This window comes from Syzygium oleosum, unplaced genomic scaffold (genome assembly GCF_021117445.2).
Source record: "Syzygium oleosum isolate NSW1041296 unplaced genomic scaffold, Sole_v2.1 Sole_v2.05, whole genome shotgun sequence".
Classification (NCBI taxonomy): Eukaryota; Viridiplantae; Streptophyta; class Magnoliopsida; order Myrtales; family Myrtaceae; genus Syzygium; species Syzygium oleosum.
Window position 1 is genome coordinate 13,159,683 of NW_026607489.1, and position 70,445 is coordinate 13,230,127.

Genomic DNA, 70,445 nt, shown 5'->3' on the forward strand with positions numbered 1-70,445 from the left:
ATGGGCTTGACAATGCTAATGGGTTCAACTTGGGCTTGAAATTGGGCTTAATGGCTTAATGGGCCTCATTGGTCCACTTGGGCTTGCCTCGGGCCCAAATGGCCAAATCACATTGGGCTTGAGGCCCAATGTGCCTTCGTCCGGCCCACTTCCTTGTGGGCTCAAATTCTCGGCCTGCTAATTCCTTTTCCGAGAATTTCGAGTAAACCAATAAACAAGTAAATCAATTAGGTAGTGTCCAATAATTTAGTTTTGAAATCCTCGGAGATTCGACATCCAGATTCGGATTCTAATTCGTGGTAAAAATCAATCAATTGCGACTTTAGTATATCTCAAACTAACGAGCGGCTTTTAGGAGTTACGCGAATTCGATCCGTGGTTGATTCAGTATCAAACCACATTTAAGTTTTCTCGAACCATGGATGATCTCGATTGTCATGTAATTGCGAGGGGTCAATCACTAGTTCCGAAGTACGCGATCATCAGTCAATGGGTTTAGGATCATTCGCAATACATACAACGGTCAAGCGGAATCACCCGCGATCCGATTATATGCTATTGGCGAATCGTTCTATAACCATCCCTTGATCGGTTTATAATGGCTCAAAATTGTCCCTCGTCAATCCTTATAGTCGAATTGTCAATCCCTGGTTAAGTTCTCAGGTCGTGCATACTTAATTTCTTAATAACCTTTCCCTATTGGTTAGTCTCTCATGAGTGATCAATTTAGAGCGAGAATTACTAACAGTGCATCGATTAAAATCATCATTTCATTACATCCCAAATAGGGTCGAAATTTGAGGATGTCACAAAGATTGCTCGCCGGCAGGCCGTTCACTGCTGCCGTCGCCTGCCGGCCGACCACCTGCCACCGCTGCAGCTGCTTGCCGGCCGGCCGTTGTCACCACCCGCCGCCCCTTGCCATCACATGTTGCTGTCGCCACTTGCCAGCCGCCTACCACCGCAGCCGCTCACCGGTTGGTGGGAATAGAAATTTTGCGTTGTTATCAAATAAATTTCTATTCCGGGAAAAAAAAATTTGTGTTGTTATTAAACACTACTTTTTGCTCGGAAACTCGTTCGGAAAGAGAAATAGATTTTTCAATTTTTAGCTAGAAATAGGGTCGGAGAAGAGAAATATTTTCATTCACGCCCTTAAAGTCCCTACGAAGCCTAGAACAGAAAATGAGCTGAAAAGAGAAATCACAAGAAATGCTCACATCTACCATTCGTTTTAATGAATGCTGAACTGGAATTTGTAATGGTGAGGATCCAGGCTCACATCCGCCACGTCACCTCTCACCTCGTCCCCATAGCAAAAACCATTCGTTTTATGTCATTATAACGCAAAAATTATCAAAGAAAGTCATTTACATTCTTGTGCGCGACCCTGCACAAAGTATAGCATGCAAAGACAGAAAGCGACATCCCAAGTATGAAGGCAATCTTAGTCATGTCTGGAGATGAATTTTCACTTCGTAGCTGTGGACACCTGATCCAAACTTCTGTGCGAATTAATCAACCAACTGTACACAAACACAAAACCAGCAGAAGATACATAGTTGACAAGTTCCATGCCTACTCGAAGATACCCGGCATGGGCACAGAAATTCCGGCCGAACCAAAAGTTCCTTGCAAAGAAATGGCATTTTCCTTCCTGATACAAGCATCAATCAACTCCTCCCCCTCTGATTCTGTCAAAAGCTCCCTGTGAAGAAGGAACAGCATGTGTGACTCAAATACGAAACCCTCTGAAGAGGGAACTCAGAAGCCCACCGAAGAGAGATTTCACGGAATTCTTCTCTTGATCTGGCTCGGTTACTTCAGATGCATGATTCAATTTGCTATCGTGGTCCTCCGATAACAAGCGCAGGGAATTCTTCTCTTGACCTAGCTCGGTTACTTCAGATGGGAGATTCAATTCGTTATCGTGGTCCTCCGATAACAAGTTACTGACTACACCTGATGATGAGGGGTGGAATCTCATTGAAAGCAGGCTCTCTCTCCCTCCCAGATCTGAAGTATTGGCGCCGAAACTGCTTCCAGCTTGAACATGATCCAGACTACGGAAACAAGCAATGCCATGAGGACAATCCCATGTCTTTGGAACTTCCTGATCCCTATACAACAGAAGATATGTGCTCATAAAAGATAGTAGTTCGAAAAACATCAATTCAAGTCAGCTCTTGCGGTCATTTATCCAGGGAAGTGAATCTTACAGACTATTGATAAGCCTTCGATGAAAAGTTAGTAAAAAAAGATGAGACTTACCCCTCAAGACATTTCTCGTTGCAGCGACTAATGAAATCGTCCGCATATTCTTTGAACTCACTGTTGAGATGTTCCACCACTATCATCGCATCCCTTAAGGGCAATACATCCCAAATCTTCAAGATTTGAATGTATCTAAGTTCCTTAAGTATATCGACAGTGCACAGCACGTAGAGACCTTCAACCTCGAATTGCTTCACCATAGGAGAAGAGCTTTTAGGGAGTAAACCCACATCGCTCTTCTTAGGTCTCCAGCCACTGGCAAGTTTTGATATGAGGTTCATGATTGACATCTTGGTCCTATGTGACGTCAGCTTTCTGAAAGACTTCACGAAGTTGTCCCCGAAGAAAACCTGCATAGACAAAATAGTTGACAAGAAAACGTAATGTCATTGATACTGCAAAAGCCGAATGTCCATTTTCAAAGAAAAGGAAACCATCTGCAAAGTGCTTTACCCTCCACCGTGCATTTCTAAATAGGTCACTATTTCCACCAAGCGGATCATCGAGCCGAATATTCTCTTTCTTCCCATCCAAAATGGCTTGAACTCCATCAGTACTGGAGGAACATTGTTGGCTCTTAGCATCACTAATGCACCTGGCCCTCGCCCACGCATTTCTAGATAGTAGACGACTTCCATCGACCGGATCATCAAGCTGATTATTCTTCCCATCCAAAATGGCTTTAACTTCATCCGTACTGGAGGAACATTGTTGGCTCTTAGCATCACTAAAGCACTTGGCCCTCGCCCACGCATTTCTAGATAGTAGACTACTTCCATCGACCGGATCATCAAGCTGATTATTCTTCCCATCCAAAATGGCTTTAACTTCATCCGTACTGGAGGAACATTGTTGGCTCTTAGCATCACTAAAGCACTTGGCCCTCGCCCACGCATTTCTAGATAGTAGACTACTTCCATCGACCGGATCATCAAGCTGATTATTCTTCCCATCCAAAATGGCTTTAACTTCATCGGTACTGGACGAACATTCTCGGCTCTTAGCATCACTAAAGCGCTTTGCCCTCTGCCGTGCATTTCTAGATAGTACACTACTTCCAGCGACCGGATCATCAGGCTGATTATTCTTCCCATCCAAAATGGCTTTCACTTCATCAGTACTGGAGGAACATTGTCGGCTCTTAGCATCACTAGAGCACTTGGCCCTCCGCCGCGCATTTCTAGATAGTACACTACTTCGATCGACCGGATCATCAAGCTGATTATTCTTCCCATCCAAAGCGGCTTTAACATCATCTATGCTGAAGAAACATCCGCGGCTCTTAGCATCATGAACCAATGCTCCCCATACAGATTTACTTCTCGTCAGTGTTCTCTCGTTTCCCAAAATCCAAAGAGAGTATCTACATAGAGGCAGCAAAAAGCACGGATTGTTGGTATCAGACATCTTATGGCGAAAGTCAAATTGTCCCGGTTAAGAAGGAATAGAAGAGACTACCTTGCCCTGGTGATAGTGACATTGGTTCTCTTAGTATCAGAAACGAACCCAATAAAACCACGAGGGTTTGATCTCACGGTGGATACTATTATGATGTCTTCTTCACCCCCTTGGAACCCATCCACTGACCTCACTTTCGCTGTAAAGCCTTTGATATTTTCATATCTTTTGCCAATATTCTTTTGTATTGCAGCAACCTGAGCACTATATGGAGATATCACGCCAACACTTAGATCTTCGCCTGAAGATTTGCATGCTGCAGAAAAACCAAGACGATATAATTAGATGAGGGAGAAGTTACGACCACACTAGCGTGAAAGTGTTCTGTACACCTCCGATTACTGTCTTATGTGTCCTGTAAGGCTAAGTTAATAACCTAAATGACAAGAACGCACATCATCTCTAGTGTCAAAAAGCATTTAAAGCTATGCAAATCTCTCCCAACATCCCAAGAAACTAAATGGACTTCATTGTAAGATTGAGCAGAAATATTTTTCTCCTGCGGCTTCCGCAGTCAACAACTGCCCGCCCATGCTCTACAACAGTATAGCAAAAGGTGCATCCACATGTATAACCAAACATGTGCAAAGACAAAGTAGTTATTTGCATTAATTCATACTATTTGGCAGAAAATGAAACAATCTGGTGAAATTCTTTCATGGCTTACCTCCGTATAGATTCCTCAAAATCATCGAGACGACTCCTACCTCAACATGGTTTCTAAGGCTATGTCCATCATCCCCACCTTCTTCGCTTCCATTAGAAATATTTATGAAGGAGTAGGGGCCAAACATCGGCGACGGCAAATAACATTTTTTGTAGCTTTCGCTGGTAACATTCGGCCCATTTCGAATTTGATTTTTGTAAAAGGTTGATGTTGGAAATCGACTTATCGCAGGATGCATTCTGTACTGGATATTGAGAAGGTGCCTCGGACGACCCAGAGAAACCAACCTTTCAAATAGACTCCTTCCAAAGCCAGCCTTGCTAGAAAGCTGTAGAAATGAAAACATGCACAAACGTAAAGGTCAATTAAGCACAAAATCATCATGTTTATGTATGATTGTGCACGTTGCTAGTCCAATATTCAGCGATGACATACCTTGCTCTCAACCATTGCAGGCAACTGACATTCATCTCCAACTAAAATTGCATGCCTGACACCGCGAAGTTGTAGTGGAATCATTGACTCACATTCTTTCAACTGCGCAGCCTCATCAATCACCAATAAACTGACAGGCTTCATTCCCATGGAGTAGAGCTTATATGAGCTGGAGGCAGTGCAGAAAATCAAGGAAGCCGCTTGATAACAGATCTCAGCTATCTTGCTCTTACACGTAAATTTTGCAAGGTTTAGCTTTCTAAGAGATGTGTCAAGAGTCTGCAAAACAGAGAGGCATTCACGTCTCTTCATCAATAATGCTGTATATAGTGGATCTGTGAGAGTTTTTAATGAAGATGGGTCCATTGAAAATGCTTCCTCCAACTGTCTAGAATCCAACTTCTCTCTACATAGTGAAACTTCAAAAGAATCGAGTAAGATGAGAAGGGAATTAATATAACGGAAATTATGATCCAAAAGGTAACTTTTGGATATATGGGTGCATATGATAGAGAGGCATCTTCGAAGAGAATCTGCACTTGACTTGAATCTGTGTTTGAAAAATTCCAGAAATGATTTAAATTTAGGTTTGGATTCCTTTTTGCCGCTCCTACGTTTGCTTGCAACATCATTACCATTAGGCTTTGATATAATCTGGCGTTCATTCTCCAGAAAAATGTGGTATTGGCGGACACAGTCATTGAGAGTATCAATCATGGAAGGTAGACAATGCTGCCAACCAGTGAGTGCAGAAAAGCACTGCACAACACAATCAACGCGATGATCCAAGAATATTTCCTCCATATCTGAATTTACTTTCATCCGATCCTTGTTCCCAAAACATAGCATGTCTCCTACGTTATAGAGCAAGAGTTCCCCATGAGAGTTTGTGGAAACCGATTGTTTCACCAGCTGCAAAACACGAGATGCCAATTCCTTGATGGCAACATTTGTTGGAGCACAAACAAGGGTTCTGTGTTTCCTTTTCAAGAGAGTAAAGAGCAGTGCCGCGACAGTTTTGGTCTTCCCTGTCCCTGGAGGACCCTGTATCATTTCCATGGCCAACCTGTGCTGACACTTGATTGTATCAAGACAAGATAGAACAGCTTTTGCCTGGGATTCATTCAGACTACCAAACAAGTTCTTATCGAGACTCTCATGCCCAGAGTCATGACTTTGAGTAATGCAGAGATTGCAATCTTTCTCAGCCTGCAAACAAACACATACTCTTTTGAAAATTCACTCCCAAATAACCTAAGTAAAACTTAGAAACTGTGAAAAATTTGTTGATTATGTTCTATCCTAGCACAACCTGCACTAATATTAAGCACAAAGGATCTTAAGATGGATAAACAAGGTCTATCTCTAAATCTTGGTCATACTACTGCAGCATTGAAATTTATGTGAATGCGAGACTCAGGGCAATACTATGTTTGGAGAAATAACAAGCTACCTCGAATGAGAATGGCAGTTTTTTTTTTTATAATCAATGAAGTTTTGTTGCTGCAATACTATGTTTACCGTAGACCGTATGGAGATAATAAGTACGAAAAACAAAGTCCTTACCGCCAAATCCGTACAGAGAACTTCCCTTACAACTTTCGAGTTCCCAAATCTGTGTAGCACATTCCATATCCTATTGTTCGTGACTGCATTTATCAAAAAAACTGCATACATTGACTCCCAGGTACGATGATCATTCACTTCATTGTCCAAAAATGCATTGACTCTGAACTTTGTTGATGTTTGAGCATTTCCGTCAGCATCTCCTGCAATTTCAGCGACCGATGCAAATGCCCATCTTCCTGCAAACCTTTCTAAGCTGGGAATGGTATCCGGTTTAGCATTAGTTAACATCAAAACATCCCCAGGCAAAGTTTTGTAAGGTTCCTTGCCACGGTCAGTGGACCTGTTTTTCCAGGAATCCACTTCCACATGGTAAGCATTCTTCTTGCCTTTAACAAACCCAGCGACTTTCGCGAAAGGCAGCTTAGATACATCCTGCATACTTGAACAGAGACTGGCTCGTGTTTCCTCAAGCAAAGGAAAGGTATAAGAAGCAAGGTATTGCTCAACTGATTGAAATGACCCCGGGATGGTCTCCACCTACAAAACCGGTGTATCGAAAATCAAACATGACCAACCAACTTCACTTGATAGATCGAGCGACTCTGTCCTCTGTCATATCACAGATAGGACATCATCTAGCATATTAAAAGAGCAAATATTCCCCCCAACACCTAATAACTTCGCCTCATAGAGACAGAGAGCAAGGTCCTTCCGCACTATACAACAGTCCAACTTCACATGGCAAGGCTCACAAACGAAACATTGCAAAAGAGCAAGGAACTAACATCATTCAGAACATTTTCGACCTAATATGCATTAAACTTATACTGATGATAGTGCTACGGAAGCATGATCAGGACAACAAACATAGCCCAAAAAACAGGGAAAAAAAAAGGAAAGAGACTAAGAAAAGAGAACCTTGTCCCCGTAGAGATTGTTATTGAAGATCTCTTGAAGAGACCAAGAGAAGATAATATCAATCAGGTCCCTGGGCTTGCCTTTCGAACCAGCCTTCGCACCTTTTCTAGAGTCCATGGCCAGTCCCGCACCCTCTTACTTTCCCGTCGAAGAGGACGAATGTGTCTGAGAATTTCAAGCAACGAGTGATTGAGAGAGCAAGTACGAAGAAACGAGCAGCTTTTTAACACCTGTGAATCAATCCCGTCCGAGACGAGCATTTAAAAGAGAGGATCGGCGAGCGACCGCGGGCGGTGTGAAAAGTGGGGGAGAGAAATGAAACTGATGATGACTCGTGAAAAGTCTTGGTCTCCTCGACTTCCGTACAGTATTTGATTCCATTTCACCAGAACTTTACATGCTACGCTTTTTTCTCACAATGCATGTGGCTTCGCAATGAAATGCAGGCTTTTCCCATGGTTCCCCACTTACTTCGAATCAAAGCAAGATGTATGCCTTTCCGACCCAAGAAGAATGAAGAAGGTAAGATGCACGCCTCAAACCTACGAACAATGGTTTGCTTGGGTTAAAGCTTTCTTGCATGCTAAGCTTTCATCACTGTTAACGTACACACTGTCTTTCCTCGCCTGGAATGTCTGGTGTCCGACATGTTTGGAGCTTGGATTGAGAGACCCGCGTTGCTTCTTCTAATTTGAATGACCACAGGTGCGTACACGCGTCTGGATATTAAAGAATGGGTTGTGTTTGACGTACATGAGTACTGAAATCCCTCGAGAGGAACCCAAAATCATTGCCTCCTTAATTAGGCGATCGAGGGGGTGTTCGTGCATCGAACCGCTGAAGAGTGCTGTTGTGTATGGTTATCTGGGCCTTTCGGCCGTCTTTAAATACTCCAAAATAAATACTCGGCATCGTATGTAAAATTAAACTTTTGAGTGTATTGAATGAAAGCGAATTTTTTAGAGTGCCCAGATAATTTTTGGCAACCGGGTCTAATTGGTGTTACATAGAGAGATTTGAAGTTCGATTTTTCTCTAGACTTGTGGGGTTATATAGTCATCCTAGCTGGTAAGATTTTCAATAAAAAAAAATTACAAGAGATTACTGTTTTTCACGTTACAATTTTGATTATAGTACAGCTGCCTTTCACGTTACGATTTTGGTTATATTGGCTACAGTATAACGAGATTTGGACCTGAGCCGGTCCTTAAAAGGCCATATCTCTAATGTCTCTCCCATAGACTTTTAGGGACGTAAAACACCAAAAGGGGATATTCCTGCTCTCCCATTGGAAGAAAAAATATTTTGGGAGGGACAGGAGATGAATAGGTAGACCGGTCGTCGGATCGTTAAACAAGGCGTTATAGCCTATTCAGATGAAAACATCCGTCATTGATGAGGTAAATCTGACCAAATAAGAAAGAAATATAATTCGTTTCCCATCACTTGCGCTCATCAATGTTGAATTTTTGAAAAAGAAATAGTTGTTTTTTGGGGGGTCGGAGAAAAAGAAAGTGGGTGAACCTAAAGCGTCCATCGTTCTCTTCCAACCCCGCCACCTTCCAATGTATTTCAACATTGTTCTTCGACAGTTACCTTTCTCTAGTCCGCTAAAGGCCAAGAGCCGTACAGCGGGAGCCCTACCAGTCAACAATCACTGGGGATTTGAAAAATGAAACAATGGTTATTTGAGACCTCGGGTCAAGTAAGAGGGGCGAGAAAAGGAAGACCATGGCACTTGAAAAGTCTTCTTGAGTCTCCTCGTATTCCCCAACACCATTTGATCCGATTTCGCCAAAACTTTACAAGAAAAAAATTACTCGCTCAATCTTAAATTTATTATACGAATATCACTTTAGTCCTAAACTTTTCAAATGTTATCGATTTAGTGTTTCGCAAAACTTCAATGCAATCCTTATGACGAAAATTTACCAAAAGAATTATGTTGAAATTTTGCGCAAAAATTTAGGATTGAATTGACAAAATTAATAAGTTTTGGACTGAATTGACATCCGTGTAACGGGTTTAAGACTGATTAGATAATTTTTTCAAATTTTTTGCACAATCCATATGGCTTTGCAAGACAAGCTATTTCATGGTTCCGCGCTTTTCGCAAAGCAAAGTAGCTATATGCCTTAGACCAACAAAGAGAAGTTACTTTCGGTAAAGCTTTCCTGCATGCTGAGGTTTCTTGCGTGTACCATAAACACACACACACACGCACACGCTGTTTTTCCTGGCCTGAAGTAATTGGGGTCATGAATGTTAGGAGTTTGGATTAAGATTAACAAGCATTTCTATTTCAAATGACCACACATGTGTACATGCGCCTTGATCTCATGACTGGTTATGAAAATTAGAAATGAGATTCGGTCGCGATTAGCACACGAGTACCAAGATTATTCGATGAGGACTTAAAACCATAGTCCCCCCTTATTTTTTCACACTTACATGTGACGACGGATAAATTGTCTTTGTACATGTTTATAGGGACGGTAGTCCATGTTTGTGTCGATTGGTTGGCCAACTTGCTTTGCGAGACAAATATTTGCACTTAATAGGGTTCCAACCTTTGGTAAAATTAGTCCCTCACGTTTTAGCCTTTCGGCGATCAAGTGGGTAGTCATGCGCCGAAGAATACTATCGTATAGCTGTTCGGGCTTTTTGGCCCCTTTTACACACCCCATAATAAATGTTGAGCATTGTACGTAAGATTGAACTTTCAAATGAAAGGAAATATTGAGAGGGTTCAAGTAATTTTCGCAATCACGTCTAATGGTTGTTACGTAAAGAGATTTGAAATCTAAATTTTTTAGAGACTTTTGGGATTACATAGTAATTCTAGCTGAGAAGATTTCACTCAAAAAATTGTCGAAAGACCTATAGGATTATCATCAGTCAAGTTACAATTTTGCTTATAGCATAACGAGATAAAAGTGTAAGTCATTTCCCATCATTTGGACTAATCAATATGGAATATTTGAAAAAGAAATAGTTTGAGAAGTGCTCGAGTCAACTGCACCTCCAATACATTTGAGATTCTGGTCAACGTTTACCGCTTCCTAGTTCACCAATAGCCAAGAGCCTAATAGCGGAACCAAATAAGTTAACATTCACTCGTGATTTAAAAAACGAAATACTAATCATAAAAATAAGGAAAAATTCCAAATAAGGACTTAAAATAGATCTTGTTTCAAATAAAAGTCTAAAGTAGTCATGTCAGTCTCAAAGAATAGCCTGACCTCATCGGCTGGTCAATGGCACTTTTGTCATTTACTTTTTTTAAAAAAAAATTTCCTTGCAATAGCCGACCATCGGCGATATCTGGAGAGGGTCGGGCAACGCCGCCCTCGAAAGCCACAAGCAAGGGCTAGCCTAGCCTACACGACCCTCACCAGGCACAAGCAAGGCCGGCCCTCACCAGAGTGATTCATCTCTGGATTTGCGAGTGATTTATGTAACAGCCCGAATTTCGATGTAATTTCCGGGATCAATGAAACTGATATTATTTCGCATTTCATTTTAGTAAGTCTCACCCAGAGCTGATCACTCTCGGGATACTAACCAATGGGGCATGGCTAACTAGAAAGCGGTACGTGGACCGGGGACCCTATTGTGGAACGGATACTGATCGCGAGAGATGCTGAGAGAATATTTTGAACCGATGTGGGCCGATCTTAGGAAAGGTAGCGGATTTGGTTTGGCCAAGGCCAACGTTGTACACTCGGATCGCAGGTGAATCTGCATGACCGAAAAGTGCACGTGGCCAATCAGTCCTGAACCTAAACCGAACGATCGTAGCCTCTGGGGCTAGTGATAATTTCTCATTCTCTCAATGATCGAGACCATTACGATACGAGTAGCCCTAGGTCGATACGCGTAATCTCTAAACTGCCGCCCGTTAGTGAGAGACCCTGAAATTGAAAGTTTAGCGGGTTTTGTTTACGGAATTGGGCCCGGATTTCGGTATCGATTTTCGAAGGCTTAAGAGACCATTTTTGGGAATATGACGTCATATTACGCTGGCCACGCACATGTGGAGTTAGTACGAGTAAAAATTGGAATTTCGGTCCGGAGGTGAAAAATTACGATTTTGCCCCCGGGATGCCAGCGTCGCTTTTCGAGGCCAAATGAGGTTATTTTTCGTGGCCGGTGCCATTTTTGGGTGGCCACGCATACCAGGAGTCGTTTTGGCCAAAAAATGAAATTTCGACAAAAATTGAAAAAAATAATATTATTTTATTCCCGGAACTTTGACGTGGATTTTCGAGGGCTTAAAAAGTGAATTTCGCGATTCCGACGCCATATTAGGTTGACCACGCATATATGGAACGCGTATGTGCGAAAATTGGAATTTCGCCCCGGGATCGGAAAAATGACGGTTTTGCCCCTAGGCCATTTTTGGTTCCGAATTTTGGGAAATTTTTAAGGAAATTAATTAAATTTGGACTTATATTAATTATGGCAGCAAAGGACCAAAGTGCCCATGGATTATTGGATAAGATTTAATGTGAACCATTGGATGAGGGGTAAAATGGTCACATTGGCTTGATTTTTGACACTTGGCACCCCTAGTCTAGATGTTTGACCAAGATAAACTCTCTCTCTCTCTCCTCTCACCCTCATTCTGGCCAGAATAGCTTCCTCTCCTCCGTAGCTCACTCCCCCTCTCTTTTTTTTCTCTCTTGATTTTGCCTTGCCGGAGCTTGCCGCCGGCCACCGGAGCACACCGTCGACCGCCGTGCCTCGCCATCGACCCCCTTGGTCCCCCGCCTCAGCTCAGCCTCGGTTCCATCCATTTCTCTCTCCCTTTCCCCTCTTTTTCTCTCTTTTTCTCATTTTTCCGTTCTGTGAACAGTACCGCCGGAGCTTCGCCGGAGCTCCGATCGCCGTTCCGTCGACACCCGGCCGTTCAGCATGTCCATACGTCGCCGTTTAGCCCAGTTCGTATAGGACCGTACGGTACTGTTCACCGTCCCCCGTACGGTCACTGTTCATCTCGACCGTACGGCCGCCGCAGCCGTCACCGGCACCTCGCCGGCCACCCGTCCCCCTTTGTCCGTACAGTATCCGTACGGGGGGTCGTACTGTTCACGCCGTCCGTACGGGGTTACTGTTCCCCGTCTGTACACCGCGCCGCCGTCGCCGGGAATTCTGCCGCTGGTTTCACTGTTCACCAGTGATCGGCCGCCGTTCCCCGACGTCGTGACTTTGGATTAGGTGAGTAAAATTCCTAAACCCGGATTAGGACTGATAGTGCGTTTTTCCTGGACTGGTTTAGGTATTATCGGTGCATTTTGGACTGGCTTAGATAATAGCAGTGTGTATTTCAGACTGGGTTGAGAATTGATTGGTAGAAATTATTATCGGAAAAATTTAGTGGATTAATGAGAATCGTTGGGGAGGATAATGGGGTTTAATGACCAATTTAGGAGCTCGTTGGTGAAATTGCCGGGTGTACCCGGATTGACTGATTGTACGTCAATTGTGCTTAATTGTGATTGATTTCGTACTGCTATGTCGTATGTTGTGTGGCTGATTTTGTGGAGTGCGATTGGCCATTATTTGGTTACAATGAATTGCTGATTTGTGAATCGCACGTTAGGCCACACGGTATTAATTGGGCCAATTAAGCACGTGTTGTGACATTGGGTGTCCGAATTATGTTGGTGCTCGTGGTGCATTGCATTGCATAACATGGACACGCATTGCATATGCCAAGAGTGAGGCATGTGATGAAATTGTGCGAGCATGCGTGTCTGCCATGAGCATGTGATCACCTAAATTACCCTGAAGCGTTATATGCTGGGTTCAGATAATAATGAGCTGTGTGGTCACCTAAGGTCCTTCGGGTCGATACCGTCCTCATGCACTTTGAAGCAGGACGATGCCCGGTACGTCCGGAAGGCGACCATCCTCATGCACTTTGAAGCAGGCTCTGGTTCGCAAGGAGAACAGTGTTGCGCCTCATGCACTTTGAAGCAGGCTAGAGACACTGGGCCAGATCGGTTGCTGCGCCTCATGCACTTTGAAGCAGGCTAGACGCACCGGGCCATGAAAAATTGATGACTCGAGTCGTAATAATAATTAATTGGGCAAGTGTGCTAGTGTGGGCCAGTGGGCCAAAGAAATGTGCATGACATGTCAATGACATTTGCATGCATAAACATGCATTGAATAGCATCCGAGTGTGTGAGACTCGGTGTATGAGCATGTGATTGGCGTACGTGTGATAATGTGTGCCACGTATGTCCCGTGATTATTACATATTGAACTGTCTAACCTGTAGGGTCAGAGAATTGTGTGATTATGGTTGTGTTATGATTTATAATGTTTATTTCCGGTCAGGAGATTGCATGCTAGCCTAGCCTAGGTTTAGGGGTTGAACTCACTCAGATTCGTCTCACGGTTGTGTAAACCGAAACTTTTCAGACCCCCAGTAGTAGGATGCCGAGGTCACCACCTCTTTTTGGGAATACCGCCTTTTATCCAGCAGTCGTCGAGCATGCACCCCGGTGGGGATGGAGCAGAACGGAGAAGTGGCTGTTTGGGTTATTCCCAGCTGTTGGTGTTTCCTTTTTGGTTGTCGTGAACACTGTAAAAAGAGTTTTAAAATAGTAATATAAGTATGTACATATTTTCTACGTTGATCGTTGTTTATTGGATGGCTATCCTTGGCTCATATTGTAATTGTCTGGGTTTGTTGACTTTATACTTCCGCTTGTGCTTGATCTCTGTATGGGCATGGGTCGGCGACGCTTCTTGGGACGTCGCAATTTATCGACCGAAGGTGGGCTGCTCACGCTTCGTGGGGTACGGGGCGTGACAATTTAGAGTTCCTCCGCTTAGCTTTCTAGCTCCATGGATCTCTTGCTCCGGAGGTTCTGGCGAAGGGAAACCAAAACGACTTTGGGCTTCTCGTGTCATCGATCGCTCGAGAAATTGTACGATGGCATCGACTGTTCGTGCTCTGTGCAGTTATTGTTCGTTTCTGCCTCAAGGGTAAACGAGATGACTTAGGAGCAGAGCCAAATTATGGATATCTCGAATCTCGAATCGCGCTGGCTTTAGATGAGGATTTCGCTGTTTATGTTACTGTTGGACAGAGTTAGGTATGTAATCTTATACTCGAATTCACAAACTAGAGACAAACAAGTAACGGGAAAAAAAGTGCACGGAATTGAAATTAAAATCGAAAAAAAAATTGCAAGAATCATCTCAAGAGTCCCTTCATCCCTATTAGAAAGTGCACGGAATTGGTGAGGATCAAGGCTATATCGTGTGTCACCCGCACAAAGTATAGCATGCATGCAAAGGCAGCAATCAACATCCTTAGTATAAAAGCAATCCTAGTCCTTAACCGAAAGTTCTGTGCCGTTAATTCAACCAAATACATAGAGACATAAAACCAGCAGAAGATAAATAGTGAAGAAGGTCCACGCCTACTCGATAATACCCGCCATGGGCACGGAAATTCCTTGTAAAGAAATTGTGTTTTCAATCCTGATAGACCCATCATCAATCAACTCTTTCCCCTGCTGATTCTGTCAAATGCTGCTCGTGAAGAGGGGAACAATATGGGTTTGCTCAAATATGAAGCCCACCGAAGCGGATATTCATCTCTTGATCTAGCTCGGTTACTTCAGATTCAAGATTCGCTTCGCTATCGGGGTCCACCGAAAACAAGTGCCTGACCACAACTGATGATGAGGGGTGGAATCTCATTGAAAGCAGGCTCTCGCTCGCCCCCGGATTCGAAATATCTGCCCCGAAACCGCTCCCTGCTTGAACTTGATCCGGACTACGGAAACGAGCAATACCGCAGGAAGGCTCCCATGTCTTTGGAACTATTTGATCCCTACACGACGGAAGATCCGTGCGCAAATAAGATAGTAGTTCGGAAAAAAATCAATTCAAGGCAGTTCTTCCGGTTATTTATCACAGAAAGGGAATCATATCGACTATTGATAAGTCCTCAATCTGAAGTTAGGGAAAAAAAGGATGAGACTTACCCCTCAAGACATTTCTCATTGCAGCAACTAATGAAATCGTCTGCATATGCTTTGAACTCGCTGTTGAGACGTTCAACCAGTCTCGTCGCATCCATTAAGGGCAGTACATCCCAAATCTTCAGGATCTGGATGGATCTCAGTGCCTTTAGTATATCGACAGTGCACAACATGTAGAGACCTTCCACCTCGAATTGATTCACCATATTAGAACAGCTTTGAGGGAGTAAACCCACATTGCTCTTCTCAGGTCTCCAGCCACCAGCAAGTTTTGATAAGAGGTTCATGATTGACATCTTGGTCCTAAGTGACATCAGCTTTCTGAAAGACTTCACAAAGTCGTCGCCAAAGAAAACCTACATAGACGAATAGTTGATAAGAAAAAGTATTGTCATTGATACAGCAAAAGTCGAATGTTCATTTTGAACCGACAAAATATAGCAAAGAAACCATCGCGCAAAGTTCTTTACCCTCCACCGAGCATTTCTAAATTGGACACTATTGCCATCGAGCGGATCATCGAGCCGAATATTCTCTTTCTTCCCATTTAAAATGGCTTCAACTTCATCAGTACTGGAGGAACATTCTCGGCTCCTAGCATCCTGAGAGCACTTTGCCCTCCACTGCACATTTTTAAATAGTACCCTACTTTCATCAACCGGATCATCAAGCTGATTATTCTTCCCATCAAAAGCGGCTTTAACATCATCAGTACTGGAGGAACATTCTCGGCTCCTAGCATCCTGAGAGCACTTTGCCCTCCACTGCACATTTTTAAGTAGTACCCTACTTCCATCAACCGGATCATCAAGCTGATTATTCTTCCCATCCAAAGCAGCTTTAACATCATCAATGCTGAAGAAACATCCACGGCTCTTAGCGTCATGAACCAAAGCTTCCCATACAGATTTACTTCTCATCATCGTTCTCCCATTCCCCAAAATCCAAAGAGAGTATCTACATAGAGGCAGCAAAAAGCAGGGAATGTTTGTAAATAACATCTTACTGCAAAGTTCAAATTGCCCCGGTTAAGCAGTAATAGAAGAGACTACCTTGCCCTGGTGATAGTGACATTGGTTCTCTTAGCATCAGAAACGAACCCAATAAAACCACGAGGGTTTGATCTCACGGTGGATACTATTATAATGTCTTCTTCACCCCCTTGGAACCCATCCACTGACCTCACTTTCACTGTAAAGCCTCTGATATTTTCATATCTTTTTCCAATTTTCTTTTGTATTGCGGCAACCTGGGCTCTATATGGAGATATCACGCCAACACTTAGATCTTCGCCTGAAGATCTGCATGCTGCAGAAAAACCAAGACGATATAATTAGACGAGGGAGAAGTTACGATCACACTAACGTGAAAATATTCTTCTCTTGCAGCTTCGGTTGTCAACAACCGCCTGCCCATGCTCTACGACAGTATAGCAAAAGGGGCATCCACATATAACCAAACAAGTGCAATGATAGTCGTTAGTTGCATTAGTTCATACAATTTCGCAGGAAATGATATAATCTGGCGAAATTCTCTCATGGCGTACCTCTGTATAGATTCCTCAAAATCATCGACACAACTCCTACCTCAACATAGTTTCTAAGGCTACGTCCATCATCCCCACGTTCTTCTCTTCCATTAGAAATATTTATGAAGGAGTACGGGCCAAATATTGGCCACGGCAAATGACATTTTCTGTAACTTTTGCAGTTAACATTCGACCCATTCCGAATTTGGTTTTCGTAAAAGGTGGATGTTGGAAAGCGACTTATCGCAGGATGCATTCTGTACTGGATATTGAGACGGTGCCTTGGATGACCCAGAGAACTCAACCTTTCGAATAGACTCCTTCCAAAGCCAGCCTTGCTAGAAAGCTATAGAACAAAAATATACAGAAACTTAAAGGTCAATTAAGCATAAAATAATTCATGTTTATGAATGCTTGTGTTAAAGGTAAATTAAGCATAAAAACTATTCATGTTTATGTATGCTTGTGCACGTTCCTAGTCAAATATTCAGCGATGACATACCTTGCTCTCAACCATTGCAGGCAACTGACATTCATCTCCAACTAAAATTGCGTGCCTGACACCGCGAAGTTTTAGCGGAATTATTGACTCGCATTCTTTCAACTGCGCGGCCTCATCAATCACCAATAAACTGACAGGCTCCATTTCCTTGGAGTAGAGCTTATATGAGCTAGAGGCAGTGCAGAAAATCAAGGAAGCCGCTTGATAACAGAACTCAGCTATCTTTTCCTTACACGTAAATGTTGCAAGGTTTAGCTCTCTGAGAGACGTATTAAGAGTTCGCAAAAGAGAGAGGCATTCACGTCTCTTCATCGATAATGATGTATATAGTGGATCTGTGCACATTTTTAATGTAGATCGGTCCGATGAAAATGCTTTCTTCAACTTTCTCGAATCCAACTTCTGTCTATATAGAGAAATTTCAAAAGAATCAAGTGCGATCAGAAGGGACTCAATATCGCGGAAATTATGTTCCAACAGGTAAGTTTTGGAGATATGGGTGCACAAGATCGAGAAGCATCTGCGGAGAGACTCTGCACTTGACCTGAATCTGTGCTTGAAAAATTCCAGAAATGATTTAAATTTAGGTTTGGATTCCTTTTTGCCGCTCCCACGTTTGCTTGCAACATCATTACCATTAGGCTTTGATATAATCTGGCGTTCATTCTCCAGAAAAATGTGGTATTGGCGGACACAGTCATTGAGAGTATCAATCATGGAAGGTAGACAATGCCGCCAACCAGTGTATACAGAAAAGCATCGCGCAACACAATCAACTCGATGATCCAAGAATATTTCCTCCATATCTGAATCTACTTTCATCCGCTCCTTGTTCCCGAAACATAGCATGTCTCCTAAGTTATAGAGCAAGCGTTCCCCATGAGAGTTTGTGCAAACCGATTGTTTTACCAGCTGCAAAACACGAGACGCCAATTCCTTGATGGCAACATTTGTTGGAGCACAAACAAGGGTTCTGTGTTTCCTTTTCAAGAGAGTAAAGAGCAGTGCCGCGACAGTTTTGGTCTTCCCTGTCCCTGGAGGACCCTGTATCATTTCCACAGCCGACCTGTGTTCACACATGATTGTATCAAGACATGCCAGGACAGCTTTTGTCTGGGATTCATTCAGACTACCAAGCAAGTTCTTATCGAGACCCTCATGCCCAGAGTCATGACTTTGAGTAATGCAGAGATTGCAATCTTTCTCAGCCTGCAAACAAACGCATACTCTTTTGAAAATTCACTCCCAAATAACCTAAGTAAAACTTAGAAACCGTGAAAAAATTGTTGATTATGTTCTATCCTTGCACAACCTGCACTAATATTGAGCACAGAGGATCTTGTGATGTATAAACTAGGTCTATCTCTAAATCTTGGTCATACTACTGCAGCATTGAAATTTATGTGAATGCCAGACTCGGGGCAATCTTCTTTTGACTGTTTGGAGAAATAACAAGCTAACTCAAAAGCAAATGGAGTTTTTTTATATAATTGATGAAGTTTTGTTGGTGCAATAATATGTTTACCGTATACCGCATGGAGATAATAAGTATGAAAATTAAAGTCCTTACCGCTGAATCCGTACACAGAACTTCCCTTGCAACTTTCAAGTTGCCAAATCTGTGTAGCACATTCCATATCCTATTGTTAGTGACTGCATTTATCAAGAAAACTGCATACATTGACTCCCAGGTACGTTCATCATTCACTTCATTGTCCAAAAATGCTTCGACACTGAACCTTGTTGATGTTTGAGCATCCCCGTCCTCGTCTTCTGGAATTTTAGTGACCGATGCAAATGCCCATCTTCCTGCAAACCTTTCTAAGCTTTGAATGGAATCCGGCATAGTATTAGTTAAGATCAAAACATCCCCAGGCAAAGTTTTGTAAGGTTCTTTGCCATTGCCAGTGGACCTGTTTCTCCAGTAGTCCACTTCCACGTTGTAAGCATTCTTATCGCCTTCAACAAACCTAGTGACTTTCGCGAATGGTAGCCTAGATACATTCTGCATACTTGAACAGAGACTGGCTCGTGTTTCCTCCAGCAAAGGAAAGATATAAGACGCAAAGTCTTGCTCAACTGATTGAAATGACTCCTGGATGCTCTCCACCTACAAAATGGGTGTATTGAAAATCAAACACGACCAACCAACTTCACTCGATAGATCAAGCAACTCTGTCGTCTTGCAAATTAATGTCTCACGGATAGCACACCGTATAGCATATTAAAATGGGAAGTATATCCCCGGACACCCAATAACTTCGCCACACAGAGACAGAGAGCAAGGTCCTTCCCCACTTTACAACAGTCCAACTTTACTTACGATGCTCACAAGAGAAACATTGCGAAAGAGCAAGGAACTAACATCATTTAGAACATTTTCGAGCTAACACCAATTACACTTTTACTGATGATAGTAATAAAGCATGATCAAAGCAACAAACATAGCCCCAAAAAAAGGGAAAAAACAAGGAAGGAAAGAGACTAAGAAATGAGAACCTTGTCCCTGTAGAGATTCGTATCGAAGATTTCTCGAAGAGACCAAGAGAAGATGATACCAGTCAGGTCAGTGGGCTTGTCTTTCTTACTACCGGAACCAGACTCCGCACCTTCTGTAGAATCCATGGCCAGTCCAGCACCCATCTCTAAAGCCATTTAAATCCTTACTTTCCCGTCGAAGATGACGAATATGTCTGAGAATTCCTAGCAAACGAGAGATCGAGAGAGCAAATATGAAGAAGCGAGCAGCTTTAACGCTTGTGGATCAATCCCGTCCGAGACGAGCCTTTAACAAAGACGATCACTGAGTGACCGCGGGCAGCGTGAAAAAGGGGCGAGATGAAGCGGATGACCCGGGAAACGTCTCGGTCTCCTCGTACGTCCTTACAGTATATGAACCGATCTCGCCAAAACTTTAAGTTGCTAAAGCTCGTTGCACGTTGCGTGACATTCCGGATTTTGACCCAATTTTTAGGAATTTAATAAACGTGTAATTTGTCAGTATATTTATAGTAAATTCTCGTCCGAAAACTGATCACTCTCGATTATTATTTTTAAATTTTGAGATTTCGCTAGAATCGCACTCGATCGAATTTGGCCGTTATTTAGACCTCGGACTTGGCAGTTGATTTTCGGGAGTTTCGGGACAAAATAAATTGAACGGTATCATTATGATCGTAGCCAACGTTGAGATTGTCAGGAATAATGGAAAAAGAAGAGTTTTTGACCGGGTGCGAATTTAAACTAGTAGACCTCCCTCGGGGTAATTTGACTTAATTGATCTGGCCTTTATCTTTTATTATATTCGAGGTTTAATTTGGACTGGTAGGTCGTTTTCGATTTTGAATATGGGCCGTTGGTTTGCAATAATTATTTGATTGAGCATTTAATTTCTTTATTTTTCTCTTCTCTCTCTCTCTCCTCTCTCCTCTGGCCGCGTGCGCGTCTGCCCCATGCAGCGTCCCCTCAGCCCATACCCCTTGCAGACCTACTCTCCCTGACACTCTCTCTCTTCTCTTTCCTTCTCTTCCTTTTTCTTTTTCTTCTTCTTCTTCTTCTTCTTCTTCTCTTTCCTTCGCCGACTGGTTCCGCTCCGCTTCTGCTAGAGCTCGCCTGACCGCCGTCGACCCCCTCCGCCTCCGCCCAACGCCGTCCCACCAACCGCCGTCGCCCGACCGAGCTGCGCTGCCGCTCGTCGCCCGCGACCGCCTGTCGCCGGCCCTGCCAGCGCTGCACGCGAGCAGCAGCTCGCCACTTCGTCCGCCGCGGTCCGGCGTCGCCCAGCCGTCCGCCGACCTGCCCTCCGCCGTCCGGCCTCCCGAGACGCCGCCGTGCCACCCCCGGCTGCCGCGCGACTTTCCCCCCTGTTTCTCTCTTCCCCGGAGCCTTCCCCTGTTTCGGGCTTCCGGCTTCACCGTCGCCGCGTGCCGCCGTTCCAGCGGCCGCCGCCCCGCCTCTTCCCCCAGCCTCTCCCCTCAGCCACCCTCGCCGCCCTACTGCCCCCTTTGGCCGCCACCACCTCCCCCTCCCCTGTTCTTTTTCCTTCCTCCCCGACGCCGCCCCTGTGTTGGGTTTTCCCCGGCGCCGCCTCGACCAGCCGCCGCGCGCCGCCGTACCGGCCGCCGTCGCTGCCCCGTCTACCACCACCTAGCCCCGGCGACCCTGCCCAGCCAGCCCGAGCGTGCCCCGGGCCGTGGCCGAGCCCGCGCCCTTGCCCGTACTGTTCATTCCGAACACTGTTCATCCGGGGGGCCGTCACTGTTCATTCCGGGGGGTACTGTTCATCCGGCCTATACTGTTCATTCCGAACACTGTTCATCAGGCGTACTGTTCATCCGGCCCGTCTAGAGCCCGTGCAGGTTTTTCTCCGGGCCAAAATCTGGTAAGTGATATCCTAATCCCTATTTAGTATAATGGGTACTATTAGACATGTTTAGAGATTGATTTGATTAATTTTGTGACTAATTTTAGAAAATAGATTAGTCTGTTAAATTATTATTAATGCGTGAATTACGTGGCGAGTGGTGGATTGATTTATGGTGATCACGTGGCTAATTGTGGTGTACTGATTGACCGTATCATGGTGGTGCGTGTGGATGAAAATTGGAGCTCGTATGTGACTGACTTATATGTCGGGAGTGTGGACTGGTGTATCGGATTTGTGTTGTGACTGGGATTGGCTTTGACTGGAATTGGTATGGTGCTTTGATTTGGCAAACTGAGATGTTGCGAGTGTGTCTTGAATTTGGTTGGTGCGATTTGTGAAAATGGCGAAATTGTGCTGTGGTGCGTGTGCATGTGAAAAAAAAAAGCCCGGATCGATCGGAGGGCTGCCAACCTGAGGCGTAGGTTACGCGGGTGTGGCGAATAAGGCATGACTAGACCTGAGGCGTAGGTTACGCGGGTCATTGGAAAGGAAAAATGTCCCGAGGCGTGGTTACGCGGGACCGAGTCCGGCTTGATCTGAGGGCTAAGCCTGAGGCGCAGTGGCGCGGGCTGTGAGATGGGGCCTGACGCGTAATGGCGCGGGCCGAGTGAAAGGACCTGGGAGGTCGTGGAAGGCTGTTCGACCACGCATGCGATTCGAGTGTGACTAAGATTGATTGATTTGACTGATTGATTGACCGATCGAAATGTTGGAATTGATTGGGTGCTATTGTGGCTGGCGTGTGAATGACTGTGGTATGTTATCGAATTATTATTATTATAATACATTTGACTGTCGTGTAGAGCTGGCACGCGCTTGATGGCGAGGTAAGTACTTTGAGGTGAATTCGGTATATTAGGAATTAGATTGCATGTACTGCTTGTCTGGGTACGCATTGGCCTACGTAGGGTTGAGGGTATTACTTATTGAGACTCGTTCTCACGGTTATTATATAACCACTTTCAGATCCGCGACCGTGATCGATTTGGAGATGCCGCCAAAGTACCACAGGGATTGAAGAATATGTTAATTTACCCTGTCTTTTGAGTATCTTTTTGTAGAGGAGATAAGCTTGTCGACCACCGCCCCTTTTTGAAAAGCGTGGTTGGGAATTGGTAGCCCAGGTTATTGTCCTGTAATAGTGACTACCTTATTATGTTATGCAATTATTGTTTTGTGCTATCCCTTTGTCATGTTTCGTTGTCCGGGTTGTTTCTGTTTGCTTCCGCGTGTGCTAAATCTCTGATGTCTGGGTCGGGTCGATGACGTGCCTGGGACGTCATGTTCAATACGACCGATGGCGGGATGTCGCGGGCTCGGCGGGGTCCGGGGCGTGACACAATGCACGTCGCTTCGCAATACGAGCTTTTTCCATCGTTCCCCATTAATGCGAATCAAAGCAAGATGTCTGCCTTTCCGACCAAGAAAATGAAAAAAAAGCAAGATGTGTGCCTCAAACCCACGAACGATGGTTTGCTTGGGCTAAGTTTTCTTGCATTGCTAAAGCTTTCGTCACTGTCACAGTACACACGGTCTTCCCTCGTCCGAAACGTCTGGTGTCCGACATGTTTGGAGCTTGGATGGAGGCTGGCAAGACCCGCGTTCCTTCTTCGTATTTGAACGACCACAGATGCGTACATGCATCTTGATCTCTAAGAATGGTTGTGTTGGACGTACATGGGTACTTTAAATCACTCGAGGAGGACCTAAAACCGTAGTTCCTTAATTAGGAGATCGAGCGGGTATCTGTGCACCGAACAAACGAAGAGTGCTATTAAATACTAGGTATTGTATGTAACATTAGACTTTCGAATGTATTGGATGAGAGGAAATTTTTCAGAGGACGGACATAAATTTGGCAACTGGATCTAATGGGTGCTGTATGAAGAGATTTGAAATTCGAGTTTTGGGAAACTTGTGAGGTTGTATGATAATTCTAGCTGGAAAGATCTTTTAATAAAAGATTAGGAGAGATTTATGGGACTATTGTCGTCACATTATGATTTTGCTCATTTCCCATCATTTGCACTCATCGATGTGAAATTTTTAATAATTATAGTGGAACCCTATTAAGTTAACATCCGCTCGTGATTTGAAAAAATGAAATAATTGATCATTTAAGAGCTCCTCGGGTCAAGTAAGAGCGGGCGGGAAAGGAAGCCGATGGCCCTTGAAAAGACTTGAGTCCCCTCGTATTCCCGTACGCTATTTGATATGATTTTGCCAAAACTTTACCTACCAAACTTTTTACAAAAAATTATTCGATTAATCTTAAGCTTTTTAATTTTACCACTTTAGTTTTAAACCGTATGAAATTATTAGTCTTTCTGATCAATTTTCACCGAAAATCGCTGACGCGACGGCATGCCGCGTAAAATGGCCAGTGATGACCGCATCATCATGTCGGCAGTTTCAGCGAAAATTGATCAGAAAGATTATATTAAAATTTCGCACAAAGATTTAGGATAAAATTGGCAAAATTGAAAAGTTAAGGACTGAATAGGCATCCGTGCAATAGATTTAGGACCGAATTGATAATTTTCCCGAGCTTTTGTGCACAATGCACGCGGCGTCACAAGACAGGCTTCTGCATCGTTCCACATTTTTTTCAAAGCGAAGGAGTCGTATGCCTCAAACCAACAAACAAAAGTTACTTTGGGTAAGCTTTCTCGGATGCTAAGCTTTCTTGCATGTACCATACGCACATTGTTTTTCCTTGTCTGAAGTAAATGGTGTCCTGAAATGTTTGGAGTTCGGATACAGATTAACAAGCGCACGTTCATTTTTGTAGTTCAGATGACCACACGCATGTACATGCACTTATGACTGGCTATGGAAATTAGAAATAAGATTTGGTCGCTCATTAGTACACGAGTACTAAGATGGTTTGATGAGGCCTAAAACCATAGTCCCCCTTGAGTATTTCACAGTTACACATGACGACGGATGATGTAACGACCTGGTCTTGCGAGGGATGGGAGTGTGGCTCCGCCTGGAGGATGGCGAAGGGGATAGACATTAACCGAATCCCACATCGCCCGGAAAAGGTGAAGTGATGTGCTATATAAAATATAGCACTAGTCTTAACTACCAATGAGGCCCTTTGGTAGTAGCTTCCGCTGTGCCAAGGACAAAACCTTGCGTTGGATATGGCAATGCGGCTATGCCTACCCTAAATGATTTGTCTTTGTACATACATGCTTATAGGGATACCATACGTGTGAACAACCTGAATTTCTTCTCACTCTCACACGTGCCCAGCACATGATTATGCTCTCTTCATGCCTTTTCCATCTTTGATAAAGCAGTTGTATAACGTTACATCGCGTCAAAGAAAATGAAAGATTCTATAACCCCGAAGGATAAAAAAAATAAAATTAAAAAGCACGAGGGCTAAAAATGGGAAAGAATTAAAGAAAGGGATAAATGCATTGAAAGTCATAAAACTTATCGTGAAAGTACAATTAAATTCTAAAACTTTCAAAAAATGTAATTATGTTTCAAAACTTATCAAATTGATTCAATCAAAACCTTCCATAAATTGCACTTTTTGAAAGTTTTAAGTTTTGATTACACTTTCGTGAAAAGTTTTGAGGCTTAATTACACTTTTGAAAATTTAAGAACTTGATTTTCACTTTCGTGACAAGTTTTACGACTTGATCGTACTTTTTAAAAAGTTTAAAGAGTCAATTGCATTTCCGTGTCTTCAAGTGCACTTATCTCTTAAACAAATGATAAAACTTGGTGCGATCTCCATCAACATCTTTGTTTGGCCTGAAACCCCAAAATCCACAGCGATTTGCGCATCATTCTCGCTTGATCATCTCTGGATTTGCGAGTGATTCAGAGTTCCTCCGCTCGGTGGATCATCTCTATAGCTCCTTGGATATCTTGCTCCGGAGGTTCCAGCTTTGCGCTTCTCGTGTCATCAATCGCTCGAGAAAGGATGCAAATGGTGTTCGTTTCACTGTTCGGTGAGTGGTTCGATTGCAAGGACTGTTCGTGCTGTGTGCGATTATTGTTCGTTTTTGCCTAATCAATGAACGAGACGATGGATAGCCGATTGCGGATGTCTCGAATCTCGATTGATTCTGCTGTCTATGTCACTGTTGGACTTAGGTGTGTAACCCTATATTTGAATTCACAAACTAGAGACGAAAAAGAAACAGAAATAAAAAGTTATGACACCTGAACCGAAAATTCTATGCCATTATTTCAACCAAATATATCCAGACATAAAACTAGAAAAAGATAGATGATTTAGAAGGTCCAAGCCTTCTCGAAAATACCCGGCACGGGCGCAGAAATTCCGACCCCGAACGAAACATTCCTCGTAAAGAAATTGTGTTATCCCCTGATTCTGTCAAAAGAAGCTGCTTGTGAAGAAGGGGAACAATATGGGTTTGCTCAAATATGAAGCCCACCGAATCGGGAATTCATCTCTTGATCTAGCTCGGTTACGTCAGAAGCAAGATTCGCTTCGCCATCGTGGTCCTCCGAAAACAAGTGCCTGACCACGCCTGATGATGAGGGGTGGAATCTCATTGAAAGCAGGCTCTCGCTCGTTCCCGGAATCGAAATATCGGCCCCCAAACCGCTCCCTGCTTGAACTTGATCCGGATTACGGAAACGAGCAATACCATGAGAAGAATCCCATGTCTTTGGAACTATAAGATCCCTACACGACGGGAGATACGTGGGCATATAAGATAATTCAAGTCAGTTCTAGCGGTCATTCATCCGAGAAAGTGAATCATATAGACTATTGATAAGTCTTCAATCTGAAGTTAGGGAAAAAAGATGAGACTTACCCCTCAAGACATTTCTCGTTGCAGAGACTAATGAAATCGTCTGCATATGCTTTGAACTCACTGTCGAGATGTTCAACCAGTCTCGTCGCATCCCTTAAGGGCAATACATCCCAAATCTTCAGGATTTGGATGTATCTCGGTTCCTTAAGTATATCTATATCGACAGTGCACAGCACGTAGAGAGACCATCAACCTCAAATTGCTTCACCATATCAGAACAGCTTGTAGGGAGTAAACCCACATAGCTCTTCTCAGGTCTCCAGCCACCAGCAAGTTTTGATAAGAGGTCCAAGATTGACATCTTGGTCCTATGTGACGTAAGCTTTCCGAAAGACTTCACAAAGTTATCGCCGAAGAAAACCTACAGTTGACAAGAAAAAGTATTGTCACTGATTCTGCAAAAGTCGAATGTTCATTTTGAGCCGGCAAATACAGCAAAGAAAACCATCGGGCAAAGTTTTCTACCCTCCACCGAGCATTTCTAAATAGGACACTATTGCCATCGAGCGGATCATCAAGCCGAATATTCTCTTTCTTCCCATCCAAAATGGCTTTAACTTCATCACAACCGGAGGAACATTCTCGGCTCTTAGCATCCTAAGAGCAGTTTGCCCTCCACCTCTCATTTCTAAATAGCACATTACTTCCAGCGACCGGCTCATCAAGCTGACTATTCTTCCCATCCAAAATGGCTTCAAAATCATCAATGCTGAAGAAAAAACCACGGCTCTTAGCATCATGAACCAAAGCTTCCCATGCAGATTTGCTTCTCATCAGCGTTCTCTCATTTCCCAATATCCAAAGAGAGTATCTACATAGAGGCAGCAAAAAGCAGAAATTGCTTGTAAATAACATCTTATTGCAAAATTCAAATTGCCCCGGTTAAGCAGGAATAAAAGAGACTACCTTGCCCTGGTGATAGTGACATTGGTTCTCTTAGGATCAGAAACGAACCCGATAGAACCGCGAGGGTTTGATCTTACGGTCGATACTATTATGACATCCTCTTCACCCCTTTGAAACCCATCCACTGTCCTCACTTTCACTGTAAAGCCTTCGATATTTTCATAATTATTTCCAATATCGTGTTGTATTGCAGCAACCTGAGCTCCATATGGAGATATCACGCCAACACTTAAATCTTCGCCTGAAGATTTGCATGCTGCAGAAAAACCAATATGATATAATTAGATGTGGCACACAAGTCGTAAATCCTACAAGTTACGACGACACTAACGTAGAAGTGTTATGTACACCTCCGATTCCTGTTTCATGTATCCTGCAAGCCTAAGTTAATGACCTAAAAATGACAAGAAAGCATATCATCTCCCGTGTCAATAAGCATATAAAGCTATGCAAATCTCTCTATACATCCCAAGAAACTAAAATAAACTTCATGGTAAGATTGAACAGAAATATTCTTCTCTTGCAGATTCGGCAGTCAACAACTGGCCGCCCATGCTATACGATAATATGGCAAAAGGTGCTTCCACATATATAACCAAACGTGTGCAAAGATATAGTCGTTATTTGCATTAATGTATACTATTTGGCAGGAAACAATAAACTGGCCAAATTCTCTCGTGGCGTACCTTTGTATAGAATCTTCAAAATCTTCGACACAACTCTCACCTCAACGTAGTTTCTAAGGCTACGTCCGTTATCCCCATCTTCTTCTCTTCCATTAAGAATATCTATGAAGGAGTACGGGCCAAACATTGGCATTAACTTCTCTTCCCCGTATTTATCCGAAAAATAAATTTTAAAATATCTGAATTACACCAAAATTTCCAATATAATTCTTGAATGCTAAGATTCACATTATACAGCATGTTTATAATTTCCAATGTTATATTTTCCTCGTGTTATGTCTAATTATAATGTATGGAGCGTCGACTTATTCCGGGCTCGGACAGAACGCCGGTGATGTCACTTCCGATGATGCGTTTGAAGCGCTCTCGATCGTCTCCGAGACGACGCTTTCCTCATCATCTTCAGTAACTGGTGATTTCTGGCAACCAAACATTCGGTGTCACGCCCCGAACCCTCGAGCGCGCAAACATCCTTCCTTGATCGTGAAATTACGACATCCCAGGACGCAACGTCGACCCATCCATTTTCACTTTAGATCATGCACATGCGGAAGCGTATATTTCCAGACAACAATAGGGATAGACAGGAAAACATACAACATATATATACACATCATCAATAGTACATCGGGGATTAATATATTACTAGTCCGCCACGCCAACCTTCTTGATTACAATAACAACGGATATGGGGTTAACCTAGATCCTCTATCTACGAGGATAACCTCAACAGGTATTTCCCCCTTGACATAACCGTATCACAAGGAACGCAACGCGTACTCATACCTGAGTACCTGAAAAGATGGTTAACAACAACGAATGAGATAAAATCTCAGTAAGTTAACGACCTAAGCCTCGACTAGGAGGTCAACTCATCTTGGATGCACCTAAAACATGCAACAACCTATCGATGATAGATCAATAGCAAAGTAACCCCTGCTTTGCCCTAACTATTCACACGAGCAGGCTACCAGCCCATCATAAACATATCTGCCATTAAACAATTGCAAACATTTTTACCTTACCTTGGCACACACGCCTTGCACGTTATAAACTATCATATACAATCATAATGCAACAAGCATATAATGTAGTCAGAACACACAACAACTTTCCCATGCACAATGCATCCACACGTGTCCCGATTATAAGGTGAAGTCGTTTCAGCCCGTCTTATACCGCCTCTCACAATTTCATCCCATAATCAAGCATAATGCCACTGCAATCTTTCATGCGTATTTTGATTACTACAGCCACACAACGACACAACCCGCGTTATTCGCATCAGGTTGGCGGTCTTCCGATATAACCATGCAGGTATCGTCCCGCCCCGTCGGGCACGGCATCGTCTCACCCAACCACAATGACGGCATATCCCATAAATGGGTTCATTCCGAATTCGATTTGTGAATGACTACGTCTCTCCTACTACCAGCGACGGCTTCCAATTACCAAATTGGGGACACCCGTTAAGGCCACGGCCAAACCCTAGGTTGGTGGTCATCCGGTATATGGTTTTCCGATATAACCGGGCATGAAAGGAACCTTTAGGTGATCATGCACACATAGCAACACTCAGGTTCCATCATTATAATTTTCAATAGCCGATGCAAACATGATCCGTGCTAATACGTTGAAATATTGCAACTTCCACACGTAAAAATGCATCAAAATAATCACAAGTGATCATGCACATTTTATTAAATTCCCAAACTTGGCATGCTTCTATATTCAAGCATCCACAACATATTTCTCACATAAAACTTAACAAATAAACCCGACACCTCAAGGTTTATTAATTAAATATCCATAATTCTATATTTTACCATAACCAAACAATTCAATTTGGCATACAAACCAATATATAAGGCAAATTCTAGCTTAGGCATCATAATTTAAGCCTAAAATAAACAAAATTTAATTTCGGAATTTCCACAAAAATATTAATAAAATAATAATATTTTTAATTCCGAAAATTAATAAAATATTATTATTTAATTTAGGAAAATTAATAAAATAATAATACAATTAATCCAATAGATTATCTGTAACAGCCCGAATTTCGATGTAATTCCGGGATTAATAAAACTAATATTATTTCGCATTTCATTTTAATAAGTCTCACCCAGAGCTGATCACTCTAGGGATACTAACCAATGGGGTATAGCTATCTAGAAAATGGTACGTGGACCAGGGATCCTATCGCGAAACGGATATCGATCACGAGAGACGCTGAGGGAATATTTTGGGCAAACGTGGGCCGATCTTAGGAAAGAGTAATGGATTGGGTTTGGCCGAGGCCAACAATGTACAATAGGAACGCAGGTAATTCTGCAAGACCGAAAGTGCATGTGGCCAACCAGTCCTAAACTTGAACCGAATGATCGTGACCTTTGGAACTAGTGATAATTTCTCATTCTCTCAATGATCGAGACCATCACGATACGGATAGCCCTAGGTCGATACGCGTAACCTCTAAACAGCCACCCGTTAGTGAGAGACCCTGAAATTGAAAGTTTAGTGAGTTTTGTTCACGGAATTGGGCCCGAATTTCGATGTCGATTTTCGAAGGCTTAAGAGACTATTTTTGAGAATCTAACGTCATATTATGCTGGCCACACACATTTGGAGTTAGCACAAGTAAAAATTGGAATTTCGGTCCGGGGGTGAAAAATTACGATTTTGCCCCTTGGGATACCAGCGTCGCTTTTCGAGGCCAAATGAGGTTATTTTTCAAGGCCGACGCCATTTTAGGGTGGCCACACATACCAGGAGTCGTTATGCCCAAAAATTGAAATTTCGACAAAAATTGGAAAAATTGACGATTTTGCCCTTCAAACTTTGACGTGGATTTTTGAGGGCTTGCGCGATGAATTTCGCGATTCCGACACCACATTATGTTGGCCACGCACATTTAGGGTTGGTACGGGTAAAAAATGGAACTTCGACTCGGGACCGGAAAAATGACCGTTTTGCCCCTGGGCTATTTTTGGGTTCCGAAATTTTGGGAAAATTTTAGGATAATTATGGAGGGTTTATCAGCTCAATTATTGGCCCAATTACCCTTTTGCCCTTCAATTATTGGATACGATTAAATTAAGGCCGTTAGATTAGGGGCGTTTTGGTCATTTTCGCGGATTGGCGACACTTGGCGCCCCTAGCCCTAAATATTTGACCAGCTTGGACTTCTCTCTCTCTCTCCTCACCCTTCCATTTGGCCAGCCCCCACAGATCAGCCCTCCACCGTCTTCTCCCTCTCTTTCTCTCTCTCTCGGCAAGCCTTGCCGGAGCTCACCGCCGGCCACCCGAGCGCCGCCGCCGGCCACCGTGCCTCGCCGTCAACCACCTCAGTCCCTAGCCTCAGCCTCAGCCTCAGCCTCACCCGACCCCTTTCTCTCTCTCTCTCCCTCTCTCTCTTTCTTTCCCTTTTTCTTCCCGGGATAGCACCGCCGCCGCGCCGGAGCCTCACCGCCACCGCGCTGGAGCCCGATCGGCCGAGCTGCTACCACTGTGACGTTTCCGACGTCCCCGTACATCACTGTTCATCACCGTCCGTACAGTGTCCGTACGGTTCGTACACCGCCGTCCGTACGTCACCGCCGGGAACGCCTCCGCCGGTTCCACTGTTCACCAGTGATCGGCTACCGTTCCTCATCGTCGTGAGTTAGATTAAGTGAGTACAATTTCTAAACCCGGATTAGGACTGATAGTGCGTTTTCTGGACTGGTTTGGGTATTATTAGTGAATACTGGAATGAATTAGTGAACCGAGTAGTGGAAATTTATACTGGATTAATATCAGTGGATCAATGTGAGATTAATTAGTGGGCTATCGGACTAGCCGGGACTAATTGAGGATTAGGTGACTGGACTGCTGGGTATGCCCGGGCTGACTGACTTGTTGATTGTTGTGCCCATTTATTGGGGAATTGAATAATGCCATGTTGTGTGCTCGTGTGGCCGACTCGTGCGGAGTGTGTTCGGCCATTTGATGGCTTGAGTGGGTTATGGAATTACACATTGTGAATTTGGGCCGCACGGTATTAATAAGCCAAGTAAGCACGTGGCTTGTGAATTAGGCACCGTGGAATGACTTTGATTGAACTGTGTGCCTGTGCCTATGTTATGTGGATGCTCATGTTGCATTTCATGGCACGCGTTATGAATGCCGAGAATGAGGCTTGTGAGGAAATTGTGTGAGACTGCGTGCCTGTCATGAGCATGTGATCACCTAAAATACCCTGAAGCGTGTCACGCGAGGTTCAGATAATAATTGGTTGTGTGATCACCTAAGGACTTTCGGGTCGTGACCTTCAGGTCGATACCGTCCTCATGCACTTTGAAGCAGAACGATGCCCGGTATGTCCGGAAGACGACCATCCTCATGTACTTTGAAGCAGGCTCTGGTTTGTGAGGAGAACAGTGTTACGCCTCATGCACTTTGAAGCAAGCTAGAGACACTGGGCCAGATCGGTGCCGCGCCTCATGCACTTTGAAGCAGGCTAGACGCACCGGGCCGTGAATATTGACTCGAGTCGTAATAAATATTAATAAATTGAGCAATTGCCAGTATACCAGTATGGGCCAGTGGGCCAGTGGGCCAGTGTAGGCCAGTGGGCCGAGATATGCATGTGACATGTTGACGACGTTTGCATGCATAAAAATGCATGAACTAGTGTGCGAGTATGTGAGACTCAGTGTATGGCATGCGATATGAACACTGAAGAGCATGAGCATGTGTTTGGCGTACGTGTGACTAAGTGTGCCACGTATGTGCCGTGATTATTATACATTGAAATGTCTAACATGCAGGGTCATAGAATTGTTTAATTGTTGTCGCATTACGATTTAGAATGTTTGTTTCCGGTCAGGAGAATGCATGCTAGCCTAGCCTAGGTTTAGGGGTTATACTCGCTGAGATTCGTCTCACGGTTGTTATAACCCAACATTTCAGACCCCCAACCGTAGAATGCCGAGGTCATCACCTCTTTTTGGGATACCGCATCACATTCAGCGATCGTCGAGCGTGCACCCCTGTGGAGACGGAACAACTTATGTGAGATATTACGCTTTACTGTTTACTAATGTGGGAGAGTCGTACTACCATAGCCAAGAATATGTGGCTTGGTGCTATAGAGGAACCGACGGAGTAATCGGACCCCCGCTCAGAACCTTCGATGTCCCGGTGGACGTGGATGATATCATGATCCCGCAGATGGTAAGTTGTGAGATTTCAAATCCTCTAACCCCACCTGATTCGAGCAGCCAGGGCGAGACCGTAGACGGACCTGCTGCCATGATCGAGGAGGTTGAAGAGCCCGAAGTGCTGTATGCTGATCCAGAACCCTTAGACCATCAAGACGAGATCGAGTCGGAGCCGATGGAATTAGACCCGGAGCAAGACGGAGAAGTGGCGGAGATAGGATCTGATGAGGAGATAGGAACCGAGGACGAGAGAGTAGCAGCTGTCATGCCCCGTACCCTACGAAGCGCTAACATCCCTATCTTGGTTGATTGCAGTGCGACGTCCCAGGAAACGTCGCCGACCCAACGCCCAACAGAGAATAAGCACAAGCCGAAGCAATTAAATAAACAACCCTGACAATTATAAAATACGAGCCAAGGATAGCCAAGCAATGAACACGATCACAGCAGAAAATAGGTACATACTTACATTACTATAGAAAACCTTTTTACAATACCCATTAAACAACAAAAGCGAGCAGTACAAACAGTCAACAGCCACCGGGTCAAAAGGGTAAGTGGCTAGGGTGCTCTTAGGGATCCCAGTCAGGATCTGAGGATTCCGAGGATTCATCCGACTGCTCCTCTGACTCCATATCTGCTGCTCCGTCTCCACAAGGGTGCATGCTCAACGACCGCTGAATGCGATGCGGTATCCCAGAAAGAGGTGGTGACCTCGGCATTCTACGATTGGGGGTCTGAAATGTTTCGGTTTACACAACCGTGAGACGAATTTCAATGAGTTCAACCCCTAAACCTAGGCTAGGCTAGCATGCAATCTCCTAACCGGAAATAAACACTCAAAGTATAACACAACAATGATCACACAAGTCTCTGACCCTGCAAATTAGATAGTTCAACATCTAATAATCACAGCACATACGTGGCACACATAGTCACACGTATGCCAAACACATGCTCCTGCACCGAGTCTCACACACTCGCACGCTAATCCATGCATTCTTATGCATGCAAATGTCGTCAGCATGTCATATGCATTTTCCGACCCACTGGCCCACACTGGCACACTGGCAATCGCCCGATTTATTATTTATTATGACTCGAGTCGACAATATTCACGGCCCGGTGCGTCTAGCCTGCTACAAAGTTGTCACGCCCCGAACCCCGCGGGCATGCGACACTCCTCTATGGTCGTTGAGATGCGACGTCCCAGGACTCGTCGCCGACCCTTCATTTTATCTTTTAATTACGCATGCGGAAACGATCACAACAATCCCCGGACAACAACAATAAAACAGGGATAGCTAGGAAGATAAAACACAACAGTCAATCCACACTATTTTGATTTTCACTTGATTAACCCCTGGGAATATTCTTACAAGCCCACTTCGGGCGTTTCCACAGAAAGCCAGCAAAAAGACAAAGGGTAGGGTTAATCTACTCCATCCAAAAGATTAGCTTCCAGGCCTAACCCTCAAGGACCAACCAAAAACTGCGGTACTCCAAATCGCATAGGAAGCAACGACATGCTAAAGTCCTGAAAAAGGTTTAACAACAACAAATGAGATAAAATCTCAATAAGTTAACGGCCTAAGCCCCGCTTAGGAGGGCAACTCGCACGGGGATCCCTAACCAGGTAATACAGCATCAACAGCACATCATTAAACAACCACAGGCATCCTTACCTCGCCTTGGGATACTCGTTGATGAAATGCACATGTCATAAACTCGAAGCATCTAAATCAATTACTCATGCATCAATGCATCACAAGCGTGCGTGTTCCGATTATAAGATAGAATCCACTTGGGCACGTCCCATACCATGCCTAGCAGTTTCTACCACATAATCAGGCACTATGCATCACATGTATTCCAGTTATTATGCCCCCTCGGGGCCACTACACATCAAGCGATACGCAGCAAGATGGCAGTCTTCCGGTAAAAACCGGGCTCCGTCCTGCCCCCTCGGGCACGGCTACGTCAAACGATACACAGGATGACGGCATTCCAATACGGCAACATCAAACGATACACAGCAAGATGGTATCCCGTAAGGAGCATCGAGTCCGGCCTCGGGCCGCGACAAGGCATCCGGGGTATCGGCACTCCAGATAATCCCCAGGTATCCGATAAATCGGGCATCGTGCGATACACAGCAAGACGGCTCCAACGTGTGACCACACGAGCACACAAGCATTCCGGCCAATTATTATCTTCTCAATTAGCCCATGCGTCCGTGAATAATGCTCACATTAATGCCATACAATAATATCACATGGTCACACATGCAACAGTCAATCAATTTCGCAAGCTTCGATAACGACATAAGTATTAACCGCAAAACACCACTATCCATTTCTGGCATAACAATAAAAATAATTTAATGCCAAAAAATCGTAAACTTTCTTAAAAACTTCCGATCAAAACAGTTTATCATAAATTCAATTTAATACGACAATTCACGGTATAAACGCCAACATTCAAGCTAGAAATCATAATTTGAAATTATAAATTTTCCGAAATAATAATAAATAAATTCGGAATTTAATTATTTAATAATATCCAAGAATAATTTAATTTTCCAAAATTCAAAATACTTTCTCGAATCAAAATCATTCAAACCATTTTCCAAATACGCCAACTTATACGGCGAAATCCAACATTGGCATCACAATTTGACGTTAGAAATTTTCCGAAAATAATAATATTTAATTTCGGAAATTAATTATTTAATAATAAAAATATTAATATTTAATCCGAAAATAATAAAATAATAATTAATTCCGAAAATAATACTTTAATAAAATAATCGATAACTTATCACAACACCACGATAACTTATCAATACATACGCGATAACCTATCGCGCAAACACCGATAATTTAACGCCTAAACCCAGCTAAACAAACCTAATATTAATCTAAACACAAATTAAACTACTCCAAACAAGTTTAACACCCTAAACACGGGATTAGAGGCTAACTTACTAGGCTAACGCCAGGGTTACCGCGAGGACGATGGCGGCAGCGAGGGTGGTCCGCGATGTCCTCGGATCGCTCTGGTGAGCAGCGAACGTGCGTGGCGAGGGGAGCGGCTGCTGTGGTGGCTGGTCGGGGCTGGTTCAAGGGCTGAACGGCGGCTGATGGTGGTGTCCCGGCGGCGGGGACAACGACAAAGTGAGCGACGGTGGCCGGGCCTGGCGGAGGCGCGGCTCGCGCCCGGGCCGGAACAGCCGCCGATGTGCGACTACTGTGGCGTGGCCGGTGGTGCGGCTCGGCCAGAGGGGAGCTGGGGTGGCGGTGGCTCGCGGCAGGAAGGCGGCACGCGGTGAGCAGCTGGTTCCGGCAAGGGAGGGCGGTCTGGTCGGTGAGCAGCACGAAGGAGCAGAAGCACGAACCAGAAGTGAAACCAGCGAAGAAGAAGAAGAAGAGAAGAAAAGAAAAGAAGGAGAGGAGAGAGAGAGAGAGTTGGTGGGGGCTGGTGGGTGTCAGACGCAAAGGAGGGACCGGCGTGGAAAAGGGAAGGGAGAGAGAGAGAGGAAAAGTCAACATCGCACTCAAGTGCGATCCGACGGTCCTTGATCAAATTCAAAAACGATCCAACGGTCCACGAAAATTCCTATTAATAATATAGAAAAAGGGCCAAAAGATATTAATAAAAACATACTACGAGGGAGGTCTACTAGTCCAAATCTGCACCCGGTCGAAATTTCACTTTTCGCATGTCCCGGGTAATATCGAGGCTGACCACAATAATATTAACACCGTCCAATTAAATTCGTCCCGGAACTCCGAGAAATTCGACACCAAAGTTTGGGCTCTAAATAACGGTCAAATTCGATCGAGTGCGATTCTAGCGAAATCTCAATTTTAAAAATAATAACCGGGAGTGATCAGTTCCCGGGCGAGATTTTACTATAAGCACACTGACGAATTACACATTTCATAAATCCCAAAAATGGTCCGAAATTCGGAATATCACAAAAGTGCATGAGGCGCAGCAACCGATCTAGCCCAGTGTCTCTAGGCTGCTTCAAAGTGCATGAGGCGCAACACTGATCTCCTTATGAACCAAAGCCTGCTTCAAAGTGCATGAGGATGGTCGTCTTTCGGACGTACCGGGTATCGTCCTGCTTCAAAGTGCATGAGGACGGTATCGACCCGAAGGTCACGACCCGAAGGCCCTTAGGTGATCACATAACCCATTATTATCTGAACCCCGCGTAACACGCATCAGGATATTTTAGGTGATCACATGCTCATGACAGGCACGCAGTCTCACATAATTTCATCACAAGCCTCATTCTCGGCATTCATAATGCGTGCCATGAAATGCAACATGAGCATCCACATAATATAGGCACAGGCACACAGTTCAATAAAAGTCATTCCACAATGCCTAATTTACAAGCCACGTGCTTACTTGGCCTATTAATACTGTGCGGCCAAATTCCAAATACACAATTCAAGTCATCAATTGGTCAATCACACTCCGCACGATTTAGCCACACAAGCACGCAATATAGCATTTCGCAATTAAACACAATTGATCATCAATAAATCAACAGCCAATCATTCTAGGTAATCCCGGCCATTCAGCTAATAATTCTTGCTGTCCATTATAATCCGGTACATTCCTCAAAAATATGGACAGCCGCTATTTCCTCAATCCGGGCCCAATAATTGTCCATAATAATCCCACTAAATTCCTCGGATTTTATTTCCACTAATCAGTCCTTAATCCAGTCTGAATTATACACCGATAATACCTAAACCAGTCCAGAAAAATGCACTATCAGTCCTAATACGGGTTTAGGAATTTTACTCACCTAATCCAAGGTCACGACGACGGGGAACGGCTGTGACATTCGGAATTTCGGCCAATTTTTGGGATTTATAAAACGTGTAATTCGTCAGTGTGCTTATAGTAAAATCTCGCCCGGGAACTGATCACTCCCGGTTATCATTTTTAAAATTGAGATTTCGCTAGAATCACACTCGATCGAATTTGGCCGTTATTTAGAGCCCAAACTTTGGTGTAGAATTGCTCGAAGTTCCGGGACGAATTTAATTGGACGGTATTGATATTATTGTGGCCAGCCTCGATATTGCCCGGGATATGTGGAAAGTGAGTTTTTGACCGGATGCAGATTTGGACTGATAGACCTCTCTTGCGATGTGTTTTTATTAATACCCTTTGACCAAATCCTAAATTATTAATTAGGATTTTTCGGGAACCGTTAGATCATTTTTGGATTCGAATCGTGGCCGTTGGATCGCGATTATTGCGATTTGACTACTCTCTCTCTCTTTCCGCCGGTCCCCCTCCTTTTTACGTGTTTGACTCCCCCACCGAACCCACCAACTCCCCATCATTTCCCCTCTCTTTCTTCTTATTATTTTCTTCTCCTTCTTCGTTGGTTTTGCTTCTTCACCGCCGCGCTTCGCTCCTCTCGCCGTTGCTTCGCTTCGCTTTGCCGTCGCCGCTTCGCCCTCATCGCCGCCGCCGCTTATTGTTCTCGCTTCCTTCGGCTTCTTCATTTCCAGCCACGGACTGGTCCATTTCTCGCCGGAAACAGCCCCCGTCGCCAGCTGTTTTCCAGCCAAGTTTCTAGCTTGGTCGCCCGTTGTCCGTCCCCGCCGTTGCAGCCGCTGCTCCGCTGCTGTCCAGCCACCTAGCCGACACCACCACACACCATTACACGCCCGGATCAGCCCCCAAGCAGCCCCGACCAACCACCACAGCAGCCGCTCCTTCGCCGTGCCCGGATCGCCGCCGTTCGTCGCTCGTAACGCAAAACCGGAGCCGCCACGAGCGAGCTCGCGTCATCGCCGTCGTTCTTGTGTTAACGCCGTCGTTAAACGGGTAGGTTAACCCCTAATCCCGTGTTTAGGGTGTTAAACTTGCTTAGGGTAGTTTAGATTAAGTTTAATTAAGATTATGTTTAGTTAATTAGAATTAGGTGATAGGTTATCGTTATTTATTCGATAAGCTATGATTATTGCGTGATAAGCTATCGTCGTGTGGTGATAAGTTATCGATTATTTTATTAAATTATTATTTTTCGGAATTAATTATTATTTTATTATTTTCTGATTAATTATTAATATTTTATTATTAAATAATTAATTTCCGAAATTAGATATTATTATTTTCGGAAAATTTCTAACGTCAAATTGTGATGCCAATGTTGGATTTCGCCGTATAAGTTGGCGTATTTGGAAAATGGTTTGAATGATTTTGATTCGAGAAAGTATTTTGAATTTTGGAAAATTAAATTATTCTTGGATATTATTAAATAATTAAATTCCGAATTTATTTATTATTATTTCGAAAAATTTATAATTTCAAATTATGATTTCTAGCTTGAATGTTGACGTTTATACCGTGAATTGTCGTATTAAATTGAATTTATGATAAACTGTTTTGATCGGAAGTTTTTAAGAAAGTTTACGAGTTTTTTGCATTAAATTATTTTTTATTGTTATGCCAGAAATGGATAGTGGTGTTTTGCGGCTAATACTTGTGTCGTTATCGAAGCTTGCGAAATTGATTGACTGTTGCATGTGTGGCCATGTGATATTATTATATGGCATTAATGTGAGCACTATTCACGAACGCATGGGCTAATTGAGAAGATAATAATTGGCCGGAATGCTTGTGTGCTCGTGTGGTCACACGTTGGAGCCGTCTTGCTGTGTATCGCTTGACGATACCCGATTTATCGGATGCCTGGGGATTATCTGGAGTGCCGATACCCCGGATGCCTTGTCGTGGCCCGAGGCCGGACTCGATGCTCCTTACGGAATACCATCTTGCTGTGTATCGTTTGATGTTGCCGTATTGGAATGCCGTCATCCTGTGTATCGTTTGACGTAGCCGTGCCCGAAGGGGCGGGAGAAGCCCGATTTTTACCGGAAGATTGCCATCTTGCTGCGTATCGCTTAATGTGTAGTGGCCCCGAGGGGGCATAATAACTGGAATACGTGTGATGCATAGTGCCTGATTATGTGGTAGAAACTGCTAGGCATGGTATGGGACGTGCCCAAGTGGATTCTATCTTATAATCGGAACACGCACGCTTGTGATGCATTGATGCATGAGTAATTGATTTAGATGCTTCGAGTTTATGACATGTGCATTTCATCAACGAGTGTCCCAAGGCGAGGTAAGGATGCCTGTGGTTGTTTAATGATGTGATGTTGATGTTGTATTGCCTGGTTAGGGACCCCCGTGCAAGTTGCCCTCCTAAGCGGGGCTTAGGCCGTTAACTTATTGAGATTTTATCTCATTTGTTGTTGTTAAACCTTTTTCAGGACCTTAGCATGTCGTTGCTTCCTATGCGATTTGGAATACCGCAGTTTTTGGTTGGTCCTTGAGGGTTAGGCCTGGAAGCTAATCTTTTGGATGGAGTAGATTAACCCTACCCTTTGTCTTTTTGCTGGCTTTCTGTGGAAACGCCCGAAGTGGGCTTGTAAGAATATTCCCAGGGGTTAATCAAGTGAAAATCAAAATAGTGTGGATTGACTGTTGTGTTTTATCTTCCTAGCTATCCCTGTTTATTGTTGTTGTTCGGGGATTGTTGTGATCGTTTCCGCATGCGTAATTCAAAGATAAAATGAAGGGTCGGCGACGAGTCATGGGACGTCGCATCTCAACGACTATAGAGGGGTGTCGTATGCCCGCGGGGTTCGGGGCGTGACAACGGCGGCCGATCACTGGTGAATAGTGAAACCGGCGGCGAAATTCCCGGCGACGGCGTACGGATGGCGGTGAACAGTACCACGTACGGACACTATACGGACAAGGGGGAAACGGTGGCCGGCACGACGGCCGTACGACGTCGACCGTACGGCGCTACAGTTCCCCCCCCCCCCCCTCGATCGTACGGACACTGTACGGACAGGTACGGTTGGCGTCATACAGCGTGGCTGGACGGCTGGGTGTCGACGGAACGGCGATCGAAGCTCCGGCGAAGCTCCGGCGGCCCTATTTGCTGGACAGGACAGGAAATAGAGAAAAAGAGGGAGAAAGAGAGAGAAATAGAGAGAGAAAGGGTCAGATAGGGGCAAGGTTGAGGCTGGGGGCTGTGGTGGTCGACGGCGGGGCATGGCGGTCGGCAGCGGTACTCCGGTGGCCGGCGGCGAGCTCCGGCAAGCCAAACCAAGAGAGAAAATGAGAGAAAAATGGGAGAGGGAGGGCTGTTCTGGGGGAGCTGCTGGCCGAATGGGGCTGGGAGGAGAGAGAGGGAAGGTCAGCTGATCAAATAAAGTGGCCTAGGGGCGACACGTGTCGCCGATCCGGCGGTTTTGATCAAAATACCCCTAATCCTACGGTTCTAATCCAATCGTATCCAAAAATTGAGGGCAAAAGGGTAAATGGGGCCAATAATGCAGCTGATAATTATCTTTAACTGTCCCAAATACTTTCCCAAAAATTCGGACCCGAAAATAGCCCAGGGGCAAAATGGTCATTTTTCCGGTCCCGGGGCGAAATTCCAATTTTCGCACGTATCAATCCCAGATGTGTGTGGCCAACATAATATGGCGTCGGAATCGCGAAAATAGCCGTTTAAACCCTCGAAAATCGACTGCCAAGTTCTGGGAATAAAATAATATTATTTTTCCAATTTTTGTCGAAATTCTAATTTTTGGCCATAACGACTCCTGGTATGCGTGGCCACCCAAAAATGGCGTCGGCCTCGAAAAATATCCTCATTTGGTCTCGAAAAGCAACGCTGGCGTCCCGATGGGCAAAATCGTAATTTTTCACCCCCGGACCGAAATTCCAATTTTTACTCGTACTAACTCCAAACGTGTGTGGCCAGCGTGATATGACGTCAGATTCTCAAAAATAGTCTCTTAAGCCTTCGAAAATCAATATCAAAGTCCGGGTCCAATTTCGTGACTAAAACTCGTTCGATTTCCAATTTCAGGGTCTCTCACTAACGGGCAGCTGTCTAGAGGTTATGCGTATCGACCTAGGGTTATCCGAGTCATGACGGTCCTGATCATTGAGAGAATGAGAAATTATCACCAATCCCAGAGGTCACGATCGTCCGGTTTAAGTTCAGGATTGGTTGGCCACGTGCACTCTCGGTCATGCAGAATCACCTGCGATCCGATTGTACATCGTTGGCCTTGGCCAAACCAAATCCGTTACTTTTCCTAAGATCGATCCACATTGGTTTATAATATTTTCTCATCATTTCTCGTGATCGGTGTCCGCTTCGCGATCGGATCCTTGGTTCACGTACCGCTTTCTAATTAGCCATACCCTATTGGTTAGTATCCCGAGAGTGATCAGCTCTGGGCGAGACTTACTAAAATGAAATGCGAAATATTGTCAATTTTATTGATCCCGGAACTACATCGAAATTCGGGCTGTTACAATCAACTCCTCGCCCCTCCTCATAGTGGAAAACTAATTTGGAGTTGGACTTTGATGTTGTAAATAAAAGGGTTGGTTGAGCAATCGTATTTGGAATATGTTCCATAAATAGTAAATTGATCAATTTAAGGGAAGGGTTAATACCAAATCCCAAATCGGTACACTTGTGACAAATTTACCCCCAGCTAATTTTTTTATCACCAAAAACTCTAAACTAGTATACTTGTGACAAATTTACCTTTCATTATGTTGGATTAACACCACAAAAAATCACAAATTAATAAACTTGTGACAAATAAAGAGGTAAAACTCCAAATTGTTATGCATTGCCATGTATCATCCAATTAAGTCATTTGTTGGTAAAATTTAACGGAAACTAACATAAGGTAAATTTGTCACAGATATACCATTTTGGGGTTATTTGGAGTAAATTTGTCACAAATATATCAGTTTGGAGTTTTTCGTGGTATTAACCTTTAAATGAATATTAGAAGCCGTAGTTGCCATCCTGTAGGTAAACTCTGTGGGGTTTATTTGAGCTAAAGGTTGGGATAAATGTTGCCAAACAAAATGACAGACTTCAAAGATAGATGTGTAATCTTATATTTGAATTCACACGCTAGAGACAAGAAGAAATAAGAAAGAAAAAAAAGTGCAAAGGGATTGAAATCAAAATCAAGAAAAATGCAAGAATCCGTTTTTTTAGGGTGCAAATGATAACTATTCTATTTCTCTGTTTTTCTATTTTTTTGTTCTCAGGAATAGATTTGGAACAGAAATCCGTTTGGTAAAATAATTTCATTTTTTTTATTTTTGAGACAAATTTTGACTTAGAAATAAATTTGAAACAGAAATGAGAAGTTAAATTTTTTACTTTTCTATTTCTAAAATAGAAACAGAAATAACAACTCTTTTTTATTGCTCACCCTTGCCGCCCACCGCCTCTCACTTGCCGCTGGCAGCCAGCCCATCTACCGTTGCTCATCGGCAGGCCGTTCATTGCTGCCGTCGCTTGCCGGCCGGCCACCTGCCACCGCTACAGCCGCTTGCTGGCCGACCGTTGTCGCCACTCGCCGCCCCTCGCCATCACCTGTTTCTGTCGTCACTCGCCAACCGCCTGCCACCATAGCCGCTCACCGGTTGGCGAAAATAGAAATTTTGCGTTGTTATCAAATGAATTTCTATTCCGGGAAAAAAAATTGTGTCATTATCAAATACTACTTATTACTCGGAAACTCGTTCGGAAAGAGAAATAAATTTTTCAATTTTTAGCCAGAAATAGGGCCGGAGAAGAGAAATATTTTCATTCACGCCCTTAAAGTCCCTAGGAAGCCGAGAACAGAAAACGAGCTGAAAAGAGAAATCACAAGAAATTCTCACATCTACCATTCGTTTTAATGAATGCTGAACTGGAATTTGTAATGATGAGGATCCAGGCTCACATCCGCCACGTCACCTCTCACCTCGTCCCCATAGCAAAAATCATTCGTTTTATGTCATTATAACGCAAAAATTATCAAAGAAAGTCATTTACATTCTTGTGCGCGACCCTGCACAAAGTATAGCATGCAAAGACAGAAAGCGACATCCCAAGTATGAAGGCAATCTTAGTCATGTCTGGAGAAGAATTGTCACTTCGTAGCTGTGGACACCTGATCCAAACTTCTGTGCGAATTAATCAACCAACTATACACAAAACCAGCAGAAGATACATAGTTGACAAGTTCCATGCCTACTCGAAGATACCAGGCATGGTGTAACAGCCTGAATTTCGATGTAATTTCGGGACCAATAAAATTGATATTATTTCGCATTTCATTATAGTAAGTCTCGCCCAGAGCTGATCACTCTTAGGGTACTAACCAATAGGATATGGCTAAATAGGAAACGGTACATGGATCAGGGACCCGATCGCGAATCGGATACCGATCACGAGAAATAAGGAGAGAATATTTTGGACCGACGTGGGCCGATCTTAGGAAAAGCGATGGATTGGGTTTGGCCAAGGCCAACGATGTACAATTGGATTGCAGGTGATTCTGCAAGACCGAAAGTGCACGTGGCCAACCAGTCTTGAACTGAACCGAACGATCGTAACTTCTGGGACTAGTAATAATTTCTCATTCTCTCAATGATCGGGATTGTCGTGACTCGGATAACCCTAGGTCAATGCGTGTATGCTCTAAACAGCCGCCCGTTAGTAAGAGACCCTAAAATTGGAAATCGAGCGAGTTTTGATCATGAAATTGGGCCCAGATTTCGATATCGATTTTCGACGGCTTAAGAGACTATTTTTGAGAATCTGACGTCATATTATGCTGGCCACACATATTTGGAGTTACTACGGTTGAAAATTGAAATTTCGGTCCGGGGGTGAAAAATTACGATTTTGCCCCTCTGGTCACCGACTTGGATTTTGAGGCCGTATGAGGTTATTTTTCGAAGTCGATATCATTTTGGGGTGGCCACGCACATTTAGAGTTGTTTCGGTCAAAAATTGAAATTTTGGCTCGGAAGTGAAAAATAATATTATTTTATTCCCAAAACTCGGCAGTCGATTTTTGAGGGCTTAAGAGGCTATTTTGACGCCATATTATATTGGCCACATCCATTTGGGGTTGGTATAGCCAAAAATTGGAATTTCGACCCGGGACCGGAAAAATGACCGTTTTGCCCCTAGGCCAAATTTAATTCCGAAAATTTCAGAAATTAAGGAAATTATTTTAAATATTGGATCAGCTCAATTATTGGCCCATTTACCATTTTACCCCTCAATTATTGGATGAGGATTAATTTAAGCCATGGGATCAAGGGTAAAATGGTTCGAGCCCCTAGGATTGTGACACTTGGCACCTACTAGTCCAACTTTGACCCATTTGACCACTCTCTCTCTCTCTCTCTTCTGGCCATTTCCTCCTCGTTCGTCCTCCTCCTCAGCCGTTTCCCCCCCTCCTCCGTTTCCTTCGTTGCCACCGTGAAGGCCGTCCGCCAGAGCTCGCCGCCGCTCGCCGGAGCCGCACCGGCAGCCGAGCCACCTCGCCTCACCGTCCCAGCCACCCTCACACCCTCGTTCTCTCTTTCTCTCCCCCCTTAGACCGCTGATCAGCCCCGGCCGTGAGGGACACCGCCGGACACTGCCATCCGCCGTCGCCGTCCGTACGCCGCCGGCTTGTTCCCCGGAACGCCGCCCGCCTATCTCACCGCGTGTCGGTGATTGGCCGCCCGTTTCCATCGACTCGAGTCGATTAGGCGAGTATAACTCCCTAAACCCCGAATTAGTTTAATTGCACTTTTAGGGGTAAATTAGGGGTTAATTAAGCTTAATTATGGTCTAATTATGTGTATTTGCGTGTAGGCTGATTAGGGGGTTTAATTAGAGCTTAATGAAGTGATTTAGAGGTGGTTTAGTGGCCAAATCATGTCCTGCCCTGGTACTGTTCACACAGAACCGAAATTGTGATTTTTGTCTAAGTTGTGTATTAAATGGTTCATTAAGTGAGGGCTTGAAATTAGGCATTTTAGGGGGCTAGTTAGGACTTGTTGGAATCCTATTGGTGACGCCATGTTCGAGGATTGAATGGCTAAGTTCGATTGGTCATGGCGGGCCTTAGACGCATTGAATTGAATTGGAAGAAATGCGTGGAATAAGTGCCGGATTAATTGGGCTAGAATGGGATTAATTGGGAGTGCCGATAATACTTTGTATTGATTGAATTGTGAGTGATTTTGGGCACATAATGACATTCATGTTCGACTTGGATCCCGTTATACGTGATCTCGCATGTTATGCTTTGATACGGCTAGAATGGAGTGAATTGATATATGTGCCGGATATGTATAAATTGTGGCCTTCGGGTCGGGCCTTCGGGTCAGAATAAACTGTGGCTTTCGGGTCGGGCCTACGAGTCGATTTATTGCTGAAAGTGGCCTTCGGGTCGGGATATCTATTGGCCTTCGAGTCGGAATAATCGTGTTATTCATGAAAATGGCAATCGTGTGCCGAGAACGTTATTTGTGTGCGTATTCAACAGTTTGCACGTGATTATTGTTGATAAATGCCTAACTTGCAGGGCTGTGATATAAACGATTTGGGCCGCGGGCCTAGGAATTTATGGTGATTTAATGGTACACTACTTGGTGTGTTTAATTTACCTGTCAGGAGGTGCATGTTAGCATAGTTTAGGTTTAGGGATTATTTACTTGATGAGATTCGTCTTACGGTTGTTGGAAACCGGCTTTTCAAATCCCCGGCAGTGAGGATGGCAGAGGCGCCAATCCGTTTTGGGATTCCCCAGTTCATCGAGAAGACTATGTCTATACATGTCATACCTTTTTGACCAAGCCCCGCCGTAGTTTAGTATCCCCGGGCCGCCATCCTTTTTGTTCAATGGCCATTGCTCAGTTTGTCTTCTAGTTGCTTTTCTTATGATGGATATTGTATAAATTTCTGCAGTAATGTAAAATGTTTTTATTCCTGCTAAATTCAAGTGCTGCGCTATCCTTGGTTGTCTTGTTTATTGTACGGGTGTATATATAATATATATATACGTTGCTTCCGCATGTGCATTGGTCTCTGTGCATTGCATGCTGAGTCGGTGACGTAACCTGGGGACGTCGCACCATCACGACCTTAGGTGAGATGATCGCGCTTCGTGGGGTACGGGGCGTAACACATGGGCACAGAAATTCCGGCCGAACGAAAAGTTCATTGCAAAGAAATGGCATTTTCCTTCCTGATACAAGCATCAATCAACTCCTCCCCCTCTGATTCTGTCAAAAGCTCCCTGTGAAGAAGGAACAGCATGTGTGACTCAAATACGAAACCCTCTGAAGAGGGAACTCAGAAGCCCACCGAAGAGAGATTTCACGGAATTCTTCTCTTGATCTGGCTCGGTTACTTCAGATGCATGATTCAATTCGCTATCGTGGTCCTCCGATAACAAGCGCAGGAAATTCTTCTCTTGATCTAGTTCGGTTACTTCAGATGGGAGATTCAATTCGTTATCGTGGTCCTCCGACAACAAGTTACTGACTACACCTGATGATGAGGGGTGGAATCTCATTGAAAGCAGGCTCTCTCTCCCTCCCAGATTTGAAGTAATGGCGCCGAAACTGCTTCCAGCTTGAACATGATCCGGACTACGGAAACAAGCAATGCCATGAGGACAATCCCATGTCTTTGGAACTTCCTGATCCCTATACAACAGAAGATATGTGCTCATAAAAGATAGTAGTTCGAAAAACATCAATTCAAGTCAGCTCTTGCGGTCATTTATCCAGGGAAGTGAATCTTACGGACTATTGATAAGCCTTCGATGAAAAGTTAGTAAAAAAAGATGAGACTTACCCCTCAAGACATTTCTCGTTGCAGCGACTAATGAAATCGTCCGCATATTCTTTGAACTCACTGTCGAGATGTTCCACCACAATCATCGCATCCCTTAAGGGCAATACATCCCAAATCTTCAAGATTTGAATGTATCTAAGTTCCTTAAGTATATCGACAGTGCACAGCACGTAGAGACCTTCAACCTCGAATTGCTTCACCATAGGAGAAGAGCTTTTAGGGAGTAAACCCACATCGCTCTTCTTAGGTCTCCAGCCACTGGCAAGTTTTGATATGAGGTTCATGATTGACATCTTGGTCCTATGTGACGTCAGCTTTCTGAAAGACTTCACAAAGTTGTCCCCGAAGAAAACCTGCATAGACAAAATAGTTGACAAGAAAACGTAATGTCATTGATTCTGCAAAAGCCGAATGTCCATTTTCAAAGAAAAGGAAACCATCTGCAAAGTGCTTTACCCTCCACCGAGCATTTCTAAACAGGTCACTATTTCCACCAAGCGGATCATCGAGCCGAATATTCTCTTTCTTCCCATCCAAAATGGCTTGAACTCCGTCAGTACTGGAGGAACATTGTTGGCTCTTAGCATCACTAATGCACCTGGCCCTCGCCCACGCATTTCTAGATAGTAGACAACTTCCATCGACCGGATCATCAAGCTGATTATTCTTCCCATCCAAAATGGCTTTAACTTCATCCGTACTGGAGCAACATTGTTGGCTCTTAGCATCACTAAAGCACTCGGCCCTCGCCCACGCATTTCTAGATAGTAGACTACTTCCATCGACCGGATCATCAAGCTGATTATTCTTCCCATCCAAAATGGCTTTAACTTCAACGGTACTGGATGAACATTCTCGGCTCTTAGCATCACTAAAGCGCTTTGCCCTCCGCCGTGCATTTCTAGATAGTACACTACTTCCAGCGACCGGATCATCAAGCTGATTATTCTTCCCATCCAAAATGGCTTTAACTTCATCAGTACTGGAGGAACATTGTCGGCTCTTACCATCACTAGAGCACTTGGCCCTCCGCCGCGTATTTCTAGATAGTACACTACTTTGGTTGACCGGATCATCAAGCTGATTATTCTTCCCATCCAAAGCGGCTTTAACATCATCTATGCTGAAGAAACATCCACGGCTCTTAGCATCATGAACCAATGCTCCCCATACAGATTTACTTCTCGTCAGCGTTCTCTCGTTTCCCAAAATCCAAAGAGAGTATCTACATAGAGGCAGCAAAAAGCATGGATTGTTGGTATCTGACATCTTACGGCGAAAGTCAAATTGCCCCGGTTAAGAAGGAATAGAAGAGACTACCTTGCCCTGGTGATAGTGACATTGGTTCTCTTAGTATCAGAAACGAACCCAATAAAACCACGAGGGTTTGACCTCACGGTGGATACTATTATGATGTCTTCTTCACCCCCTTGGAACCCATCCACTGACCTCACTTTCGCTGTAAAGCCTTTGATATTTTCATATCTTTTGCCAATATTCTTTTGTATTGCAGCAACCTGAGCACTATATGGAGATATCACGCCAACACTTAGATCTTCGCCTGAAGATTTGCATGCTGCAGAAAAACCAAGACGATATAATTAGATGAGGGAGAAGTTACGACCACACTAGCGTGAAAGTGTTCTGTACACCTCCGATTACTGTCTTATGTGTCCTGTAAGGCTAAGTTAATAACCTAAATGACAAGAACGCACATCATCTCTAGTGTCAAAAAGCATGTAAAGCTATGCAAATCTCTCCCAACATCCCAAGAAACTAAATGGACTTCATTGTAAGATTGAGCAGAAATATTTTTCTCCTGCGGCTTCCGCAGTCAACAACTGCCCGCCAATGCTCTACAACAGTACAGCAAAAGGTGCATCTACATGTATAACCAAACATGTGCAAAGACAAAGTAGTTATTTGCATTAATTCATACTATTTGGCAGAAAATGAAATAATCTGGTGAAATTCTTTCATGGCTTACCTCCGTATAGATTCCTCAAAATCATCGAGACGACTCCTACCTCAACATGGTTTCTAAGGCTATGTCCATCATCCCCACCTTCTTCGCTTCCATTAGAAATATTTATGAAGGAGTAGGGGCCAAACATCGGCGACGGCAAATAACATTTTTCGTAGCTTTCGCTGGTAACATTCGGCCCATTTCGAATTTGATTTTTGTAAAAGGTTGATGTTGGAAATCGACTTATCGCAGGATGCATTCTGTACTGGATATCGAGAAGGTGCCTCGGACGACCCAGAGAAACCAACCTTTCAAATAGACTCCTTCCAAAGCCAGCCTTGCTAGAAAGCTGTAGAAATAAAAACATGCACAAACGTAAAGGTCAATTAAGCACAAAATCATCATGTTTATGTATGATTGTGCACGTTGCTAGTCCAATATTCAGCGATGACATACCTTGCTCTCAACCATTGCAGGCAACTGACATTCATCTCCAACTAAAATTGCATGCCTGACACCGCGAAGTTGTAGTGGAATCATTGATTCGCATTCTTTCAACTGCGCAGCCTCATCAATCACCAATAAACTGACAGGCTTCATTCCCATGGAGTAGAGCTTATATGAGCTGGAGGCAGTGCAGAAAATCAAGGAAGCCGCTTGATAACAGATCTCAGCTATCTTGCTCTTACACGTAAATTTTGCAAGGTTTAGCTTTCTAAGAGATTTGTCAAGAGTCCGCAAAACAGAGAGGCATTCACGTCTCTTCATCAATAATGCTGTATATAGTGGATCTGTGAGAGTTTTTAATGAAGATGGGTCCATTGAAAATGCTTCCTCCAACTTTCTAGAATCCAACTTCTCTCTACATAGTGAAACTTCAAAAGAATCGAGTAAGATGAGAAGGGAATTAATATAACGGAAATTATGATCCAAAAGGTAACTTTTGGATATATGGGTGCATATGATAGAGAGGCATCTTCGAAGAGAATCTGCGCTTGACTTGAATCTGTGCTTGAAAAATTCCAGAAATGATTTAAATTTAGGTTTGGATTCCTTTTTGCCGCTCCTACGTTTGCTTGCAACATCATTACCATCAGGCTTTGATATAATCTGGCGTTCATTCTCCAGAAAAATGTGGTATTGGCGGACACAGTCATTGAGAGTATCAATCATGGAAGGTAGACAATGCTGCCGACCAGTGAGTGCAGAAAAGCACTGCACAACACAATCAACGCGATGATCCAAGAATATTTCCTCCATATCTGAATTTACTTTCATCCGATCCTTGTTCCCAAAACATAGCATGTCTCCTACGTTATAGGGCAAGCGTTCCCCGTGAGAGTTTGTGGAAACCGATTGTTTCACCAGCTGCAAAACACGAGATGCCAATTCCTTGATGGCAACATTTGTTGGAGCACAAACAAGGGTTCTGTGTTTCCTTTTCAAGAGAGTAAAGAGCAGTGCCGCGACAGTTTTGGTCTTCCCTGTCCCTGGAGGACCCTGTATCATTTCCATGGCCAACCTGTGCTGACACTTGATTGTATCAAGACAAGATAGAACAGCTTTTGCCTGGGATTCATTCAGACTACCAAACAAGTTCTTATCGAGACTCTCATGCCCAGAGTCATGACTTTGAGTAATGCAGAGATTGCAATCTTTCTCAGCCTGCAAACAAACACATACTCTTTTGAAAATTCACTCCCAAATAACCTAAGTAAAACTTAGAAACTGTGAAAATTTTTTTGATTATGTTCTATCCTAGCACAACCTGCACTAATATTGAGCACAAAGGATCTTAAGATGGATAAACAAGGTCTATCTCTAAATCTTGGTCATACTACTGCAGCATTGAAATTTATGTGAATGCGAGACTCAGGGCAATACTATGTTTGGAGAAATAACAAGCTAACTCGAATGAGAATGACAGTTTTTTTTTTATAATCAATGAAGTTTTGTTGCTGCAATACTATGTTTACCGTAGACCGTATGGAGATAATAAGTACGAAAAACAAAGTCCTTACCGCCAAATCCGTACAGAGAACTTCCCTTACAACTTTCGAGTTCCCAAATCTGTATAGCACATTCCATATCCTATTGTTCGTGACTGCATTTATCAAAAAAACTGCATACATTGACTCCCAGGTACGATGATCATTCACTTCATTGTCCAAAAATGCATTGACTCTGAACTTTGTTGATGTTTGAGCATTTCCGTCAGCATCTCCTGCAATTTCAGCGACCGATGCAAATGCCCATCTTCCTGCAAACCTTTCTAAGCTGGGAATGGTATCCGGTTTAGCATTAGTTAACATCAAAACATCCCCAGGCAAAGTTTTGTAAGGTTCCTTGCCACGGTCAGTGGACCTGTTTTTCCAGGAATCCACTTCCACATGGTAAGCATTCTTCTTGCCTTTAACAAACCCAGTGACTTTCGTGAAAGGCAGCTTAGATACATCCTGCATACTTGAACAGAGACTGGCTCGTGTTTCCTCAAGCAAAGGAAAGGTATAAGAAGCAAGGTATTGCTCAACTGATTGAAATGACCCCGGGATGGTCTCCACCTACAAAACCGGTGTATCGAAAATCAAACATGACCAACCAACTTCACTTGATAGATCGAGCGACTCTGTCCTCTGTCATATCACAGATAGGACATCATCTAGCATATTAAAAGAGCAAATATTCCCCCCAACACCTAATAACTTCGCCTCATAGAGACAGAGAGCAAGGTCCTTCCGCACTATACAACAGTCCAACTTCACATAGCAAGGCTCACAAACGAAACATTGCAAAAGAGCAAGGAACTAACATCATTCAGAACATTTTCGAGCTAATATGCATTAAACTTATACTGATGATAGTACTACGGAAGCATGATCAGGACAACAAACATAGCCCAAAAAACAGGGAAAAAAAAAAAGGAAAGAGACTAAGAAAAGAGAACCTTGTCCCCGTAGAGATTGTTATTGAAGATCTCTTGAAGAGACCAAGAGAAGATAATATCAATCAGGTCCCTGGGCTTGCCTTTCGAACCAGCCTTCGCACCTTTTCTAGAGTCCATGGCCAGTCCCACACCCTCTTACTTTCCCGTCGAAGAGGACGAATGTGTCCGAGAATTTCAAGCAACGAGTGATTGAGAGAGCAAGTACGAAGAAACGAGCAGCTTTTTAACACCTGTGAATCAATCCCGTCCGAGACGAGCATTTAAAAGAGAGGATCGGCGAGCGACCGCGGGCGGTGTGAAAAGTGGGGGAGAGAAATGAAACTGATGATGACTCGTGAAAAGTCTTGGTCTCCTCGACTTCCGTACAGTATTTGATCCCATTTCACCAGAACTTTACATGCTAAGCTTTTTTCTCACGATGCATGTGGCTTCGCAATGAAATGGAGGCTTTTCCCATGGTCCACCACTTACTCCGAATCAAAGCAAGATGGATGCCTTTCCGACCCAAGAAGAACGAAAAAGGTAAGATGCACGCCTCAAACCTACGAACAATGGTTTGCTTGGGTTAAAGCTTTCTTGCATGCTAAGCTTTCATCACTGTTAACGTACACACTGTCTTTCCTCGTCTGGAATGTCTGGTGTCCGACATGTTTGGAGCTTGGATCGAGAGACCCGCGTTGCTTCTTCTAATTTGAATGACCACAGGTGCGTACACACGCGTCTGGATATTAAAGAATGGGTTGTGTTTGAGGTACATGAGTACTGAAATCCCTCGAGAGGGACCCAAAATCATTGCCTCCTTAATTAGGCGATCGAGGGGGTGTTCGTGCATCGAACCGCTGAAGAGTGCTGTTGTGTATGGTTATCTGGGCCTTGCGGCCGTCTTTAAATACTCCAAAATAAATACTCGGTATCGTATGTAAAATTAAACTTTTGAGTGTATTGAATGAAAGCGAATTTTTTTAGAGTGCCCAGATAATTTTTGGCAACCGGGTCTAATTGGTGTTACATAGAGAGATTTGAAGTTCGATTTTTCTCTAGACTTGTGGGGTTATATAGTCATCCTAGCTGGTAAGATTTTCAATAAAAAAAATTACAAGAGATTACTGTTTTTCACGTTACAATTTTGATTATAGTACAGCTGTCTTTCACGCTACGATTTTGATTATATTGGCATGACGTGGATGGGGAACCTCTATTCTCTCTTATTAGATCTCGACCCGTGTCGATTGCTAATGGTCGAGATCTCGCGAATGTGCCAAAAATTCATACGCGACAAGGAGATTAGGATCTCGATCAGATTTCATACACACGTAAGTCGTCGGTGCTTTGAGGATCAAGTGAGTCTGGAAGTGCCCGAGGATCCATTTCATCTGTCCCAGAAAGTGCACGAGGACCCATTGAAAATCAAACGAGCGTGAAAATCAAATGTGATCACTTTTTCAATAGTAGTTCTCGATTTTCCAGTGCCTCGCGGAAATTTAGAAGAGTCAATACCAACTTCTCAAACGTTGGCCCAAAAAAACAGAAAAAACGAAGGGAACAAGTTTCCAAAAGGAAGGTTCTCGGCAGGAACCTATTGCTAACTTGCTATATTAAGTAGAAGTATAATATTCCAATTGGTCATCCTACATTCTTGACCAGCTCCTCCTATAATCAAAGCTCTCAAAAAGATAAAATATAAAATCGATCTCCAATTACAATGGTCTCTCACCATCACCGGAACTCGAACAGGCAATGGCGTTTTCTGCAAATTAGTTCAAATCATGTAAGGTCACGGAATTAAATAATGGATAATAATAGCTGGTAAGGGCCATCCTAATCCGTTACATATAATTTTCACGTTACATATAATTTTGATTATATGTACGATTTTGATTACCTGAGCCGGTCCTTAAAAGGCCATATCTCTAATGTCTCTCCCATAGACTTTTAGGGACGTAAAACACCAAAAGGGGATATTCCTGCTCTCCCATTGGAAGAAAAAAATATTTTGGGAGGGACAGGAGATGGATAGATAGACCGGTCGTCGGATCGTTAAACAAAGCGTTATAGCCTATTCAGACGAAAACATCCGTCATTGGTGAGGTAAATCTGACCAAATAAGAAAGAAATATAATTCGTTTCCCATCACTTGCGCTCATCAATGTTGAATTTTTGAAAAAGAAATAGTTGTTTTTTGGGGGGTCGGAGAAAAAGAAAGTGGGTGAACCTAACGCGTCCATCGTTCTCTTCCAACCCCGCCACCTTCCAATGGATTTCAACATTGTTCTTCGACAGTTACCTTTCTAGTCTGCTAAAGGCCAAGAGCCGTACAGCGGGAGCCCTATGAGTGAACAATCACTGGGGATTTGAAAAATAAAACAATGGTTATTTGAGACCTCGGGTCAAGGAAGAGGGGCGAGAAAAGGAAGACCATGGCACTTGAAAAGTCTTCTATGAGTCTTGTCGTATTCCCCAACACTATTTGATCCGCTTTCGCCAAAACTTTACAAGAAAAAAATTACTCGCTCAATCTTAAATTTATTATACGAATATCACTTTAGTCCTAAACTTTTCAAATATTGTTAATTTAGTGTTTCGCAAAATTTCAATGCAATCCTTCTGACGAACATTTACCAAAAGAATTATGATGGAATTTTGCGTAAAAATTTAGGATTGAATTGACATCTGTGTAACGGGTTTAAGACTGATTAGGTAATTTTTCCAAATTTTTTGCACAATCTATGTGGCTTTGCAAGACAAGCTATTTCATGGTTCCGCGCCTTTCGCAAAGCGAAGTAGCTATATGCCTTAGACCGACAAAGAAAAGTTACTTTGGGTAAAGCTTTCCTGCATGCCGAGGTTTCTTGCGTGTACCATAAACACACGCGCTGTTTTTCCTGGCCTGACGTAATTAGGGTCATGCATGTTAGGAATTTGGATTAAGATTAACAAGAATTTCTATTTCAAATGACCACACATGTGTACATGCGCCCTGATCTCATGACTGGTTATGAAAATTAGAAATGAGATTCGGTCGCGATTAGCACACGAGTACCAAGATTATTCGATGAGGACCTAAAACCATAGTCCCCCCTTATTTTTTCACACTTACATGTGACGACGGATAAATTGTCTTTGTACATGTTTATAGGGATGGTAGTACATGTTTGTGTCGATTGGTTGGCCAACTTGCTTTGCGAGACAAATATTTGCACTTAATAGGGTTCCAACCTTTGGTAAAATCAGTCCCTCACGTTTTAGCCTTTCGGCGATCAAGTGGGTATTCGTGCGTCGAAGAGTACTATCGCATAGCTGTTCGGGCTTTTTGGCCCCTTTACACACCCCATAATAAATGCTGAGCATTGTAAGTAAGATCGAACTTTCAAATGAAAGGAAATATTAAGAGGGTTCAAGTAATTTTCGCAATCACGTCTAATGGTTGTTACGTAAAGAGATTTGAAATCTAAATTATTAGAGACTTTTGGGATTACATAGTAATTCTAGCCGAGAAGATTTCACTCAAAAATTTGTCGAAAGACCTATAGGAATATCATCAGTCAAGTTACAATTTTGCTTATAGCATAACGAGATAAAAGTGTAAGTCATTTCCCATCATTTGCACTAATCAATATGGAATATTTGAAAAAGAAATAGTTTGAGAAGTGCTCTAGTCAACTGCACCTCCAATACATTTGAGATTCTGGTCAACGTTCACCGCTTCTTAGTTCACCAATAGCCAAGAGCCTAATAGCGGAACCAAATAAGTTAACATTGACTCGTGATTTAAAAAACGAAATACTAATCATAAAAATAAGGGAAAATTTCAAATAATGATCTAAAATGATTCTTGTTTCAAATAAGGGCCCGAAGTAGTCATGTCGGTCTTCAAGAATGGCCTGACCTCATCGGCTGGTTAAGGGCACTTTTATCCTTCACTTTTTTTAAAAAAAAAATTTTCCTTGCAATAGCTGGCCATCGGCGATATCTGGAGAGGGTCGGGCAACGCCGCCCTCGAAAGCCACAAGCAAAGGCTGGCCTAGCCTACGCGGCCCTCGCCAGGCACAGGCAAGGCGGGCCCTCACCAGAGTGATTCATCTCTGGATTTGCGAGTGATTCAGAGTTCCTCCGCTCAGCTTTCTAGCTCCATGGATCTCTTGCTCCGGAGGTTTCGGCGAAGGGAAACCAAAACGACTTTGCGCTTCTCGTGTCATCGATCGCTCGAGAAAGGCGAGGCGCAAATGGTGTTCGTTTCGTTGCATCCGGTAAATTGTACGATGGCAACGACTGTTCGTGCTCTGTGCAGTTATTGTTCGTTTCTGCCTCAAGGGTAAACGAGATGACTTAGGAGCAGAGCCAAATTATGGATATCTCGAATCTCGAATCGCGCTGGCTTTAGATGAGGATTTCGCTGTTTATGTTACTGTTGGACAGAGTTAGGTATGTAATCTTATACTCGAATTCACAAACTAGAGACAAACAAGTAACGGAAAAAAAAGTGCACGGAATTGAAATTAAAATCGAAAAAAAAATTGCAAGAATCATCTCAAGAGTCCCTTCATCCCTATTAGAAAGTGCACGGAATTGGTGAGGATCAAGGCTATATCGTGTGTCACCCGCACAAAGTATAGCATGCATGCAAAGGCAGCAATCAACATCCTTAGTATAAAAGCAATCCTAGTCCTTAACCGAAAGTTCTGTGCCGTTAATTCAACCAAATACATAGAGACATAAAACCAGCAGAAGATAAATAGTGAAGAAGGTCCACGCCTACTCGATAATACCCGCCATGGGCACGGAAATTCCTTGTAAAGAAATTGTGTTTTCAATCCTGATAGACCCATCATCAATCAACTCTTTCCCCTGCTGATTCTGTCAAATGCTGCTCGTGAAGAGGGGAACAATATGGGTTTGCTCAAATATGAAGCCCACCGAAGCGGGAATTCATCTCTTGATCTAGCTCGGTTACTTCAGATTCAAGATTCGCTTCGCTATCGGGGTCCACCGAAAACAAGTGCCTGACCACAACTGATGATGAGGGGTGGAATCTCATTGAAAGCAGGCTCTCGCTCGCCCCCGGATTCGAAATATCTGCCCCGAAACCGCTCCCTGCTTGAACTTGATCCGGACTACGGAAACGAGCAATACCGCAGGAAGGCTCCCATGTCTTTGGAACTATTTGATCCCTACACGACGGAAGATCCGTGCGCAAATAAGATAGTAGTTCGGAAAAAAATCAATTCAAGGCAGTTCTTCCGGTTATTTATCACAGAAAGGGAATCATATCGACTATTGATAAGTCCTCAATCTGAAGTTAGGGTAAAAAAGGATGAGACTTACCCCTCAAGACATTTCTCATTGCAGCAACTAATGAAATCGTCTGCATATGCTTTGAACTCGCTGTTGAGACGTTCAACCAGTCTCGTCGCATCCATTAAGGGCAGTACATCCCAAATCTTCAGGATCTGGATGGATCTCAGTGCCTTTAGTATATCGACAGTGCACAACATGTAGAGACCTTCCACCTCGAATTGATTCACCATATTAGAACAGCTTTGAGGGAGTAAACCCACATTGCTCTTCTCAGGTCTCCAGCCACCAGCAAGTTTTGATAAGAGGTTCATGATTGACATCTTGGTCCTAAGTGACATCAGCTTTCTGAAAGACTTCACAAAGTCGTCGCCGAAGAAAACCTACATAGACGAATAGTTGATAAGAAAAAGTATTGTCATTGATACAGCAAAAGTCGAATGTTCATTTTGAACCGACAAAATATAGCAAAGAAACCATCGCGCAAAGTTCTTTACCCTCCACCGAGCATTTCTAAATTGGACACTATTGCCATCGAGCGGATCATCGAGCCGAATATTCTCTTTCTTCCCATTTAAAATGGCTTTAACTTCATCAGTACTGGAGGAACATTCTCGGCTCCTAGCATCCTGAGAGCACTTTGCCCTCCACTGCACATTTTTAAATAGTACCCTACTTTCATCAACCGGATCATCAAGCTGATTATTCTTCCCATCAAAAGCGGCTTTAACATCATCAGTACTGGAGGAACATTCTCGGCTCCTAGCATCCTGAGAGCACTTTGCCCTCCACTGCACATTTTTAAGTAGTACCCTACTTCCATCAACCGGATCATCAAGCTGATTATTCTTCCCATCCAAAGCAGCTTTAACATCATCAATGCTGAAGAAACATCCACGGCTCTTAGCGTCATGAACCAAAGCTTCCCATACAGATTTACTTCTCATCATCGTTCTCCCATTCCCCAAAATCCAAAGAGAGTATCTACATAGAGGCAGCAAAAAGCAGGGAATGTTTGTAAATAACATCTTACTGCAAAGTTCAAATTGCCCCGGTTAAGCAGTAATAGAAGAGACTACCTTGCCCTGGTGATAGTGACATTGGTTCTCTTAGCATCAGAAACGAACCCAATAAAACCACGAGGGTTTGATCTCACGGTGGATACTATTATAATGTCTTCTTCACCCCCTTGGAACCCATCCACTGACCTCACTTTCACTGTAAAGCCTCTGATATTTTCATATCTTTTTCCAATTTTCTTTCGTATTGCGGCAACCTGGGCTCTATATGGAGATATCACGCCAACACTTAGATCTTCGCCTGAAGATCTGCATGCTGCAGAAAAACCAAGACGATATAATTAGACGAGGGAGAAGTTACGATCACACTAACGTGAAAATATTCTTCTCTTGCAGCTTCGGTTGTCAACAACCGCCTGCCCATGCTCTACGACAGTATAGCAAAAGGGGCATCCACATATAACCAAACAAGTGCAATGATAGTCGTTAGTTGCATTAGTTCATACAATTTCGCAGGAAATGATATAATCTGGCGAAATTCTCTCATGGCGTACCTCTGTATAGATTCCTCAAAATCATCGACACAACTCCTACCTCAACATAATTTCTAAGGCTACGTCCATCATCCCCACGTTCTTCTCTTCCATTAGAAATATTTATGAAGGAGTACGGGCCAAATATTGGCCACGGCAAATGACATTTTCTGTAACTTTTGCAGTTAACATTCGACCCATTCCGAATTTGGTTTTCGTAAAAGGTGGATGTTGGAAAGCGACTTATCGCAGGATGCATTCTGTACTGGATATTGAGACGGTGCCTTGGATGACCCAGAGAACTCAACCTTTCGAATAGACTCCTTCCAAAGCCAGCCTTGCTAGAAAGCTATAGAACAAAAATATACACAAACTTAAAGGTCAATTAAGCATAAAATAATTCATGTTTATGAATGCTTGTGTTAAAGGTAAATTAAGCATAAAAACTATTCATGTTTATGTATGCTTGTGCACGTTCCTAGTCAAATATTCAGCGATGACATACCTTGCTCTCAACCATTGCAGGCAACTGACATTCATCTCCAACTAAAATTGCGTGCCTGACACCGCGAAGTTTTAGCGGAATTATTGACTCGCATTCTTTCAACTGCGCGGCCTCATCAATCACCAATAAACTGACAGGCTCCATTTCCTTGGAGTAGAGCTTATATGAGCTAGAGGCAGTGCAGAAAATCAAGGAAGCCGCTTGATAACAGAACTCAGCTATCTTTTCCTTACACGTAAATGTTGCAAGGTTTAGCTCTCTGAGAGACGTATTAAGAGTTCGCAAAAGAGAGAGGCATTCACGTCTCTTCATCGATAATGATGTATATAGTGGATCTGTGCACATTTTTAATGTAGATCGGTCCGATGAAAATGCTTTCTTCAACTTTCTCGAATCCAACTTCTGTCTATATAGAGAAATTTCAAAAGAATCAAGTGCGATCAGAAGGGACTCAATATCGCGGAAATTATGTTCCAACAGGTAAGTTTTGGAGATATGGGTGCACAAGATCGAGAAGCATCTGCGGAGAGACTCTGCACTTGACCTGAATCTGTGCTTGAAAAATTCCAGAAATGATTTAAATTTAGGTTTGGATTCCTTTTTGCCGCTCCCACGTTTGCTTGCAACATCATTACCATTAGGCTTTGATATAATCTGGCGTTCATTCTCCAGAAAAATGTGGTATTGGCGGACACAGTCATTGAGAGTATCAATCATGGAAGGTAGACAATGCCGCCAACCAGTGTATACAGAAAAGCATCGCGCAACACAATCAACTCGATGATCCAAGAATATTTCCTCCATATCTGAATCTACTTTCATCCGCTCCTTGTTCCCGAAACATAGCATGTCTCCTAAGTTATAGAGCAAGCGTTCCCCATGAGAGTTTGTGCAAACCGATTGTTTTACCAGCTGCAAAACACGAGACGCCAATTCCTTGATGGCAACATTTGTTGGAGCACAAACAAGGGTTCTGTGTTTCCTTTTCAAGAGAGTAAAGAGCAGTGCCGCGACAGTTTTGGTCTTCCCTGTCCCTGGAGGACCCTGTATCATTTCCACAGCCGACCTGTGTTCACACTCGATTGTATCAAGACATGCCAGGACAGCTTTTGTCTGGGATTCATTCAGACTACCAAGCAAGTTCTTATCGAGACCCTCATGCCCAGAGTCATGACTTTGAGTAACGCTGAGATTGCAATCTTTCTCAGCCTGCAAACAAACGCATACTCTTTTGAAAATTCACTCCCAAATAACCTAAGTAAAACTTAAAAACCGTGAAAAAATTGTTGATTATGTTCTATCCTAGCACAACCTGCACTAATATTGAGCACAGAGGATCTTGTGATGTATAAACTAGGTCTATCTCTAAATCTTGGTCATACTACTGCAGCATTGAAATTTATGTGAATGCCAGACTCTGGGCAATCTTCGTTTGACTGTTTGGAGAAATAACAAGCTAACTCAAAAGCAAATGGAGTTTTTTTTATATAATTGATGAAGTTTTGTTGGTGCAATAATATGTTTACCGTATACCGCATGGAGATAATAAGTATGAAAATTAAAGTCCTTACCGCTGAATCCGTACACAGAACTTCCCTTGCAACTTTCAAGTTGCCAAATCTGTGTAGCACATTCCATATCCTATTGTTAGTGACTGCATTTATCAAGAAAACTGCATACATTGACTCCCAGGTACGTTCATCATTCACTTCATTGTCCAAAAATGCTTCGACACTGAACCTTGTTGATGTTTGAGCATCCCCGTCCTCGTCTTCTGGAATTTTAGTGACCGATGCAAATGCCCATCTTCCTGCAAACCTTTCTAAGCTTTGAATGGAATCCGGCATAGTATTAGTTAAGATCAAAACATCCCCAGGCAAAGTTTTGTAAGGTTCTTTGCCATTGCCAGTGGACCTGTTTCTCCAGTAGTCCACTTCCACGTTGTAAGCATTCTTATCGCCTTCAACAAACCTAGTGACTTTCGCGAATGGTAGCCTAGATACATTCTGCATACTTGAACAGAGACTGGCTCGTGTTTCCTCCAGCAAAGGAAAGATATAAGACGCAAAGTATTGCTCAACTGATTGAAATGACTCCTGGATGCTCTCCACCTACAAAATGGGTGTATTGAAAATCAAACACGACCAACCAACTTCACTCGATAGATCAAGCAACTCTGTCGTCTTGCAAATTAATGTCTCACGGATAGCACACCGTATAGCATATTAAAATGGGAAGTATATCCCCGGACACCCAATAACTTCGCCACACAGAGACAGAGAGCAAGGTCCTTCCCCACTTTACAACAGTCCAACTTTACTTACGATGCTCACAAGAGAAACATTGCGAAAGAGCAAGGAACTAACATCATTTAGAACATTTTCGAGCTAACACCAATTACACTTTTACTGATGATAGTAATAAAGCATGATCAAAGCAACAAACATAGCCCCAAAAAAAGGGAAAAAACAAGGAAGGAAAGAGACTAAGAAATGAGAACCTTGTCCCTGTAGAGATTCGTATCGAAGATTTCTCGAAGAGACCAAGAGAAGATGATACCAGTCAGGTCAGTGGGCTTGTCTTTCTTACTACCGGAACCAGACTCCGCACCTTCTGTAGAATCCATGGCCAGTCCAGCACCCATCTCTAAAGCCATTTAAATCCTTACTTTCCCGTCGAAGATGACGAATATGTCTGAGAATTCCTAGCAAACGAGAGATCGAGAGAGCAAATATGAAGAAGCGAGCAGCTTTAACGCTTGTGGATCAATCCCGTCCGAGACGAGCCTTTAACAAAGACGATCACTGAGTGACCGCGGGCAGCGTGAAAAAGGGGCGAGATGAAGCGGATGACCCGGGAAACGTCTCGGTCTCCTCGTACGTCCTTACAGTATATGAACCGATCTCGCCAAAACTTTAAGTTGCTAAAGCTCGTTGCACAATGCACGTCGCTTCGCAATACGAGCTTTTTCCATCGTTCCCCATTAATGCGAATCAAAGCAAGATGTCTGCCTTTCCGACCAAGAAAATGAAAAAAAAGCAAGATGTGTGCCTCAAACCCACGAACGATGGTTTGCTTGGGCTAAGTTTTCTTGCATTGCTAAAGCTTTCGTCACTGTCACAGTACACACGGTCTTCCCTCGTCCGAAACGTCTGGTGTCCGACATGTTTGGAGCTTGGATGGAGGCTGGCAAGACCCGCGTTCCTTCTTCGTATTTGAACGACCACAGATGCGTACATGCATCTTGATCTCTAAGAATGGTTGTGTTGGACGTACATGGGTACTTTAAATCACTCGAGGAGGACCTAAAACCGTAGTTCCTTAATTAGGAGATCGAGCGGGTATCTGTGCACCGAACAAACGAAGAGTGCTATTAAATACTAGGTATTGTATGTAACGTTAGACTTTCGAATGTATTGGATGAGAGGAAATTTTTCAGAGGACGGACATAAATTTGGCAACTGGATCTAATGGGTGCTGTATGAAGAGATTTGAAATTCGAGTTTTGGGAAACTTGTGAGGTTGTATGATAATTCTAGCTGGAAAGATCTTTTAATAAAAGATTAGGAGAGATTTATGGGACTATTGTCGTCACATTATGATTTTGCTCATTTCCCATCATTTGCACTCATCGATGTGAAATTTTTAATAATTATAGTGGAACCCTATTAAGTTAACATCCGCTCGTGATTTGAAAAAATGAAATAATTGATCATTTAAGAGCTCCTCGGGTCAAGTAAGAGCGGGCGGGAAAGGAAGCCGATGGCCCTTGAAAAGACTTGAGTCCCCTCGTATTCCCGTACGCTATTTGATATGATTTTGCCAAAACTTTACCTACCAAACTTTTTACAAAAAATTATTCGATTAATCTTAAGCTTTTTAATTTTACCACTTTAGTTTTAAACCGTATGAAATTATTAGTCTTTCTGATCAATTTTCACCGAAAATCGCTGACGCGACGGCATGCCGCGTAAAATGGCCAGTGATGACCGCATCATCATGTCGGCAGTTTCAGCGAAAATTGATCAGAAAGATTATATTAAAATTTCGCATAAAGATTTAGGATAAAATTGGCAAAATTGAAAAGTTAAGGACCGAATAGACATCCGTGCAATAGATTTAGGACCGAATGGATAATTTTCCCGAGCTTTTGTGCACAATGCATGCGGCGTCGCAAGACAGGCTTCTGCATCGTTCCACATTTTTTTCAAAGCGAAGGAGTCGTATGCCTCAAACCAACAAACAAAAGTTACTTTGGGTAAGCTTTCTTGGATGCTAAGCTTTCTTGCATGTACCATACGCACATTGTTTTTCCTTGTCTGAAGTAAATGGTGTCCTGAAATGTTTGGAGTTCGGATACAGATTAACAAGCGCACGTTCATTTTTGTAGTTCAGATGACCACACGCATGTACATGCACTTATGACTGGCTATGGAAATTAGAAATAAGATTTGGTCGCTCATTAGTACACGAGTACTAAGATGGTTTGATGAGACCTAAAACCATAGTTGTCACGCCCCGTACCCCACGAAGCGGTAACATCCCACTCAAAGGTCGATTTGTTTGTGTGCGACGTCCCAGGAAGCATCGCCGACCCAACGCCTAAACAGAGAGTAAAGCACAAGCGGAAGTAATAAATAATAAACCCTGACTGAATATACATGTGCCAAGGATAACCAAACAAGTAACCAACATAGATGAAAACATACTTGCACTTTACATTGCTATTGAAAACTTCTTTACAAATATCCATACATAACCATGAAAAGATACAAGTCCACACCTATACGATCAGCATGCCACGGGGTCAAAAAGGGAAGTGGCTAGGGAGGTCAGACTGACTCAAAGAGAGGGCTACAGTCAAAAAGTTACCAGCCCTCACTACTAGCTACGGCTCAGGATAAACCTAGGGTTCCCACTCAGGGTCGGAAGATCCAGTAGTATCATCCGACGGCTCCTCGAAAGGATTCTCTGAAGACTCGGACGGTTCAGAATCCATATCTTCGGCTTGGGCTCGCTCGTCTTCAGAGTCCTGCTCTAACTCTGGATCTAGGTAGAGATCCTCGTCCACTCCCAGCTCTTCGTCAGATCATATCTCCACGTCTGACCCTACCTCAGCTACCTCTCCATGGTCTTCATCAGAATCCAGATCCATGTCCTCCAGCTCGTCTTCTTCCTCGGCAACTTAGTCTTGGTCTTCAGCTATCACCTGTTGCTCTTGTGGCTCCCCATTTATAGGCTCATCAATGCCATCTACATCGTAAACATCCTGAGGATTGATCACCTCGCCATCCGCATATATGGGTTCCATCAATCCATTTTGACCGATTGGCGCATCAAAAGTCCTAAGGGGTTGCCCTAGGTTTCCGTCGACATCTCTTAGGCACCAAGCCACATACTCCTGAGTCTGATGAAAATACTCTCCCACGTTTACAAACACCATGGATCGGTATCTTACATAAGATTCCCCATTTCCTGCGGGGTATGTACTTGTATACTGATGTATCTGTACAAGTATTCCAAAAAGCGGCGAATTCGGCATTCTTATGGCTGGGGGTCTGAAAAGGTGGGTTATTACAACCGTGAGACGAATTTCAATGAGTATAACCCCTAAACCTAGGTTAGGCTAACATGCAATCTCCTAATAGGCAAAACAACATAATACGCAAACAGTAACCTGGGCCCTCGGGCCCGAATGGAACATAAGAATTACCCTGCAGGTTAGGCAATTCATTAAAATTCTCAAGATACGTGCACGAATACAATTGTCACACGTGCGCCACACTCATGCTCATGTTTACAGTGTTCATTTCGCATGCCGGGTCACGCATTCTATGCATGTGGTGTCAATGTTATGCTATGCTCCCGTTTCAATTCACACTGCACACTGTCTCAATTGTTAATATTTATTACGACTCGAGTCAGCACCATTCCCGGCCCGGTGTGTCTAGCCTGCTTCAAAGTGCATGAGGCGCAACACCGATCTGGCCTAGTGCCTCTTACCTGCTTCAAAGTGCATGAGGCGCAACACTGATCTCCTCACGAACCAGAGCCCGCGTAAAACGCATCAGGATGGTCGTCTTTCGGACGAACCGGGCATCGTCCTGCTTCAAAGTGCATGAGGACGGCATACCCCGCGTAACACGCATCAGGGCGAATTGTGATCACACATACACACACTGCCAATTTATTATCTGAACCCCGCGTAAAACGCATCATAGCATAATTAGTGATCACATGCTCATGGCAGGCACGCATTCTCACACAATTTCATTACACGCCTCATTCTCGGCATTCGAAATGCGTGGCCATGCAATGCAGTACAATACACCATGAGCAACAACAATTTCAGGCATCCAGTCAAATTCATGCCATTAATTGGCCAATCACACTCCGCAATGGTTGGCCACTCAATCACACGACATGGCATTAGTCAATTCCCACAATTGGGCACAGCAATCAACAAGTCGTTCAGCCCGGGCATACCCGGCAGTCCAGTCACTTAATCCTCAACTAAACCATGCTCGCCCAATAAATCACCAATATTATTCTAGTAATATACCTCATCAAATGGTGCTCTAATTTTTTCCCAATATACACCGACAATACTCAACCCAGTTCAGAAAATGCACTATCAGTCCTAATCCGGATTTAGAAAATACACTCACTTAATTCTAGACCACGACGACGCGAAACGAGCGGCCGATTGCCGGTGAACGGCGAAATCAGCGGCGACGGCGGCCGACGGCGTACGGACGGGCGCACGGACGACGGTACGGACTGTACGGGGACACCGTACGGACTTGTATGGACGGCGGGGGACGGTGGCCGGCGAGGTGGCGGTGGCTGGCGCGGACGCCGTACGGACTCCGTACGGGGACGGCGTACGAGCGGCCGGAGAGGGAGAGAAAAAGAGAGAGAAGCAGGGGTCGGGATGAGGGTGATGGTGATGAGGTGAGGTTAGGCGAGGCAACAGCTCCGGCGGACGGCGGCGGTACGGCGGCGGTCCGGCGAGCTCCGGCCGGGAGGATGAACCGAGAGAGAGAGAGAGAGAGAGATAGATAGAGAGAGAGAGAGAGAGAGAGAGTTCGGGAGAGGAGAGAGAGGGAAAACCGGCCAGAATGAGGAAGAGAGAGAGAGAGGTCTGGTCCAAGATGGTCAAAAAGATCAGCCAAATTGCGCCACGTGTCGCGATCCTAGACGATTTGACCAAAATGCCCTTGATCCAACGGTTCTAAATAGATAGGATCAAATAATTGAGGGGCAATATAGTCTTTGGCCCCTAATAATTGAGATAATTCCAAATTTATTTAATTCCCTTAATTACCAAAATTTTCGGAATTAATTTTGGCCTAGGGGCAAAATGGTCATTTTTCCGGTCCCGGTGCGAAATTCCAATTTTTGGCTATATCAACCCCAAATGAGTGTGGCCAACATAATATGGTGTCGGAATCGCGAAAATAGCTTCTTAAGCTCTTGAAAATCGACTGCCAAGTTCTTGGGATAAAATAATATTATTTTTTTCACTTCCGAGCCAAAATTCCAATTTTTGACCGAAACCACTCTAAATGTGCGTGGCCACCCCAAAATGACCTTGGCCGCGAAAAATAACCTCATACGGGCACAAAAATCAACATCGGCACCCAGAAGGGCAAAATCGTAATTTTTGACTTCCGGGTCGAAATTCCATTTTTCGACCGGACTAACTCCAAACGTATGTGGCCAGTATAATATGACGTCAGAATCGTGAAAATAGTCGTGCAAGCCTTCGAAAATCGGTATCAAAGTCCGGGTCCAATTTCGTGACCAAAACTCGCTCGATTTTCAATTTCAGGGTCTCTCACTAACGGGCGACTGTCTAGAAGTTACGCGTATCGACTTAGGGTTATCCGAGTCATGACGGTCCTGATCATTGAGAGAATGAGAAATTATCACCAATTCCAGAGGTCACGATTGTCCGGTTTAAGTTCAGGACTGGTTGGCCACGTGCACTCTCGGTCATGCAGAATCACCTACGATCCGATTGTACATCGTTGGCCTTGGCCGAACCAAATCCGTTACTTTTCCTAAGATCGATCCACATGGGTTCATAATATTCTCTCATCATTTCTCGTGATCGATGTCCGCTTCGCGATCGGATCCTTGGTCCACGTACCGCTTTCTAATTAGCCTTACCCTATTGGTTAGTATCCCGAGAGTGATCAGCTCTGGGCGAGACTTACTAAAATGAAATGCGAAATATTGTTAATTTTATTGATCCCGGAATTACATCGAAATTCGGGCTGTTACAATAGTCCCCCTTGAGTATTTCGCAGTTACACGTGACGACGGATGATGTAACGACCTGGTCTTGCGAGGGATGGGAGTGTGGCTCCGCCTGGAGGATGGCGAAGGAGATAGACATGAACCGAATCCCACATCGCCCGGAAAAGGTGAAGTGATGTGCTATATAAAATATAGCACTAGTCTTAACTACCAATGAGGCCCTTTGGTAGTAGCTTCCGCTGTGCCAAGGACAAAACCTTGCGTTGGATATGGCAATGCGGCTATGCCTACCCTAAATGAATTGTCTTTGTACATACATGCTTATAAGGATACCATACGTGTGAACAGCTCGAATTTCTTCTTACTCTCACACGTGCCCAGCACATGATTATGCTCTCTTCATGCCTTTTCCATCTTTGATAAAGCGGCTGTATAACGTTACATCGCGTCAAAGAAAATGAAAGATTCTATAACCCCGAAGGATAAAAAAAATAAAATTAAAAAGCACAAGGGCTACGTGTGAACAGCCCGGATTTCTTCTCACTCTCACACGTGCCCAGCACATGATTATGCTCTCTTCATGCCTTTTCCATCTTTGATAAAGCGGTTGTATAACGTTACATCGCGTCAAAGAAAATGAAAGATTCTATAACCCCGAAGGATAAAAAAATAAAATTAAAAAGCACGAGGGCTAAAAATGGGAAAGAATTAAAGAAAGGGATAAATGCATTGAAAGTCATAAAACTTATCGTGAAAGTACAATTGAATTCTAAAACTTTCAAAAAATGTAATTATGTTTCAAAACTTATCATATTGATTCAATCAAGACCTTCCATAAATTGCACTTTTTGAAAGTTTTAAGTTTTGATTACACTTTCGTGACAAGTTTTAAGACTTAATTACACTTTTAAAAATTTCAGAACTTGATTTTCACTTTCGTGACAAGTTTTACGACTTGATCGTACTTTTTAAAAAGTTTAAAGAGTCAATTGCATTTCCGTGTCTTCAAGTGCACTTATCTCTTAAACAAATGATAAAACTTGGTGCGATCCTGCGATCTCCATCAACATCTTTGTTTGGCTTGAAACCCCAAAATCCACAGCGATTTGCGCATCATTCTCGCTTGATCATCTCTGGATTTGCGAGTGATTCAGAGTTCCTCCGCTCGGTGGATCATCTCTATAGCTCCTTGGATCTCTTGCTCCGGAGGTTCCAGCTTTGCGCTTCTCGTGTCATCAATCGCTCGAGAAAGGATGCAAATGGTGTTCGTTTCGCTGTTCGGTGAGTGGTTCGATTGCAAGGACTGTTCGTGCTGTGTGCGATTATTGTTCGTTTTTGCCTAATCAATGAACGAGACGATGGATAGCCGATTCCGGATGTCTCGAATCTCGATTGATTCTGCTGTCTATGTTACTGTTGGACTTAGGTATGTAATCCTATATTTGAATTCACAAACTAGAGACGAAAAAGAAACAGAAATAAAGTTATGACACCTGAACCGAAAATTCTATGCCATTATTTCAACCAAATATATCCAGACATAAAACTAGAAAAAGATAGATGATTTAGAAGGTCCACGCCTTCTCGAAAATACCCGGCACGGGCGCAGAAATTCCGACCCCGAACGAAACATTCCTCGTAAAGAAATTGTGTTATCCCCTGATTCTGTCAAAAGAAGCTGCCTGTGAAGAAGGGGAACAACATGGGTTTGCTCAAATATGAAGCCCGCCGAATCGGGAATTCATCTCTTGATCTAGCTCGGTTACTTCAGATGCAAGATTCGCTTCGCC

General features: G+C 43.6%; 6 protein-coding genes and 1 long non-coding RNA gene across 10 annotated transcripts in view; 1 reads left to right on the forward strand and 6 right to left on the reverse strand.

Moving 5' to 3' along the window:
* Positions 1–1,313: 1,313 nt before the first annotated feature.
* Positions 1,314–7,695, reverse strand: LOC115668407 (helicase SEN1-like). Of its 2 annotated transcripts, none has more exons than XM_056311502.1 (8): positions 7,402–7,695; positions 6,401–6,940; positions 4,835–6,043; positions 4,400–4,727; positions 3,733–3,988; positions 2,728–3,637; positions 2,272–2,624; positions 1,314–2,120 (listed from the first exon to the last, which is right to left on the reverse strand). In XM_056311502.1, the coding sequence occupies exons 1-8, from the start codon at positions 7,579–7,581 to the stop codon at positions 1,736–1,738; spliced, it is 4,161 nt and encodes a 1,386-aa protein (XP_056167477.1). In that variant the 5' UTR covers positions 7,582–7,695; the 3' UTR covers positions 1,314–1,735. The 2 variants fall into 2 exon arrangements, with proteins under 2 accessions (XP_056167477.1, XP_056167478.1); XM_056311503.1 differs by having other exon boundaries at positions 7,322–7,579.
* A 6,992-nt stretch (positions 7,696–14,687) lies between these two features.
* Positions 14,688–20,287, reverse strand: LOC130138188 (uncharacterized). The gene is made up of 8 exons (XM_056311508.1): positions 19,860–20,287; positions 18,931–19,470; positions 17,361–18,569; positions 16,877–17,204; positions 16,383–16,638; positions 15,801–16,287; positions 15,334–15,686; positions 14,688–15,179 (listed from the first exon to the last, which is right to left on the reverse strand). Exons 1-8 carry the CDS (start codon positions 20,013–20,015, stop codon positions 14,909–14,911), a joined length of 3,600 nt encoding a protein of 1,199 aa, XP_056167483.1. The 5' UTR covers positions 20,016–20,287; the 3' UTR covers positions 14,688–14,908.
* Positions 20,288–21,668: 1,381 nt separating this feature from the next.
* Positions 21,669–22,968, forward strand: LOC130138190 (uncharacterized). The gene is made up of 2 exons (XR_008816597.1): positions 21,669–21,741; positions 22,753–22,968. It is a non-coding gene; the product is annotated as an uncharacterized LOC130138190 (long non-coding RNA).
* A 2,998-nt stretch (positions 22,969–25,966) lies between these two features.
* Positions 25,967–28,317, reverse strand: LOC115664197 (ATP-dependent helicase NAM7). The gene is made up of 5 exons (XM_056311664.1): positions 28,191–28,317; positions 27,505–27,760; positions 27,064–27,409; positions 26,599–26,959; positions 25,967–26,465 (listed from the first exon to the last, which is right to left on the reverse strand). The coding sequence occupies exons 1-3, from the start codon at positions 28,315–28,317 to the stop codon at positions 27,196–27,198; spliced, it is 597 nt and encodes a 198-aa protein (XP_056167639.1). The 3' UTR covers positions 25,967–26,465; positions 26,599–26,959; positions 27,064–27,195.
* Positions 28,318–47,508: 19,191 nt separating this feature from the next.
* Positions 47,509–53,509, reverse strand: LOC130138187 (helicase SEN1-like). Of its 3 annotated transcripts, none has more exons than XM_056311505.1 (8): positions 53,143–53,509; positions 52,119–52,658; positions 50,554–51,762; positions 50,119–50,446; positions 49,452–49,707; positions 48,588–49,356; positions 48,132–48,484; positions 47,509–47,980 (listed from the first exon to the last, which is right to left on the reverse strand). In XM_056311505.1, exons 1-8 carry the CDS (start codon positions 53,299–53,301, stop codon positions 47,596–47,598), a joined length of 3,999 nt encoding a protein of 1,332 aa, XP_056167480.1. In that variant the 5' UTR covers positions 53,302–53,509; the 3' UTR covers positions 47,509–47,595. The 3 variants fall into 3 exon arrangements, with proteins under 3 accessions (XP_056167480.1, XP_056167479.1, XP_056167481.1); XM_056311504.1 differs by having other exon boundaries at positions 53,122–53,509; XM_056311506.1 differs by having other exon boundaries at positions 53,042–53,309.
* Positions 53,510–57,714: 4,205 nt separating this feature from the next.
* LOC115663310 (uncharacterized) lies at positions 57,715–63,442 on the reverse strand. Its single transcript, XM_030585326.2, has 8 exons — positions 62,891–63,442; positions 61,962–62,501; positions 60,391–61,599; positions 59,907–60,234; positions 59,413–59,668; positions 58,831–59,317; positions 58,364–58,716; positions 57,715–58,209 (listed from the first exon to the last, which is right to left on the reverse strand). The coding sequence occupies exons 1-8, from the start codon at positions 63,044–63,046 to the stop codon at positions 57,939–57,941; spliced, it is 3,600 nt and encodes a 1,199-aa protein (XP_030441186.1). The 5' UTR covers positions 63,047–63,442; the 3' UTR covers positions 57,715–57,938.
* A 6,697-nt stretch (positions 63,443–70,139) lies between these two features.
* LOC115663311 (uncharacterized) overlaps positions 70,140–70,445 on the reverse strand; it is a 5,914-nt gene continuing 5,608 nt past the window's right edge. Inside the window, exon 8 of the mRNA XM_030585327.2 lies at positions 70,140–70,445. This exon is cut by the window's right edge and continues 193 nt beyond it. Coding sequence (XP_030441187.1) covers positions 70,368–70,445 — 78 coding nt within the window. The 3' untranslated portion in view covers positions 70,140–70,367.

Coding starts and splice junctions, on each gene's coding strand:
- LOC130138188 (XM_056311508.1), bottom strand. CDS start 20,015: ATGGCTTTAGAGATGGGTGCTGGACTGGCCATGGATTCTACAGAAGGT. Junction 18,570..18,930: donor TTCTGTGTACGGATTCAGCG/GTAAGGACTTTA, acceptor GTTTGTTTGCAG/GCTGAGAAAGATTGCAATCT. Junction 17,205..17,360: donor CTGCAATGGTTGAGAGCAAG/GTATGTCATCGC, acceptor TTTGTTCTATAG/CTTTCTAGCAAGGCTGGCTT.
- LOC115664197 (XM_056311664.1), bottom strand. CDS start 28,317: ATGTTTGGCCCGTACTCCTTCATAGATATTCTTAATGGAAGAGAAGAA. Junction 27,761..28,190: donor TTTGAAGATTCTATACAAAG/GTACGCCACGAG, acceptor GTTTTTCTGCAG/CATGCAAATCTTCAGGCGAA. Junction 27,410..27,504: donor GTCACTATCACCAGGGCAAG/GTAGTCTCTTTT, acceptor GCCTCTATGTAG/ATACTCTCTTTGGATATTGG.
- LOC115663310 (XM_030585326.2), bottom strand. CDS start 63,046: ATGGCTTTAGAGATGGGTGCTGGACTGGCCATGGATTCTACAGAAGGT. Junction 62,502..62,890: donor CGAATCTCTACAGGGACAAG/GTTCTCATTTCT, acceptor CCCATTTTGTAG/GTGGAGAGCATCCAGGAGTC. Junction 59,669..59,906: donor TTTGAGGAATCTATACAGAG/GTACGCCATGAG, acceptor GTTTTTCTGCAG/CATGCAGATCTTCAGGCGAA.
- LOC115668407 (XM_056311502.1), bottom strand. CDS start 7,581: ATGCTCGTCTCGGACGGGATTGATTCACAGGTGTTAAAAAGCTGCTCG. Junction 4,728..4,834: donor CTGCAATGGTTGAGAGCAAG/GTATGTCATCGC, acceptor TCATTTCTACAG/CTTTCTAGCAAGGCTGGCTT. Junction 3,989..4,399: donor TTTGAGGAATCTATACGGAG/GTAAGCCATGAA, acceptor GTTTTTCTGCAG/CATGCAAATCTTCAGGCGAA.
- LOC130138187 (XM_056311504.1), bottom strand. CDS start 53,301: ATGCTCGTCTCGGACGGGATTGATTCACAGGTGTTAAAAAGCTGCTCG. Junction 50,447..50,553: donor CTGCAATGGTTGAGAGCAAG/GTATGTCATCGC, acceptor TTATTTCTACAG/CTTTCTAGCAAGGCTGGCTT. Junction 49,708..50,118: donor TTTGAGGAATCTATACGGAG/GTAAGCCATGAA, acceptor GTTTTTCTGCAG/CATGCAAATCTTCAGGCGAA.